Here is a 70,800-nt window from a genome sequence, read left to right on the forward strand (position 1 = left end):
TTTTGTTCTATAGCTACAGAACTCATGCGAAGAGCTTTATCCACCAGCTAAACTCTTCATTCTATGCACTCCCCACAAAATCTCTCTCTCTCTCTAGAGAGCACAACAATATTGGTCTCTTTAAACTAAACAAAAAGAATGAATATTAGCAAACAATGCTGGGGAGCACCCCTTCATTCCATAGGGATCTGTGTATATGAGAAAGACCACGTCTTTTGCTTTTCCTCTCACCTCTCTTCCCCTCTTTGCCAGCCTTTTTCTTAAACCCTACAAAAAACCCGGATCCAATATGACACAAGAACCCAGCTCCAACCCATAGAAACCACCAAATATCTTAAATAGACACATAATTTCTTATTACCCAGAAATTATTATCGACTTTTTTTCTCTCTCTGTGTAAGGAAAGCAGCCAGCTGAATCTAGTGGATGAGCAATGGCCAAATAGAGTCAGATTGCCCAAACTGTTCGCTTTTATTTTTTACAGTCGCAGAGCCTTAGATAGATTTGACGAGCCGGACATCTGCCCCATCCAGTCACTTCATACAGTACACAGCCTTCTGTGCCACTCTGCCACTCTAAAAAGGATCCAATTTAATTCTAATGTTTTATTTCTTCCTTTCTATTTTAAATACTTGCTCACGCTCGAATTTGGTTCCCAGCTTTCAATTCGAAAAACTAAAACAACGACAAACCTAGTGTCACGGCCCACTGCCACTTTATATGGGTCACAGCCCATCACCAACGTCTACTTGTTAAAAGAAGGATGTGCTCTGTGGGTCATCTCCCTCTGATCTCTCCCCACCTTCCTGCTTTAATTTTCTGACAGTGGGCTGTGACTGTCATCTATGATTTTTTAGGCTGACTAAAAAACAAAAAAAATGAATGTAGTAGCTTGTCGAAATGGGAGATTAATTTTTATTTTTATTTTTATCAGATCACTATTCTCGCTACTTTATTGCCTTTTTTCCACAAGTCTTATACGTAGGTAGAAAGATCGGATAGGAAGAACCAGCAGACACGTCGAAATTACGTTTCCTTATTTTTAAGATTGCTGTGGAAACATTAAATATTAAGCAAAATAAAAAATGAATCCCTCCAAACAAAATATTTCCACGAACTGTTCTGTTCTTGATGTTTAGCTATTTGCAGGCAGCAGGACCACTTTCAGCCCCTGGTTCAAAATGGGGGCTCTTTTTAATTTTATTTTCAAAGTACTTCTAAATTCCACCTTTTTATCCCTTTCCTACTTAGCTCCAAATTTTGTATGAATTGTAACGAGTTGAAATGTTATAATGAGTTTTGTAAGATATATTTAAATTAAATTTAGATATATTTAAATGTTAAGACGAATTTAAATATTTTTATAAAAGATTAAAAAAAATTATAAGTTTTGCATATAAAATGATGTTAAGTATAAAAAAAATTATAAATTTCATGTATAAAGAAATTTTAAATTAAATGATGTTTTAAAATTTAAGAATTTTGTATTTATATATTAAAATAGATTTAAATTTAAACTCAATTAGACGAAGTGGATAAGTCCATGCGCCGAAAATACCCTATCTACTGGAAACCAGCCAAGATGTTGAATTTATATCTCTAACTTAAAAAAAAATAAACAAAAAAAGGGCATTGCTCCGTATGGTGCGTGAGAGATTTACCCCAGTCAGGGGAGACGGCCCACCACTTTTGGCTGGACATTTCAGTGATACAGTAGACGAACCCATCAGTGACTACTGTTCTTTTAGAGGCAAAAAACACTTAAAAATCTGCCGTAGGATTTTGGGACCAGTGTGAAAATAGTACCAATATGAATTATATTCGACCCATTCCTTATTAAATCTAAGCAATTAATAACTCTTAGTAGTTGTATTAATTACAACTTCATGCGATGTCTTTAAATTAAAAACTACAAGAGAAGGTGGTAAAGTTAATAAATGATCAAGTAAACAAAACCGCAATTTTGTCACATTTACGGTCTTTAAACTTTAAAGATGTTTTCTTTTACTAAAACGATAAAAAGAACAGAAACTCCATTAGCTTTTTAAGAGGAAGTGAAGAGATATGGTCAACAACTGCTTTCAGACAAAAAGCAGGAGTGGGTCTTTGATAAACTTGAAATATTCCAGGAATGATGATGAAAGGGCCCCCCTAGACAAGCTTTAGGTGGAAAATCTATTTTATTTTCTATCCTTAAATAGTGTTTTTTTTTTTCTCTCATTTTTATCGTGTTTTGATTACGTATGCCTGTTTATGCTTGATGCTGTTTTCTCTTCGCATGTTATTTCTCCAAGAAATTATTTTATTGTTCATGTTGTAACTCTCAGACATGGTAGTTCGCACCCCTGAGGAAAGTGTTTTTTTTTTTTTTTTTTCCTTAACTTTTTGAGGTGGTTTTTGGAAATTCTTACCTATGTTTCAAACGGGTACTTCAGTTGTTTTTTAAAAAAGGGAAATATTCTCACTAATTTATGTAGTTTCTATTTAATGATAAACTGATAAATTCAAACTCATCCTGGTTGGCTGGTTCTTAGTTCGATTAACAAAGTTTGTCTGCCGCTCCATGCTTTAAACCGCTGTCCATGCATGCATGCGTACAATTTCCGTCACGAGTAATGGAATATTCATATTTTTCATATTTTATTTCTCGATTGTGTGTTTTCTGGTCAAATTTTGCCTTTTGCTATTGCTTATCCTTTTTGCTGTACTTGGCAGGCTAGGGGAGTTGTGAAATTATCTGCCAGGGTTTTCCTGATGAGTCTCGTTTCTTGATCTCGAGTTCCTTTTTATTTGAGTGGCAATGTTGCATGCAAATGTGCATGGAAGCAGTCTTCACGGCGACAGAATTTCAAATGGGAATGATGGTGTTTTGAACCTTGAAAGGAAGACTGAGTTTCGGAGGGAAAAAAGATCTTGGGATCGTGCGTGTGGGTGCATAGAGGTGGGAGGATTTTGATTACTCTGCTTTCTTTTCTCTCTTTTAATTACATAGCAATGATGAGTGAATCCACCAGCACTAGCACAGACACCACTGATTTTTTCTTCTTTTCCCCCCCCCCCACTTTTTATGATGATATTATGCATGGCCTTGGCAAGAAGCTAATGGGGGTTGGTACGTGCTTCTTCTTTAATTTAACTTCTTCTGTATCCTTTAATTTGATCAGTCTCAGGTCTGAATCTCGACAGTGATATATGGCTGTCTCTTGTAGACATAGATCAGAAGTCCAATAATTCCATTGGAAAATCTGGTAAAAAAAAAGTATGCCATCCATTCTACACAATTAAGGAAAGTTCTACACCATATGATTTTGATAAAGGGACTGCTTGAATTTTTATTTCTTTTTTCTAGAATGAAAATGAAAATGAAAGAACAAACATGTATCTACTAATATCCAGTAGAAGTCAAGATTTAGGCCAAGTTTGGATAATAAAATTAGATGAAATGATCTATAAATAATGATTAAATGATTTGTAAATTGTAGTAAAATTGCTTGAACTAATATATTTTATGGAATTTTGAAAAAAGAGAAAAAAAAAGTCGAATAAAATTATATTATAAAGAAAAAATATATTTTTTTTTGGTTTTAAAATTTAAAAAATTTGAATTATTTTTTGTGTTTTGTTTGAAAGTTTAAAAAAATTGTAATGATTAGACAAAGATTAGATGAAAAAATTGAATATTTAAAATTAAAAAATATTTGTGTTTGTATATTAAGATGGGATGAGATGAGTTATGAGGAATTTACTATGGACTTATTATCATAAAAAAACTAAAGAATAATATTTATATGGTCATCAAAAGGGGAAGTGTTATAAAATAACTTATATTGTATGACCACATTTAGCTGTCATAATTGACCAAGTCGTAATCGTTATTTAAGACTTTTGTAACCCTATGTATATGGGTATATTGATGTCATAATAGATAGATCAATAAGAAAGAATTCTCTCATTCTCTCTATCTTTCTCCTGGAGGCTATCTCTATTTTCAATGATTTACAACCAAAATGACTAAGACACACCCCGCATTCGATCATTTCATATTATATTAACAAACGAAATGGTTAAAATACTTCATGCTTTAAATTAAATGAATATTTAACCTGAAATGGAGACAGTACCTATCCATGAAACTAAAGTACGAAAGACTTCTAAAACCAGATAAGAGATGCATGCCTTCCAGGCTCTGATGTTCATCATTTTCATGGTTCTGTCTTCTAAAGTACGTTTATATTCCGGCATAAGACAATTTTTTTCTGTTATTAAAGTACAATTTCCCTCTAAATATAACGGAAACTTTTTTTATCGGTTGGAAAGCTAGAGAATCAGAATCACTGTTTGGAGGAATAGTACAGTGAAAAACAGTTAGATGGGAAGTCTCAACTCATCCCATAAAACATTATAAATGACTGCACTTCTATACCCGCTACATCATTCTGCAATGTCTCTCTCCATTCCAAGTTCCCTTTTAAGGATTATTTAACCACCATGCTTTTAAACTGCAGTATTTATTTTCTGGAAATAATAAATTTGTAATTTGGGAGAAGCCAACTTCCCATTATTCTTTAGCATTGGACGCCACATTGCCATATTAGTATCATCCTCACTTTCTTTCCGTTAGGCGCCAATGTACAAAGGACAGACTGTTGGTCCAGTGTTAACATTAAGACTGTTCTCAACAGTGAGGCCCAGCCCACAGAGTCATGGACAGAGGGAGAATTAAATGAGGGAAGGAGTTATGAGAATCACGTGAGAACACAAAATCCAAACAAAATCTAGAGAAAGATCACGGAAATTGGCCATAATGGGGGGCCAACAGAAAGAAAGAAAAGGGATTAGGAGATCACTGGATGATGTCTACCCAACCGAGAAGGACAACTAGCTGTGAGTCTGTTTCACTGTTCAGTTTTTTATTGTCTAAAACTCTCTCTCTCTTCATTAAGACTCACTTACACGCAGGAGATAGCCTTTTTAACCTCCATTTCGCTTACATCTCCCTCACCATTTGTCACCGGCCTCTCTCTTTCACACTCTCGGCCATGGATGACATGTCAAAATCTTACCCCATTTGTCATGTCACAGTCAACTTAGTCTCTCTCTCTCTCTCTCTCTCTCTCTCTCCAGCTATCGCTTTTATTTTTTTTTCCATGGATGGTTACTTTTCTTTCATTTAGCAACTGGCTTTGGTATGGCTGAAGAGCCCGCTAGTTTGTCACAATTGAAGCAAGACCTATAAGATGAACAGAAATAAATGCTGGAACTCTTAAAAGAGCATTCAAGCATTAAGACAAATCAATAAAATTAGCCACATCCTAAAACACCGCCCTATATTCTTCTAGTTCCCAAAAGAATGAAAGATATTTAAAGCATGCAGTTGGAAGAATTCAAAGCCTAGATCTTCCTCTTTTAAAAGGGTTAGGTGGGGCTCCTTTCTCAAATCATAATTCATGCTCTCGTCACCATTATCTTAGATACGAGATGTGATTTCAACGTCTGATCCCTGCATAAGGCTTACAGCAGTTCATCTTATTGCCTTCCCTATTTGCTTGGGTTATGGAACAAGACTAGGATGGATAGTATGTTTCTTTTAAAAGTGTTGTGGGTTTTTAGGAGCAAACATGTTCTGACTTTGACAGGAATGTGATGAAAAAGAAAGCCATTGATCTCGCATCCTCCACCTCTTTAGAAAAATCCTCTTTCACATGATCGGCAATATGGCACCTCTTTACCCGATGGATAAAAGTGTTGAACTACTTTATACAGGATAAATGTTTGAAAACTTTACCTAATGAAAACAATTCTGTATCACTGTGTCATTAATGCAGTTAAAGCAGCAGCAGCTGCTGCTGCAGCAAAGTCTGCTAAAGCCAAATTGTACCATTTTCCGCAGCATGTGTAGATTTCAAACACCCTTCCTATCTTACACATAAAATTCAATTTAAACCGGTCAAAAATATCTTTGCTTTATTGTTTTTTTTTTTTTTTTGTCTTTTCTAGTACTATATCCGGAATAAGGATTTGATCTCGGATTTTGGGACCTATACTGAACATCACTGCAGATATCGAGATAATCACTCGACAATAATGTTGTTATTAGGCGATCATCATAATAGCCATGATCCATCAAGGGTTAATGATGGTCAACCTCCACCGTCACTTTAATCAGCCGTGCCCAGAAAATACTGCTCTAAAAACCTGCTGACACACTTGTGGTCCGTAGCATATTCTCGGCCTTCTGGGGCTCATTGGACAATAGGCAGCCATGCGGTTTCTATTGTGACGGCTCTAGGTAGCCTGTTGACAAGACTGACCACTCCAATAACCCGGACTTCAATTTTTTTAAATGTTACCGTCACCTAGACTGGGGTTGTCCAATCACATAGCATTGTAGATCACGTAAGAATAGTTATCGACTTCAGTAAGAACCTGTGTTTGGCTGCTCTGGTTTATCCGAACGAGGACTTCCTCACCCACAAACAGGGGCAGGCTTCCTAAGGCCTTGGACTCTTGAGATTATTTAATTTATTTTGCTCAAATATTCTTCCAGGGATATTAATCAACGAAGAATATTCGCATATGCGTAGAATTATTTCACTCAAAAAAATATGTATATTGTTTTGATTCATGCAAAAAAATTGTGCGTTTTTATTTTTTTTAAGAAATTGTGGCCTTCCCCGGGTGTGGCAGACAATCATCGGCGTAATTGTTTGTGGGAAGGGGAGTAGTGCCCATAGAAGATTAACTTCTCGCACTGCTCGGTGCTGGGCCTCAACAGACCAATGAAAAGGCCTACTCCATTTTATGCGACACACAATCAGATTTTGTTTTCGGAGAAGAAAAATTTTAAGTATCATCCCCCTACACGCATCGACCCTATCATATGATTTATTATTTTTATCTTTTTATTTAAATATATATTTATACAACTTGTGATTTGTCTTTTTTATTTAAATATACACATATTGATTTATAAATATGTATAATTAAATAGAATAATAAAAATGATAAATCACATATTGGTATGTAGTGTAAAAATAATATGTTAACGTCGTGTTTTGCACACATTTAAACAAGCTCTAGTAACTCAGGTGTTTGATTTTGAGCTTGCACAAGTGGAGAAAATACAGAAAATCGGGAGCCTTGGTGGAAGCCAAAGAGTCTCTGATTCTTAAGTCAGTATCTATTTAGTAGTTTGTATTAGTGAGTAGAGAGTTTAGAGAACGTTCTTTGTACCTAGAGATTGGCTTTTATATTAGGACTATGGGATCAACTGTTCATATTCTATGTCAGGACTACATGTCACCTCAGTTGTTCCCTTAGTTAGAACCTTTTAATGCAACAGCATGACCTCCTATCATTTCCATTTCTACCCCATTGCAGGTGCACTCCGTTAGACTCCTCTTTACTTGTTATAAGCAGATTAAGAGCTCCTCACATTTCATACCTGCACAAATATTCTGAGGTTAGGTGGCGTAAGGAGAGGCTGAGGTGATATGTCCATTTCTTTCTCGCATTTTGAGACTTCCCATGTGATTACGACCAATCTTTGCTTTGTGGCCAAAGGCCCTTAATGGGCCGATGGGCCATCCAGCCGGCTTGGGCTCTTTGTATTTAAACTTGCTTTTTAGGCCTTCGCGATGAGAAAAATCCCCTTGGTATAACATTTCTCTTAAGGAAAAGGCCCGAGTTTCGTGTCATTCACCAGATGACAAATACGCAGATGCATCTGCTTCTGAAAGATTATCTTCCTATTCCTCATTCACCATGTTCTTCAACATCGTCACATCAGACTCGTGGACGGGAAAGCAACTAAATAATCCAATGTATTATTCCACATCGAAAGTGAAGACTTTTATCTGAGCTTTTATATGAAAGATTATTCATATTTTATTGAAAAAAAAATGTTTACTTATGTCCAGTCCCATAACAGGACATTGGGCCACGAGTCTCACACCCGACAAGCCTTGTTTCCAAAGGTTCAACTAAAAAGCTTCCCCTTCTCAGCAAGGGAGGATTGGTCTCCCAAGTAAACATTATTATTGTCATTTCACGCAATGCTCTCATTTTTTTTTTATTTTTTTCCTCCTTTCTCCAATGGATATCTGATTTTACAGGGTGAGATTCTACCAAAACAGCATTTTTGTATGGTTTGGACAATGTAAGGTTTGAAACCGAAGACCAAGGCGCCCCATATATCACATATCGTTAAGAAGAGCTTAGCTTTTCCCTGGGAGAGAAGTCATGAGCATGCCGTGCTCTGATGCTACTCATGTATTGATCTAATAATCTTGTACCTGATATGAATTAACATCAGTTCGTTCTCAACCTGGCAAGGGAGGATGCAGTAGTGAAGTTTCTGAATATGCTAATGTTCTGACCATACATTCATGCCTGGCATGATTTCTTTTTCAATTAACATAGGAATAAAAACCTGGTCTCTAATCACCATTGTATAGTTTCCAGCTAATATTCAATCTATTGTTCCTTAACCTACAATTTTGTTAAGAACTATGACAAACATCTTCATAGAACCAGTCCCATCACTATGGTTCAGACCTAATTGACTATGTTTCATTGTATTAAAATCAACTTAGACGTACCCCAGTTCGTTCTCCAATATTAAATAGAGAAAGCAAAATGCGTTCAAGAAAACGGATGCAAGAAATTAGGTATAAGTGCACAACCGAATGCCCCGTGTGCTGTCCAAATGAGCTATTCAATTTTGTAAAATCTTCAACCTTATTACTTATTCCTTATATTGACACATCAGATGAAACCAATTTCAAGGAGAGATCAAGCAAAAGTTATATCGTGGTACCTACTAAAGAAATCAAATTTTGAATTAGATACATATCGAATCAAGATATGACAACTGTTACATTTAAGCAGGTGAGTACAAGGAGTAAGAGAAGCACTGACAAAACTGATGTCAGCGTTGAGGATAAGATGGTACAGAAACAAATGAAACTGCTTTTATCATCACCACCTTCGTACCAATGATGTGAGTAACTGCAACAATAAAGAAATAGTTCTCTATCAGGAATCCCTATCAGAGGGTATTTGAAAAGGGCAGTGCCGATTCCAAAGAAACAAGCAAGAGGCGAGTGCCATCTAGGTCTAGTTTACTATAAACTGCAGTAACAACCATGCACTAGCAAAAGACCCGAAAAAACTAACTATTTACTTGGCTTTCACAATTGAGAACAAGAAGGTAGTAAACAACGTATAAAAACTCTCATCAATTCCATTTTTTTGATAAGTAACTTTTATCAATTCCTTTCCAAGAGGTTGCTCATTTCTTTGTTGTTGCGGTTGCTCATGTATTTGAAAAGGGCAGCATCAATTCCTATGAAACAAGCAAGAGGCGAATGCCATCTGGGTCTAGTTTAATATAAACTGCCTGACAACTATGGCCCAGCAAAAGATGGAAAAAAAAAAGAAAAAAAAAAAAAAGACAATATTTACTTGGCTTTCAAAATAGATAACAAGATAGTCGGAAACAACAGGTAAAACTTTGATCATATCCTTGGAAGGGTCTTCCCTTTCCCAAGCACCATGCAGTTTACTGATGAGTACAAATTTAATAGGCTAATGGGGCTGTAATTTCTTGCACAGAAATTTACTCTTTTCCCAATCTAGTATCATCAACTGAACAGGACAATAATTCAACTCCTAAGCTTAATTTTCTTCCAAGGAAACAATCTTATCAACTTTTCAGCATACAGTGCACACTTTAGTATTGCGCAGGAAGATATTTCTTAGACAAGGCAAAAAAGCTATCACCAAAATATTATAAATTTCAATACACTGATTAAGCAGCAAAAAAAAAAAACTCCATACCTCAAACAACTCAAATGGGTTCCCACGACGATATACATCACTTGTCTTTCTCTTATCATTCAGAAGAATTTTGTACAATATTGCTCTCCATCCAATGAGTAAAACAGCAGTACTTCCCATTGTTACTGCTATAAAGTTATAAGGTGGAAAACGACCTGAGGTTGCCGCCCTTATAATTATCCCTAGCTGGCATTGATGTCCAAAAAAAGCAGGGTTTTAACAGGTGTCTTGTTGGCTTAGTTATAAGAAAAAAGAAAAAGAAACAAAAGTGCATACTAGAAGTTATAGATTGATAATGTGCTTGAAAGAATATAGCTTAAGGACTTTACGAGCCTCTCTGTGTTCAAATGCCAAATCCAAATAGTAGAAACTGCCCATTGAGATCACCATGAGATAACTACCATGTTTATTCATATTCCAGCAAGGGTGAGACCACACTTTTACCTTTCTTTTTAAGGAAAAATACACTTGACATCCTCAAACTGTGAGACGTCTTACACTTTGCATCCTAAACTACTAAAATCGACATGCTGCACATTTGAAGCCTTTTAATAGTTTGAGGACACAACATGTCAGTTTCAGTAGTTTGGGGTGCAAGTGTAAAATATATATGGTAGTTGGTCGATGAGAAGTGTATTTTCTCCTTCTTTTTATTGAGTAAGAATGGGATTCAAATAAAAATAGATTTCTCAGATCATTTTTGGGAGAAGGGAGGTAGTCTTTTCCACTGTCATTTCATAGGAGATGAGGGAGTAGATCATGGAGAGGAATGATTCCTCTTCATGTGAAATTCTAGTGGCTCACATTGCCACACATGTAGCCATCTGTATCGTACTAATTTCCACTCGATCAATTTCATTTGGTTATTAAGAGGACGCATAATCACTAATGCAACCAATAATACTTCTAGTTGGGCCGCTACATTAGATAGAACAAGGTAAGTGGGATGTTGATAATGCCATGGAGAATATATGCATATAGAAGAGCTCAAGGAATCCAGAATATAAGAGATTTGACCTTTCCCAGTGCAGAAACTTGCGTGCCTATATTTTGTAGGCAAAGAGCTTCCAACATCATCCATCGATACATTTCTATTCTGTATTGCTTTTTTCTATAAACTATCTAGAATTGATGAAGACTCTTATTACCACTTAATCTGACAGGAAATTAGGAATTTCCTATACTCCTTCAGGATATACGCCTTAAGGATTTCCGGATGCAAACTAAACCACCAGACTTTTAAGTACAACATAAAAGAGGAGTACATGCATCGATTTAAAAAATTACAACAAAAAGAAGAAAGCAGAAATCTAACTTCTAATACTAGCATTTTTCGGATCATTACTGGATAATGTAAACAGTTATAAATTCTGGTCCTTCAGAGATGAGACAAGCACTTTCAGTGAAATATTTTAAAGACAAAGAACAAGTTTAGAACGTAAAGAAAACTAAATAACATAGGCAACTTACCGGAATTCCTAGGCCCCATGATTTAGCAGCCGCAAAGACGCCCTTTGAAAAACCATTCATTCCACGGCCATCCTCCGCATAACCTCCAAGGAAGTAAGCACTTAAAAACCATCCTGATAATCCAAATTGATTATTATTTTTTATTTACAGAACAAAGTGAATCATGTTCAATTCAAACAAACGAGAACAAAAAGTACCCGCAATAAAAGGGTCCGCTGTGCGCAGCGTCTCAGCGTCAAAGACAGAGAAGCCGTGACTGAACCTCCCAATTGCGGCGAACAAAAACAAAGCCAGAACATCCCCACCAGCAAGCAAAGCAACCCGACTGAGAAACATAAAACCCAAAATCTGAAGTAATAAATCTCCCAATAAGGGGGAAAAGACGAGAAGAATGAATATCAGAGTATTAGAAATTACAGTACCCCCATTTGTCTAAACGGGAAGAAGAAGAAGAAGTGGGTTTGTCAAACTGGATGACCCCCTCCAAAGGAACATTTTCCTCACCCACTAAAACAGTTTCTTGGTCATTTTGAAAAGGCGAAGGATTGGTGGAAGAGGAGCTAGAGATATCTTGTTTGGTTGCGAGCGTGAGATTGACGAAGGGCCTGGGACTGAATTTGTGTCTTCGGTTGGAGAAGAGGAGAGGATTTGGTTTGCTGAAGTTGGGAATGGGAGGGGATGAGAGGGAACATCTCTTGGTCGATAGAGCTCCGCCTGGAGCTTGGCTTAGCACAAGCATTTCCCTTTTCCTTTTTGCGTTTTTCTTTTTGGTGTTTTAACTTTTATACAAGTACACTAGCTAATAAAAACCTTCGATAAGTTCGATGCTCGGCTAGTCCACCATAAATTTTGATTAAAATATTTTTCATAATTAGAAAATTAAATAATTTATAAATCTTTAATGTTAAATACTATTTAATTAAATAGTTTCGATATAGTAAAATCTGCACGTGCAATTTATATCATTTCAAGTTATTAAAATTCATTAAGCCTAAAAATGATAGGGATTCGTGATAAACTCTAGAAAGAATTGGATTAACGATTTTTTTAGAATAATACTACGTACTGTCATGAAGTACACAAATATCGTGTAATTATTTTAAAAAATAATAAAATTTATTATTAAAAAATTAATTATTTTTTATATAAATTATATATTTAATTTTTTTGTTAAAGAGATTATAGACTTTTACGCACAATACAACTATAATTATCATGAGTAACACTTTAGCCACCGCTGGTGGCTCGGGGCAGAGGATAGGGGGCCACTGCTGGCATTTTTTTTTATTCTTTTTCTTAATGATTAAGAAAAAAATGTTTAATATTATTATAAATTTTTTTATATTTTTTTAAAATATTTAAAAGTATTAAGGACGCTGCTACGTCCACAGAAAAACGCCACCGAAGGTGGCCACCGAAAAGGCAAAACAATTTTTTTTTTTTTTCATTTTTTATATGTATTTTTTTAATATATTTAAATATTTTTTAAAAATAAATAAAAATCACAACATCATTTAAAAACACTTCCTTAATCACTAAATTAAAAAATATATATTAAAAAAATTAAAAAGTACAATCGGTGGCCACATTCGGTGGCCACCTTCTGTGGATAAAGCATTATCCCTAGCTCTAAAATGGCTACCCTGACATCAGCGTAGCTGAGACGGGACAGAAGGGTGCTACGGTATAGAAGCATAAAACCCATTCGGCTGGATTCGGGGCCTTATTACATATTGCTGTCCTCCAATTGTTGGAGAAAAGTTGAACACATAATATTAACCCTAGCACATTGATTAATAAATGTTGTAAACTAGAAGGATAAGGAATGTTTTACGGGGATATGAACAGTATAATAAACAGTTCATATTATTCGTTGTCCAATGGATTTCCCGTGAAAGACGTATCGGCAATCGAATTTGAAATGATCTTTTTTTCTGACCTTCCAAACCTGGTTTTGCCGATTTGACTGCAATCGATGTTACAAGGTTTAGGGTGTCGTTAGTGATTTGGGTCATAAGCATGGTGTGTTAATAAGCAGCCCCAAGCCTCTCCTCGAGGCGGGACCAGACCAGCCGACTAACTTCAACTTCCGACTTTTCAAGGACCTTGAAGGCTTGAACTTTATCAGATGACACAGCATCCGCTCCAGAAGAAAAATTTAATTTATCACCAACAAGATCCTCATGTATTACATACAATGAATTGAATTTAAAAAAATAAAAATAAATAAAAACAACAATGACGACGACGACGACAACAACTAAAAAACAGGCCGTTTAATAGCTTTACATTCATAGTAAAGAGCATACTAATCCTTTCAGTTACCGTTGTAACCTGACGGCTTTGTACATAGATGCTTCAGGGTCTCTAATAAAGTATTGTTATGTAGCTTATGCTATGATGAGATAACAAAAACAGACATTACTATCAATTCATTCTAGGATTACGATCACCTAAAAATTCCACCTTAACTCAAGGGCCGCGAGTCGAAATAGATATGCAGTGTGTGAACCCCCACAACATTTTTTTTTAGCTTCCCCAGAAAATAACATTAAATCTCAATACATAACGTAGGAATCATACCTCGTGTCTTTTATCTCACTCCAACCTAGACTTCCTGCTTGAACTCTAAGAGACCTGATCCCTAATTCCGATAGGTAAATATAACTCAAGACACCCGTATAAGATTCATTCACCCAATGAAGTAAATAATAGACACAGAAAATGTCATCTGATCCAGTGACTGATGGCATTCAAAAGGAAAACCCTCTTCTCTTTATTTAGATTCTATAACAGAACCCAACTGGAATGGTCTAAATTTATTGTCAGAATCCTACCAACTACCAAGGCCATATTTAGGGTATAAATGAAATAATGCTATATGCCATACAATATGCAGATAAAGAATGCAAGTAAATATAGTGACCAGCAGAAACCAATAAGCGTGCCACAAAATTGCATCAAATCCCAAAACTCCCCATCAGGATAGCAGCATTTGAATAGGATGATTTGTATTTCAACATTTTATATTATAATGCTTGAATGGAGTATGGACAGTACACAATTTGCATATTGATGAGACTCATTGATGGCGATTTATGAGGACTAGGTATCAGATGTTATTCAAATTTATAACAAAAGTGATTTGTATGAATAAAATCTCTGTTTTTCTGGTATAATGAAAAATTAATCATGTTGAAATTCACATCAGGCTATTGATACTAAGAGTTGCTTCCTAAACCCTCACATCCAAATGCATCCTAAATCAAGATACAGTTGATAATTCTAAGAATAGAGCAAAGAGAGATGAGAAGTTTAGATCCAACTCATGTTTAGGAAACCCTGAAATGTAAAGCATCACTGAACTGGGTTTGGTTCTAATTATCACATCTCCAACTGCAGATATGAACACTGGAGATCAAAGACTGTAAATAACATCTTTTCTTCACCCTCAAGAAGGTGATGCAACTTAGGAAAGATACAACATGATGGAGTAAAAATCAGGACCCACACAGGCAACCCAATTGAGGAATCCCATCCCCTTTTAATATTAGTAACACCTTGCACATGCATAACGGAGGCAGTTTTTCCTGCATGATCTTCTATAAGTAACTAAAACAAGTACAGAGCCAATAAAACTCATGCGCAAGAAGGATATGTTTTGAAAGGATAATTAATGCTCTGCCATCTCTCTCTCTCTCTCTCTCTCTCTCTCTCTCTCTCTCTCTCTCTCTCTCTCTCTCTCTCTCGACTTGTTCTTCTATGAGGGTCAAATACACAGACAGAACAAAAGATAAAAAGACCGCAAGTTCTTTGGATGCAACTTCTGCCAACTACCATTTTAGCATGTACTAAGACGAGCAGCACAGAAGAATGAATTTTGAAAGCCATTATATTACAGAAAACATAATCCTGTACCAATGCATCATATAAGCTACACATGAAACACAGCAAGCAGTATGTCAAATGAAAGAATAACGGTGATCTACTTTCAACAGAAAGGAATGATAATTACCACCTAGCCCCACCAGCAAACAAGTTAAAAGGTGCAGAGAATTCAATTAGAATTAACTACAATTACCGAGAGGGTTAGGCTCACATCATCCATCCTGACTCCTTTAGTTTCTCGCTAAAAGTAGCACCATCATTTCCCTTCAAACCTAAAGAATGCGTCCAACTTTACCCCCTTCAACACAAAGTGATGTAATATCAACTGGAACACGTTCATTGCCACCAAGAACCAGATTCAGTTTCCAATTCACTCTGTCCAACAATCCCATTGTACCCACCGGCAGCCATACTCATAACTCCAACTCCACCACTCAAGTACCCAGCATAAATTGAACCACTGCTGTGAGGCAACGGGAACACCCTGCCAACACTCCCCCTGGGGCCATACCAAGAACTTCTTGGGGCAAGTGGAGCAACAGCAGAACCAATGCCACCAGATCCACCTGTAGGGTACCAACCACCATAAATGCCTGCTCCATAAAGAGAACCTCCACCACTGCTAAACCCAGGAAAAGGTGCATAACCTGGGAGAATCCAGTATCCGGGACTATAAGGAGGGTAATTGCCAGGAGGCCCTCCTCTACCCTCAATTCTCATGTTAAAACCATTGTCACTACCATTATTTGCCTCTTTTGGCACCGCCCTCTTGACCTCCACAAGCCTACCATTCAGCTCATGAAAGCTATTCTGCATAACATTCACCACAGCCTCCTCTGAATCAAAGGTGATAAAGCCAAAGCCCCTAGGCCGATGGGTTGTGCTGTCATGCATCACAACTACATCTGTTACCTTACCAAACCTCTCAAAGTAATTCTTAAACTCTTCCTCAGTTAGACTAGCTGATAAACCCCCTACAAAAATCTTTTTAGTCCTAAACTGATTATCGCCATTGTCAGTACTACTACTCTTACTCAATCCCCTATTCTGTTGTTGGTTTTGAAGCTGTTGTTGTTCACTCCGGGGTATTGCTTTTTTCACATCTACCTAAAAAGATCATGAAAAATTAACAGTAAATCAAACAACCAAGAAAATAGATGCAAATATTAAAGTGCAGTTTAGTTTCTAGGAAGATGTACTTCATAAAGGAGAGAGATCCTACAAACAAAAACAGAAAAGAACAAGAGAAAAAAAAATGTGCTACTCCTTTGCACTTAAACTGAAATCAATCACCCGACTAAATCGGGTTGGGAGAGTGTATCTTAATTTCCAAGCGAAAAAAGTTTCACACTTTTGCGCTAAACTCTATTATCCCGACTAATTAAGGTTGGAACAGAGCATCTTATTTTCCAAAAAGAAAATCCGATTCTTTTTATGTTACATTTTACTTTACAAATTTAGCACAATCAAATTTTAAGTTAGACTATAACAGTTATAACACCCGTAAAATTTACTAATTTCCCCAAGATAGTGATCGAAATTAACAGACGGGATTAGCTGAAAACAGAGATTATGGGCAATGCCAAAACATAAACTTCGATTTATATATAGTATAGTTGTTCCAGTTTGACGGTTAATTGAAAAATTAGGTGGAAATTAAAGGCAGTAAAATGTAACTATTATATTTGAAGAAGAAAATGGGAGATCTGATTTTGAACGATTTAAGAAAATGAGAAATTCGTAGTATCACTAACAAACTTTTTTCGTTTTTCGGCCACTAGCAGGCCCTTGAAAAATGTGAATAAAAAACTTAATGGAGCCTACAGAATTATTCGAATGCGTTCAAAATTATACCTATTTTCTCAGCAACCAAACAGGGTATAAACATTAAAATGTTTCAAATCTTCTCTAAAGACAAAGGCTAACAACAAAATATAATGAACTTGCCGTCTTTCCCAGAATAACATGGGGATCATGAAGGGCTTTATCAGCTGCAGATGATTCGGAGAACCAAACGAATCCAAACCCTCTGGGATTCTTGGTGATCCGGTCCTTCGCTATGGAGCAGCCCAATACAGTGCCGTATTTGCCGAAATGTTTTTTCAGAATGTCTTCGCTAGTAACCCGAGAGATTCCTCCGACGAAGAGCTTCGCTTCATCAGAGTCCATTGATTAGCTCCCAAGCTCGAGAACTGAAAAACCCTAAAACCCTAGGAAATAAAAAAATAAAAATCGAGTCTAATAGTCAACGCAAAAGTAAACTGGAAGCAGGAGTCTGCGCGACCTCGCGAACTTAGTACTTTCAGAATGGGCTCGGGCTCACATGCATATATATAGAAACAAGTTACAAAAAGCGGCCATCCCATCCTATACCAAAAGCGAGCCAGGGTTCACCGTCCACAAGGGCCGAATGCCACATCCGACTCTGCTAGACTATTCTTTTTTCTAGGGCCCAAGTGGATTAGAACAGAAAAGTAGGTTTGAATTTAGGCCCATTGAAAGTCCATCTCAGGTTATATTGCCACGATGAATTGAAATAATCATTTGTTCTCTCCGCAGCTCCGCTTGAGAAAAATAAATAAAAATTACTAAAGCCACAAAGGCTAGCAAATATCGGGACCCTTTATGCCATTTATATATACAAAATATATCGTATATTTTATTCTCCTTTTATATTCAGCGCATTATATTAATGTGATATCACTTATTGACTATTAAATTAATTCTTTTTTTAAATATTAAATAATCAAATATTTATGGTAATTATCGCATTGATACAGTTACAGTTACATAGAAATTAGATTATAGTATAGTATATAGCATTTATATATATATTCATTTTGTTTAATTTAAATAGCTATTTTTTTAATTTAAATCAAGCTATTTTATCGTTGTTTTCAATCTCCTACCTCCTCTCCTCGTCGCTTGCTTGAGACCACTCGCTTGTAAACCTAAAACCATTGTATTAACTTGAGTACTGGGTTTGTAAAAAGCTTCTACCATTTTTCTCGAGTCATTAACAAATTTAATGCGTCTAACTGGCCGCCAAGATCCTTTCTGGAGTACAGACAAGGTAGGCATAGAAAGTCTCAAAGTCACAGCCTCACAGGACCAGATCACAATGAGTGCATGTACTCTAGAATTACCAAAATATAATTTCACATCTTTCCCTTAAATGAGTTTGCTTTCTTTAGATTATCGATCGACACTCATGTGTGACGTTTAATTATATGCATACATAAGACAGAAAGTAATACCTAAGTCGAGAATGGAGCTTTCTCCAAACCACGAATGTTCACAAAGTCAAGTGAAATCATCTCTTACGTCGATGTTCATCATGGTTTATATTCCCCATTCTTAAACAACTGAACCCTGCAGTACCTCTGCTAAGGAAAATAAAACAAAAACAAAAACAAAACCATAAGTAACACCTTGATAATACCCTTAAAAAAAAAACTATGCTGTTTTTTATTAAATTTCTCGGTAAGTAAGATTGAATCAAGCAAGGTGGAAAAGGCGAAAAAAAAAAGATTAAAAAAAAAAAAAAAACTGCCACATAGCTTATGCAGAGAGGGATTCAATCCCAAGATCTCCTCACATGCTGGGTTGCAGTTCAATACTTAAAAAAGAAATAAGCCATTAGTATAACCATAAGACTAGCCTTATGCGTGCGAATATTCGATAATCGTGCATACAATTAGCTATGATCTCAAAGATATGTGAACATAAGAATCCCCATTAATCATTTAACTAATCAATCTTTCCATTTTTTTAATCTTTGCATGTGACATATGTTTTGATTAATTCAAGTTGTTGGATGGATGAGATCAGAAAGCATTAAACAAATGTATTGATTAATGTATAAAATTTACGTAGAATCATGTGGTAGTAACCCAACGATTAATTAGGAATTGATTTAAGAGCTTTTGCTACAAGCGCTTCATCAACTTGTTAAATATTGGGAATGGCACCCACCACTGACACGTGCTCAAGCTCTGTGCCATCAAGACAAACTTTGCTTTTCACTGTCTTGAGGAAGGTGCCCCCAAAATATAAATCGAACCGAGTGAGTGCTCCCAGACAAGAGGGATTTCTGGTTGTTAAAAAAGATGATGATGATGATGTGAGAATTAGAAAACATCTTGGGGTGTCTTAAATAGTGAATAAAACCTTCTAGGGTTTATCAAACTCATACGCATTTAATATCTCATGTATTGTCTTATCGTTGCGAAAACCATCACATATAAGACTCAAAGCTCTTCGATCCGTCACGCAGGATTTATTTATTTGTGGGGTTCTGAGCCGTTGCCATACGGCAAAAGGCAATGCTTAATGGATGCCATGAGTGGCGCCCAAACTCCAACCAATCAATTTAAAGGCTTCATTAATTTAATGAAAGTCTATTGCAAAATTAAGTATCTGTTAATTTTGTCGGAGCCCGCATCCTCTGACCTAGAAAAGCTAGCTAGGTTCGGCTTCGCTGGTCTTGAAATGAAAGTTATTAATGGCATATGCCCATCACAAATTTACAATCACTGCATCCCAACACGGCAAGTAATAGGCAGTAAACCTAGCACTACCATTTTTAAAATCAACATAAACTAGCAAGGGAGTTACCCAAAGACTAGACACAGGCTCATTACTTATTTCATTTTCGGAGTTCAACCCAATTGAATTGGGCGATTTGATTTGGTGAGTCGGTCGGCCGCACAGACAGAACCCCCGTTCCCACAAACCCCCCCCCCCCCCCCCCCCCCCCCAAAAAACGAGAATAGGCTATGCTGAAGTACTTCAAGCAATCCAATATAATTACGCAACGTATCTTTTTAAACCAAAGACTACCCCTCTCTAGATTATCGGATTAATGGTGGTTCCAACTTCCAACCGTCGTTTTCCAAAAACAAGGCCATGCGGAGAAGATTGAACAAATCACAAATGTCAATTAAAGCGGCACGTCCTCAACCTCAAAACAAAACAAAAAAGATTGGTAGACTAGACTATATATGACATTCAATGTCCCCTGATGTGATAGACCATACGATATAATTTATCTTGTTAGAAATTAAAATGAAATTAATGGCACCATTAAATTCATGATGTGAAGACTATAAGATTCTCACTTTTGAACAGTAAAAAAACCAAATTTTAATTCGCTTATTTAATAATATTAATGAGATGTATTAGACCTGTATCAGATTTAAGATTGTTTGCCAAAAATTACTAATCCTAGCTATCAAAAGGTTTGCAGATGCCATTTGTTTATATATTTTTTGAAAAAGAAAATTCAAGAAAGACAGCCATAAACCATCTTCTTGTCTCGAGGAGACACCCACCTTGATGCACCTATAGTCTACAGACCAGGACAAAGACAGACAAGCATGGTGGGTGGCTCTCTCCCTTAAGAATTTAATCTTTATTTATTTATTTTTATTTAATCTTGACCGAGCAGAGAAGGTGATAAGACATGCCTTTGGGATTACACATTCTTCGGACTGGAAAACCCTATAAAAAATGGCATCTTGTTTTTTTATGCTCGCATCGATACCCGCTGGTCATTATTGTTCTTTTACAGTATTTTTTTTTTTTTTTTAAAGGGATCGATTCGCGGTTCCAACAAATTAAATTAAACAAAACTATCCCTACACGATACATATCTTTGACCTACTTTTCGGCGAGCAAAACCATAAGTACAGACCAACACATCATATTACATCTTCTCCATCGTACGTACTTCCCTATGCATTGTGTTCCATTTATTGGAAACGCAACAGTATATTTAGGTTTATTCCTCAAACTTCGAGAGTTAGATGAATGTAATCATGTCTGCATCCAAACCGACCCTCGGACTTTCGTATGTTGTCTGAGCTAAACGTACAATCCCTGATGGACTTGAAGTTCGTTAAGATCGATCAAGACCAAGTTAATTAGCTTCTGGGTCAGCCATTGGTAAAAATAAATAAATAAATTTATGTGAGATTAAATTATTGAGAAAAAAAGACAAGCTGTCACGTGAGCATCATGAGCCCAACTACGTACAGAAACCTATATTGAACTGTTCGCCACCCCACTAATTATTATGTTCCGTTAGGCTTTCTAGAACGGATCGAATACTTCTCCCCGTTCCCTCTCCAATTGTGTTTAACGAGGACGTTAAGGAGTCAAATACTAGGGTTTTCCTCAGAGCACACGCGTTTGTAGGACACTGCGTACGTAGGGTAAGACTCAAGTCACACGTCAACAAATTACAACCACTTGTTTTGGACTTTCGCCCTACAAAGCAAGGTAACATTACTATGGTTTTATGGTAGTAGTAGGTAGGGGTTTGAGGTCGTGCATGCAGCTGGCACTAGGTTGCCTTGGTCCAATGCATGAGAGACTTTGGAAGGAGGGTCGAAAAGAAGTTCAAGCACGAGTTAATGATCCAATACCATTTATCATGGAGCCACCGGCTATGCTTTGCAGTTTGCGCACAGCTTTTTGGAAAAATTATATTCGTAGAGGACGCATGCAGACAAGAAACTGAAAGTGATCTAAAGTTGATAGTTATATTAGTTAGATTGGAGGAAATTATCCGTGAAGGTTAAGGGTGTGGAAGTTTTATTTTAGAAAAAAATGAGATGTATTTTAAGAATTTTTTTTTAAAGATTAACTTCTGATATAATTTCTTAAAAAATTAATTTATACTTGAGTTTTTTTTTTCTTCACAACAAGAGTTGAAAGTGGCAATAAGAGACGGTTTCCTATCAAAATTTGACCACATTAATACGTAATCCGTTGGGAGAGCTAGATAGGAGGGTCTAAACAACGAGAACCGGAGACACTCCCTACAACTCAAATTTCAGCTATAATCTAATCCCTAATTCTACGAGGATATCAATGGTCTATTAGTCAATAATTTATCAAAAATCTTGAACGCTTTCCTTTACAAAATTCGACCCAAGACCTAACATCCGTTGTCAAACTCATGGATCAATGAACCACCACCCTCAATGATAATTTATACTTGACTTACACGTCTTAATCTTGTATTCAGTATTAATTTGATACATATTGGATAATATTGTTAACAAATAAACTAAATAATCAATATTTCACTTATTTGTTTGCCGATGGTCGCATACTAATATTGATTTTGTACTTGGTTTTGCAGGCTATTCATGTCCTCGAATACTTATGGTCAGTTGTATTAATATATGCGATAATATAATTAAAAGCTCGAAAAATCATTGGATAGGATCGATGCCTGAGGACGTATAGTTATATTAATAAAACGGGTAGCTGTTTGCATGCAATGACTTTCAGCTAGCTAAGGTTCTTCTGCATAAATGTAATTACTCATTTACATCAACTTCCAAGCTGACTCGTAGTACAAACAAACCTGCGTATTATAGGAAAGGAAAATATGCGAAAATCTTTTAGAGATATAGACTTTAAAAAATATTTTTATTTCGCACGTTGATTCCTTTACGTATGTGCGTGAAATCTAAAATATAATTAAATTTTGTATAAATTGTGTATTGAATGAGCAAAAAATATTTAATTTTGACTTCAAACTACAGAACTCTAAAGCAATTTTCTCATATTTAGAGAGTTGCTATTCACAAATAATTAATAAGGTTTTATTAAATTCTTTTTACAACTTTCATTAGCATCCAGATTTTTCAGAAAATATTTTTTGTAAACAATGCTATATTATGTTGGATAATTGAGTTGATATAAACAATAGTTGGAAATATAATAATTGTAAGTAAAAATTAAATTTTATTTGCAAAATATAAAAAAAAAATATTATTAAAATATATAAAATTATATTAACATTTTTACTTTGAGATCAATAATCTAATGTAAATTAATATCTTCAATAACTTTGACTTCAACTAAAATCTTAATTTTTAAGAGTTTTACTACATACAAGTAAAATTACGTGCTAATCTGCATATCAATACTGATTCTTTTATACTTAAATTTTAAATTAACACTGTTTTAAATAAAATATAATTTATATCTAATTATAATAGATTAATACATATATTAATGCACAATTATGCTTGTACCTAAATTTTTTCTAACTTCTAATATACTAATGTTATAAGAGGCTGCCACACTCGTCTATAATGAGATTGGATAACAGATTTATTTCTTCATTTTGATTGTTAATTTATTTATATTTCTTTATTTAATAATTATTTTAAATATATTGGAATATTTTTTCTTAATATTTTAATATATTAAAAAACATTTGTACGCGACAGGCCTGCGGTCATTGCTTGCCGCCCAGCGTGACAATGAGATTGTCATGTACATTTTTCTAAATTTGACTCTTGAATGCGTGACGTAGCTGGTCTTGTCCTCGACGCCGCAAAGGAAAGATGACATTCGGGCATAGTATAGGCTCTTTCGTTTAAGGCGTTATACGCTTTTATAAAATATTTCATTTTATTTTATCTTTTTATATTTAATCATTATAAATTTTTTAAATTTTTATATAAAATAAAATAAATAATTCAATTTTTTCATATCATAATATAAAAATAATACTAAAATAATATATTTTAATAATATTTTATTCAAATTTTAATTTTATAATCTCATCTAATTTTATTTTATTTTTTAAAAAACCAGACATAAATCCTTTCTCTTTTTTATTTTTTTCTTAATATGGCTTATAAAAAAAAAAAAAAATCGTAATTAATGTGATACCCTGCTCGCTCTGGCTTCTTGGAGGAGCATGCGAAAGAAGCAAGTCATGAACACTAGATATTTCGAAGGACGGCCTAGTTGTGCTTGTCTCCTACTCCACAAAAACTGAGTAGAATTGAGTTTCTACCGAAGTGACTGATCGAAATAAAGGTTTCGTAACAATTAAATGAATGTCTAATTACATCGGAATATATTTATATTTCTCTAAAATAAAATACTATTATACTTTTAAATCTATTATTATTATTATTATAACAAATATTGATATAAATACACACTGACATGAGATATCCAAAGTATAAATTTACTATAATTGTATTGATGTAATAGCACTCTCATGTATATTATAAAAATATAAAATATTTAAATGAATGTTCATAAAATAAGTTCCATCCGATTAGGTAATGGATGTTATAAAATATAATTTACTACGGTGACCCACTCGTGGAACGGCTACTGTTCATCATTTAAATAATTTTTTTATTATTTATACTTTATTTACTCCCTCATTTCTTTTTACTATTTTTACATTTAAATACAAATTCTTGTTATTGTTCATTATTTAAAACATCTCTATTTTATTTTTTCCTAAAAAATCTTGGAAATATTATTTATCCAATTTTTTCATATTTGATTTTATTTTTTATTATAATTTTATTTTGTGTTTATACTACTGAATTATATTACATTAGATATACTAATATATTGTAAATATAAAAAAAATATGGATATTACAAATTTATTAGTAGAAATGAAATGTTTAAAAATAATAAAAAAATATCATTTAAATGATATGAATAAAAAATAGATAAGCTGACATATGACCTATTATAAACGTCAATAAATAAATAAATAAATAAAAGTGAATCTGTATAAATATAAAATGAAAAACTTAGTATTTTCTTTAGATGATTAGAGTTAGAGCAATATTAATTATTTTTACTTAAACTACGTATTTAGGCTCATTTTCATCTTTTAGTAAATATTTTATTTCAAATTCTAGAAATGATTCTAATTTTGATTTTAGCCATTTTTAAATAAATTTTTATTTTATTTTTCGATTTATTTTTCAAATAATAATTTAAATTTTTTATTTTATAATTATTTAATTTCAGCTTGTGGGTTTCATAAAATAATTTTAAAGTTTACTATTAATGGATATTATTATTTAAAACATCTCTATTTTATTTTTTCCTAAAAAATGTTGGAAATATTATTTATCTAATTTTTTCATATTTGATTTTATTTTTTATTATAATTTTATTTTGTGTTTATACTACTGAGTTATATTACATTAGATATACTAATATATTGTAAATATAAAAAAAATATGGATATTACAAATTTATTAGTAGAAATGAAATGTTTAAAAATAATAAAAAAATATCATTTAAATGATATGAATAAAAAATAGATAAGCTGACATATGACCTATTATAAACGTCAATAAATAAAATAGAAAAAAAAAGTGAATCTGTATAAATATAAAAGGAAAAACTTAGTATTTTCTTTAGATGATTAGAGTTAGAGCAATATTAATTATTTTTACTTAAACTACGTATTTAGGCTCATTTTCATCTTTTAGTAAATATTTTATTTCAAATTCTAGAAATGATTCTAATTTTGATTTTAGCCATTTTTAAATATAAAAAAATTGTTTATTTTTCGATTTATTTTTCAAATAATAATTTAAATTTTTTATTTTATAATTATTTAATTTCAGCTTGTGGGTTTCAAAAAATAATTTTAAAGTTTACTATTAATGGATATTATTATGAAGTTTTGATAACTTTTAATTGAAAACATAGTTGTTTTATCTGTGTTGTGGGTAATTCTCTTGTCTTTTATCTCTTAATTATCTGTTAAAAATAATCGTCATAATTAATCTAAATTCTTTATTGTATCAGTTTGCATCAAAGCTTTAATATCTTTCTTATGATGATATCATTAATTTATATGATAGGGTCGTAGTTGTTGTGGGCAGGATATGACAAGAATGTCCGTTACCAACTATCATGATCGTAGCATTCCGAATGTGACGATTGAGAATTTATTGAAATATGTTGTAGAGTTAACCTAAGGTTTAGCGGTGCAAGACATAAGTTATCGTGAGATAGAAAATAATGACTCTGACTCTAATTTTGAGAACCTGTATTACAATCATGCTCTATTTTGAAAGTATCGTAGTAGGGAGGAATATCATGAACACCTCGGTTTCAAAGTGGATCTACCTGAATTTTCTTATACAATACAGGTTGAATCTTTCATTTAATTTTTATATAAGGTTTAGTGGATTTACTATTATGATGAATAAGAGTTTGAGGTTGGACCTTATTCTACAAGGAGAAATTATATACTAATCCATGATACATAGTTGATAAGGTAACTATTTTTATTGAAAATATAAAAAAAAATTGTAAAAAGATTATGGTAGTGAAGTTTTAAAGCTTGAAAATTATGAAACAACTTTTAAGACAATTAACTATATTATTTTTTGGAGTTGAGGAATTTATTTTCAATTTCACCCATGCAATATATATATATTATTTGAGATGTGAGATAAAAACTTAATTTTGAAATATAAGATGCTCAATATTATTTTATTTTGAACTGATCAACTCAATTTAAATTTTTCCACTATCATTAGGATAATACATAAAAATAAAAAAAAAGATTAATATAATTGGACATCCAAATGATCAAGGCAATAAAGTTTATAAGTCAAGGATGAATTCTCTCCAACTTGGTGGGAATTGTGCAAATCCAAATTGATATGAGATATATAGGTTCAAATTTTACATTACTTGTGTTGAAGTACCACCTTAAGAAGATAAATCAGTACAAATATGGAAGGAAAAACTTCACATGTTCCTTGAACTAGAGCAATATTGGTTAGTTTTCCTCAAATCTTATATTTAAGCTCATTTTTGTTTTGTTAGTAAATATTTTATTTCAAGTTTTTGAAGTGATTTTGATTTCGAGTTTCGCCAAATCCTTTTTAGGATTATTGTTTATTTATATATTTATTTTTTATATAATAATTTAGATTTTTTTATTTTAGAAAAAGACTTCATAATCTTGATTTTTGCGATTATTTAAGTCCGATTTCTGAGCTTCATAAAAAATTTTTGAATTCGATTATTAATGGATATTATTTTGAAGTCATGATAATTTTCAATTGAAAATATAATTGTTTTATTTATGTTAATGGCGAATCTCTTATTTTTTATGAATCAATTATATGTTAAAATTTGTATTTAAAATTAATCTAAATTATGTCTGGCATCAAAAATAAAAGAATTTACAATAATGATCAAAACGGTGATGGCAACTTTTGAAATAGGATCCTGCTAATGAGCCGTCCACCGATAGCATACCGATAACACAAATTTCTTTGTTTTATTTTCTTTTAATGAATTCTTTAACATCTTTAATTATTCCCAAAAAAAAAAAAAACTTAAATTTACTCATAGTTGCGTCTTTTTTATTAAATGAAAAAATTTAAAATAAAATAAAATACATGAATGATAATAAAATTCTCACTTCTCTTTTTTTTTTTTTTCATTTCTCCACATGGAATCGGACTTGCTTTCTGACAGTGAATTTGAGAACATCTCACTGTCTAGGAACGTCACAATAGCACAATAGCATTATTAGTAGATTTTCCTTAGAAATCAAATCAATATCGATGGAGATATGTAATCCTTAAAAAATAAAAAATAAAAGTTGTATAAGATAATATCAGATAAGAAATATAAGAGTGGTTGTGAATAATAATAAAATGATTTAAATCAACATATTTTATAAAAAAAATTTAAAAAAGATAAAATTTTAATATAAGTATTATAAAGTTAAAATTTTATTATAATATAATTTTTTATTCTTATTTTTATTTTAAGATTTTAAAAGATTGAATTATTTTTTATATTTTATTTAAAAATTTAAAAAAATTATAATAATTAAAAAGAACTTCCAAAGTTGAAAATTTTAAATTAAAAAATAATGTATAAATGTTAAGATAAGATATAATAATATGAAATAGATTGAAACAATCTCTAAAATTTAAAAACCCATATATATAATATAATATAATATAAAAAATATTTTAGTCATAACAAGATTACATAAAAGTAATTATACAAATTGACATAGTTTAATATGATTCGTTAAATTATAAAATTATTTTTATTATAAAATAAATTAATAGATTAGATAAAATTATATTAATTTATAAAATTATTTTTATATAATTCTTTAAATGTAACATAATATATATACACACGTGTTTCTCGACATACATGGTGATGGTAGAGACTCCGTGGAGGAAAGCATGAGCGACATGTTTCACAGTCTTATGGCTTATCTTTTACTTTTATCATTATATTTTGTTATTACATGATCCGCTTAAAAGCATAATATATTTTATTTTTATTTTAAAAGTAGCTGTTATAATTTTATAAACGTAGGATTTAAAACATACTCACAAATTATTGTTAGATATATAAATCATGAGGGGTTATTTAAAAAAAAAAAAAAAGATTGGTTGAAAAAAAGCAAAACTACGGCGCAGAGGTTTGATGCCGTGGAGCGAAAATATCGAGGGGGGACCCTCCAGTTGGGGGTGACGCGCGAACGGGGACAAGGAAGAAAAGGTTGGTGTGGGGGGTCCGGGTCGTTGTGGGGCCCATAATGGGCTGTCGGTAAAGAGGAAGCGAGGGCTTTTGTGATCTACGTCTGGATGTGCTAGAAGCGCCAACACCCAATCAATCCAAAGGGTGAGAAGGGAAGCCATGACTTGTCAGTCAGTGAGTAATGCTGTACCTAATTCATTGAGTAATTTTGTCAGGTTGCTGGAGAGTGAATCGCTACCAAAATTATAAGGTAATAATATATATTAATATTAATAAAAGGATAATGCTTTGGCCATCGTTAATTTTTTTTTTATTTTTTTTTATGATGAGTTAATTTTTTTATAAATAATTTTTTAAAATTTGTACAAATTGTTATTTTTATTTTTTAAAAAATTTTTGTTTATTTATTTTTAATTTTTTTATACTTTAAAAAAGTACGTACATATAAAAATGCTTTAAAAAGCGCTACGCCGTGGTACCGTCACCACCACCACCACCACGCCCCCTATTGACACGTCAACGTCACTGTACCCAGTACCTATCCAAATTCCTACCCTAAAACACCTCCCTTACCTTCTCGCTCCCTCTGCAAAGTCAAGTGACACCTTCTCTCTATGTTTTTGTGTGGACGATAGTGAAGAATCCGAGATGATATGATGGGGATAGCCTTGCCGGGTTGCTCCTTCGCTTTCTTCCTTCAACTATTATTTCTTTATTTGTGGATCAATGTTCAGGATGATGCCTAATATTGTGTAAGTTTTTCTTTCGATGCTTTTTTCAGCGTTGTGTTTTTTTGTTTTGTCTTTTTTTGCAGTTTGTTGTGCTTGGTTTGGACGACGTAGTTTTACATATTTTCTTGCTAGAGCTAGAAACAAGCACCTTTCTCTCTCTCTCCCGCATCCCGTAGAGATATATCATTTTTTATTTTTTTAAGAAAAAAAATAGGGCGGATGGTTATGTTGAATAAACCATCCAATCATTGATTAATCGTCTCGGGCGATCATTGATAGAGAGTAATATTGATGGATAATGCTTAGTTATACTGGTAATTGACCGACTCATTTTTTTTTTAATTTGTTTTATAGTGATTAAGTAAATGAATATTATTAACTTGATATATTTATTTTTTATAATTAAAAAATATTAAAAAAATGAATAAAAGAAAAGCTAAAAAAATAAAAATGTTTGAAATGCAGTAATCCGTTGAATTTGTAAGTAGGGACATCTGTTTCTTTTGCAATATCCAATATTGATTATAAATTTTAAATAGATAAATTTTATGTAATATTTTTATAAATAAAATAAATTTTCTTAAAACAGAATAATTTATTTATATTTTTTAAGACGATCAATTTTTTTTTTTTTTATAAATATTTATGTGAGATTTGTCAATTTAGAGGCTATACAAATTGTGTTGATATTGATACATAGCGGGATGCATGCCAATTTATTGACTCGTTAAATTAATTAGTAGGAAGGAGGTTACGGTCCAACTCGTTTGGTTTCTTTCACGATTGATCCAAAAGACTGAAAACATTCAATGAGTTGCACTAAATGACCTTTTAAAAGTCTTTAAATATACAACTCAAACAATAATATATATAGTAGCAATTTCTTCTTATTCCGACAATAAGTCTACGTAAATACGGGTGAGTTTATTGCACTAACTTGGAATCGAAATGATTGCACAATAAAAACGAAATTTGCAGAGCTTTCATCACATCACAACAGCGAGACTTTGCGCCACTATTCATTAATATCTAACTATCTAAAGTCCAAGTAAGTTTGCTATGCTTTTAAGATACTTATCAGAAGAACTCCACATGTCTATATATTTGTTGTAGTTTTGGCCAACCAAGATGTATTCAACTTAACATCATATTGAATCTGACACAAACGTACGTACATGACTTATTGGTATTTAGGAACCACACTGAGATTTACACCAATCAAACTCACAATAAAGCCTCATAAATTCAAACCAATTCGCATCCCCATTGGGCTCGAATCATTTAACGTTGGTGTATATATATATAATGGTGCAATATGTATGTCAGTTTTGATAGTTTTTTATTCACAATGCAAAGAAATATATGCATTTTCCCATATTATAAGAAACAATCAACGTATAACATTCATAAACTCCGATTGCAATCTGCCCATGATCATCTTAACCAAACTTTTATAATTGCTCATTCACAAGTCAAACATTTGCTAGCTACTGCAATCGTTTTTTTTTTTTAATTAACACCGCATTAATCTCGATCCATTGGCATGAATATCTCGTTGAGCCAACGTTCAACATAAGGAATGACTAGCTATCTCACAAATAATAGTTTCATGTTTATTAACAAGGAAGCTGGTACTTAATTGAAAAACATTAGGAGCTAGGCAATTTTAGAGACCTTTATATCATGTGCGTGTGCAGATTAAAATATGTTTATTAGTTAGTGCAAAGATAAAAGCAGACTAACGGCGACGCATGCTAACATAGTTCAGTCGTCCGCTGGTCCATATATATATATAAACGTGTTGGAGTTTTCACGGACGATATATGCAAAAGAGTACATACGAGCACGTTCTCACGAATATCTCGAACAAGTACTTGCTGGTTGATATTATATATACTAGCTAGATCTTTCTCCACGGTTTAATAGATTCCCTTGAAGCAGAGTTAGGAACCGTATAAACGGGTTATAAAGACTGGCCATCGATCGAAGACTACATATATATATATATATATATATATACACACACACATAATAATATATAAAGAGAATTGATACAAATACAAAGAGATTATATTAAATAAATCTATAAATTAATGTGACTCATTGAAATCTATTAGATCTATTTTATAATAAAAATTATTTTATAATATGATGTATCACATAAAATTATATTAATTTGTAAATTTAATTTTATATAATTTTTTTGTGACTAAATATTTTTCACATATAAATACACACAAACAGATCAGATATATTAAATTTTCCATATATATATATATTGTCTAACTAGCTAGCTACTTGGTAGACCAAGTTCAAAGAGAAACAATAAATTCAGAGTTCAATGAGACAGTTGTGTACCCCAGTATTTATTAATTATTTGGAAGGAACCCAACACAAACGCCAACACAAACACCAGCATGAACAGCCACCATGACAATAACGCAAAGGCGCTGATCCTACACCTATCCAATATTGCCATTAAAGTTCTCGGAACAACCCCACTATTTTTGTTTTAATGCATGCTGTATGCAAATTATTGTACTACACCAAACTTAGGGGACATAAAATATTTTTGTTTATTTTTTCTGTTGCAATTTAAATATAAATCAGTAGTCCTACGACTCTCAGCACCTAAGATCGAGCTCGATCGTACGATAAAAAATCAATATGGCTTTTTAGGATACGGTAATTAATGCGAATCTGGGTTAGGCGCTTCTCCATTTATTGGAAACAAGATGTTACCTCGTGCATGGGGACCCCTAACTTCGATCGGTCAATGCAACGATTATTGCCAATAAAACATATATACTATGAACGTGGAAAAGGATCTGGAATAAAAGAGATAAAAGGAAGTTTAGTGGGTCTTGACTTCTTTTTTCCACAATTGTGGAGTTCCGATCATCCCTATTATAAGACGATAAAGGGGTACGTCTTTTGTTCTTAAATTAACTATTAAACTAAATTATATTTAATATATTTTATACTTTCAGGGTCTTAGAAAATGAAGAAAACTTTTGGAAATTATTATTTTTTAAAGAAAAAGCATAACCAAAAAAAAAAAAAAGGAAGAAGAGAAAATGTATTTGCCATAGATGACAGTTTAGAGCAACAGCTAGCTATCAAGCAAACCTAAAATATATGTAGGTCTAATGAGGCCAGCACGAGCTGAATTTTAGCACATTCATCTAACGGATTCATATAATAAACATAATTTTTATAAAGGAGTATGTTTAAAGGTTAAACAGCCAATGAACAGATAGATGGCAGCTTAGGACAAGTCGTACAAAAACAACTTGGTCGGAGGAAAGAACAGGCCAGCATCTTGCTGTAGCCTACGCATATATGTGGAAGTCATGTGCTTGAAATTATATTTAATACTATATAACACATGCATTAATACAACACACTAAAAAAATCCTTCAACTTTTTAAAAATAGATGCAGATCTTTGATCTTTGCACATAAGAATAACCATCACATTAGACAAAATTATTTGACCAGCAATTACGGAGAAAGTGAACATATGAACGGCGTACGACAAGTTGCCTACTTTAATTTATACTAATGAAATGCGAAGAATTAGATCCAATCCACCGTCCAAAATAATAAAAGAGTAATTTTTAGAGGACTAGACCTTTACTTTTGGTAATACATTAGAATTTATAAACGAAATGATCGTCAACAAATTTTGTTTTCCATTTTTTACATGACTAGTCCTTTTATTTTTGGTCCGACTAGATTTCTAGTTTGTAACTAGCTTGAAGTCATACACATAGGGCTGCTGCATGGACTTAAAAATATGTACGTGGGATGGAGTCTGTTACATATAGTTATTTTTGTGTATTCTTTATACATTTCACTAATGTGATTGATCAAAATAATTATTTTATATTAAAAAAATAATGTAACCAATTATATTAGTAAAGTGTGTAAAAAATAGGTAAAAATAACTACAATATATAATTTTTGATATGAGACGCAAGCAGGGAAGATTATTAAAATGTAAGGGCAGCACTATATTTCATTCATTAAACATATCTGTCTAGTATTTACAAGGTGAATATTAACTGTATAAGAATTTTAGGAAAGACTCAAAATTTATTGATTTTTTTGAATTAAAGCATTAATAGGAGTAGCATTTTGTGAAGGTCCCTTTCTAAGTACAGCATGACATAATTATCAATCTCGCATTGAATATATGAATAACCTTAATTGAAAGATGGTTATGATGTTAAATTTTGATGTTGCCCTAGGTCGAGAATTTCAAATGATGGCGGCAGTGTGCCGCATTGACGACGAACTCCTCCATGCATCGATCTATAAAAATCAACTGGATTGTCCAAATGTTGAGGAAGCGAGAGGACTCTATTGGCTGCTAGAGAAGCTTGGAATCTGAGAATGTCGAATACGATTTTAGAATGAGGCGATTCCATTGTAGTCATCATCATAACTATGCAAACAGAAGTTTTATATCTGATTGGAATATTTCTCCCAGTAGAAACGACATCCACCGACATTAAAAGATATTCAACAATATATATACGTAAAGAATAAAAGTTTTTTTTTTTTTCTATTTTTTTATATTCTTAAATATAAAAAAAAAAAAAATTCAACATTACTAAAAATACATTAAAAAAAAAAAAAACCAAATCGAAACCGTATCGGGGCCATTCATCGGTGAACATAGCATTTTTCTTGAAAAAGAAGTCCCATAGCTAAAACTGGGCGTAAAAATGGAAAGTTTTAAATTGGCTTGTATTTTTGTATTTTTTGAGCGACTGTGTGACAGAGTTTCTAAGTACTATGGACGGCGATTTGAGCAATGATGTCTTGCATCTTTTGGTGACTTGGGCAAGCGGTTTTGGGTGACAATCTCGAATCTCATAAAGTACTCCGCAGCAATTTCACAATTTGTGGACACGGTTCGAACTCATATGGGGTCGGGAAAAAAGAGTCCAGAATCGATGCATAAGACACGGCACAATTGCTTGGTGCAGAATTTTACTACAAACTAGGAGAAACAGAACTGCTTCTGCGTGGTGTGATCGGTGGGGTAATCATGGCCGGCGCCGTAGGCTAAGCGTCAAGCGAACCAGGCCGAGATCGAGCAGTAGCTCAGCGGAAAGGTTTGAGTGCAAATTTGCTGGTCATGGCACTCTAATTAAAAAAGGATTGAGAAAGCCTGGGAGCCATTCGAAGGTCGAGGACGTGAGATCATTCTGAAGCAGTTCTTGAACGATTCAGTGCTCCGAATCAGCACGAGTTCGAGTCGGTCACCACAGAGCCTTGGATCTTCTTCATCATGTGTGGGTCCAGAGCTTGGCTCTGATAAACGGGTTCAGCTGCGCTTGCAGGAAACAGATTTTGGGAGAAGGAGACCCGCGTTAACGTTAAGATTACCGTTAAGCCAGTGAACAAGCATATTACCTGCTGTTCGTTGCCGTCGTCGATGTATCACTGATACGTGGCACTTATTTGAGGTTAGCCGTTACACCAAGTGAGGGTATGCTGGAGAGGTATCAGCCAAGGGAGGGAATGGAAATCCAAAACCGAAAAATAAAACAATTCGAGAGGCTGTAAATAAAATAAATGAAACTGTGGGTAGGGGGTGACGGAGAGAGAGAGAATATGGGTAAGAATTCGAGAGTGGCGTCTGTCACGTGGCGGGTGCATCTTTGTTCATGCTGCCCACCACATGTTCGTCACTTTTACTTTAAGATGAGTGAGAGATCTATGTGAAACCGCCAGCGGACTTTGCAAGGCAAAAAAAAAAAAAAAAGTTAAAAAAACCCGTTCCCCCTATCCCCGATTCCCCATCCGAGGCCATCTAAATTTAAATAAAACATTTTTTTTTTCTCGGCTAAATAAAAACACTTTTTTTGTATTTGGTATAATATTGATTTGGAGGCATACAGTCAAAACAGTCTTAAACAGAATGAACAAAGTACGAGAAAGTTTTTAGTTTTGGGCGTTGTGAGATCACTCTCGTTGAATTAGCCATCTTAGTTCAAAATTAAAAAAAGTTCTCTAATGGCATGGAATTAGTCAAATTGATCTGAATCAAGTTTTAGTTATTGTATGTCTAAAAATAAAGTTAAATTTACTTGTAACTCTAGATAGAACAAATGTTCATTTTTTTATTTCTATAGAACACTCTCTCCTGTTAATGTAAATGTAGAGATTTGATGTGAATAAAATAATTAAAATTAAATTTATTTTATATTATTTTATTATTATATAATAAATAAATAGATAATTTAATGTAAAAAGTTGACGTGATATAAAGTCAAATTTATTTTATTTCCAATTTTTATTTATTTTATATATTTTTATTTTATGTGTATAGAACTGAATTATATTGTATATAAAAATACATTGAAAATATAAAAAAATAAAAATTTTACAAATTTATTGGTACAAAGAAAATTTTTAAAAAGAATACAAAAATATTATCAAATAATATGAAATAAATAAATAAATCAATGTATGATATATTATAATTTTTTTTAAATAGAAAATTTTTACTTTTAATGTATATTTTAAAAAATAAGATAAAAAAATGGTGAATGCTCTGTGCTTTCCTGAAAAAATAACGGTGGTAGAAGTTCTTTCTTTTTATTTAACCAGGATTTCTTCTTTTGTTTCTCTAACAGCATAATTTAAAAAATCGGATATTTTTGTTAGCATGCACGAGATATAAAGGGATTATTCAGTACGAACATTGTTCGGTCAGTTTCTTCGCCCACTAGTCTCTCTCTCTCTCTCTCTCTCTCTCTCTCTCCAATTATTCTATCTTTCGCAAAACATCAACTCCGAAATAAAACCAGTCTGGTTTTCAGTTCGAGTTTAAGCTTGTCACTCAACCCTTGAAAATGCGCCTCCATCCAACCCCTCAAGTCTCTGTCTTTTTCGCCAATGACCCAATGCTCCATTTCCTCGGCTGAGTGGTTTCGTGATATTTTGGTGGGCTTTTCTAAATGGATTTCGGGGTGGTGGGTTTTGATGGGTTAATGGGTTCAGACAATGGTTTTTCTTCTCTTGCTTCAGATCCTGAGACAAAACAGAAGTGGTACGGAGCTGGATTCCTCAAGCAGCAGAGATCTGGCACCACTGAAGATGACTGGAGGAGCTCAAAGCTGGTCAAGACTGATGACTACTCTGCCTCCAAGGCGGTGCTGCTTCACCAGAAAAATGCTTTACTGAGATCTAATTGCATCCTATTCTCTGATGGTCAGCAACAACAGCAAATGCTAAGCTTCTCCTCTCCCAAATCAGAAGCTCTTGTTGAAAAAAACTCTCAGAATGTCCCATTACCTAACTTTCACCACGCATTATCTGCATACAGTAGAAATACAGGTACTCATTAAGCAGTTTGAGGTCGTAATATTTATGTGGTGGACCGTTATATGGGGAACTGCAACTGAAATGTCTTTGAATATCATTTGGAGAGGTAGGGAAGTAGGTGCTCGCATGGATCTCCAGATCTATGAGATGGCTTATCTTTTGATTAATGTTTGATTGTTGGGTGGAAGCATTGGATGGGATGAGTTAGTTGAAATATGGATGTTATTGGTTACTTGGATTTTGATTCCCCTGTACTAGTGGAAGGTCTTTTCAAGGAAATGTCCCGGTGGTCTTTGTTTCGAGTCTTGTCAAGAAAAAAAAGAGCGCCCCTTCATTTTCTCTCAACTTCTGTCTTCCTGTTTCCGGGAGATGTGTTTTTCTAATATTCCCACGCAGTAGATTAGTGAGCACAAAAATGATATTATCATGAAGCCAGGATGGAAAGAGCCATGACAGAAAGAAAAGGCCCCATTTTTCGATTGGTTTGAGTCTTTTTATCTTTTGGTTTTTTCGGTCTTTCGTTTCTCTTCTTTATTTAGCACAATCACTTTGTTTTCTGATCAAAGACAAGAAAATACTTGATTGTTGCCGCCGCTGTAAAATATTGCAGTCGAGCCATTGTCCCCGTAGCAACCATGTGGCATTTTTTCTTTCCTCTTTTTTTATCTCTAAAATAAACTCTTTCTATCCAGCTTCGGTTCCTTTCCGTCCTTTTTTACCTATCACCTATCTGATCTTCTCTGGGTTTTTCTTTTTCTCAGGCTATAGCTCAGGGAGCTTGGATGGCGCAAGCGCGCATGGTGTTTTAGCAGGAGCGCGAGGGCCATTTACTCCATCTCAATGGATGGAGCTAGAACACCAGGCCTTGATCTACAAATACATAACTGCAAATATGCCTGTACCATCTAACCTGCTCATTCCCATCAGAAAAGCCCTTGATTCTGCCGGGTTCTCTAGCTTTCAAGGGGGGCTTCTGAGAGCCAATACATGTAAGTTTTTATTTGTTCCTTTTTGGCAAACTAAAGAAGCTATTTTTGTACATCCGCGAGATTTGCGTGCTTAGCTTTTAAAGAAATTTTCTAGTCTTATTTAACATATAACGTTTGTGCATAAGGCCCCTCCTCTCTCTCTCTCTCTCTCTCTCTCTCTCTCCTTTGTTTATGATATATGCGGTAGAGTGGATAAATTAATTTACCTATGTATCTTACTGTTCCAAATTTTAATGAATTAATTACAGTTGCTATCCAACCCTGTTAATTGTTGCTGTAAGCCACAGATTTCTGTTCATTTTGATGCAAATATTTTTACAAACTTCGTATCGCTATTTTTCTCTGTTTCTGATTTTGGATGCTTTCGTCTTTTGGATGTTTCAAGTGGGATGGGGTTCTTTCCATTTGGGATTCTCCAACAATACCGATCCTGAGCCCGGAAGGTGTCGTAGGACCGATGGGAAGAAATGGCGATGCTCAAGAGATGCCGTTGCTGATCAAAAATATTGTGAACGGCACATGAACAGGGGCCGCCATCGTTCAAGAAAGCCTGTGGAAGGCCAAATCGGCCACGCCATCACCGGGACCACTACCCCCAGCACCAACTCAAAGCTGATGCCTAATACATCATCCCCCTCAGCATCTGCAGCAGTGGTACCCAGTGGCGGCGGTGCGGCCAACGGCCTCACCTCTGCACACCAACAACTTAAGAACCTTTCGCATGATGTATCTGGTCCTTCTGTGGCCAGCACCATCAACAGGTGAGTAATAAATACAATATCTCATCTATCAAATTTTTTATCGCCCTCTAGATTCTATTCGTAGCCATGCTTCACCTTTGGCATCAAAATTGTTGTGCTAGTGTGGTACCATATGCGACATTGGTTACCATATCTCTTCATGTGTCAAAAGGAAATAGAATCGTATCATCTTCAGCCGAGGCTAGCTGATGTTAGTTTCTGATTCCTTATTGAGCATTGTTAGTTTATATTTGCTCGAACTTAAGTAGTTAGTACCGCCTTGACATCGATCGTATGCTTCCGGGAAATTATTTTTAGTATGATAAACAGTGGTTCTCACTGAATTTCAATAAGATGTTGTAGTTCTTTTCGGAGTCCAACGTTTGTGAGGTTGAATGATGGAATTGTAATTTCTCTAGCAGGATGTTTGTCAACAAAGACAATATGGGTGAAAGAATGCAAAATCAACCCGGCCTGTCGATGCTATCTCCTTCCATCGATCTGAAACCTAAAGAAAACTCTTTCACGATTCAAAAACAGCATATATCATATGAAGAACCCTCAAGAAATGTGTTTGGGCTAGTCACTTCCGATTCCTTGCTCAACCCTTCACATAGAAGCTCAAGTTTAGTGAACTGTTCTTCGCAAGAGGTCAGTGATGGAGGAACTGATTCACAACAAGCACTTCGCCATTTCATTGATGACTGGCCTAAATCCCAATGTGATCGCCCATCTATTTCCTGGCCTGAGATTGGGATGCAACCAGACAGGACCCAGCTTTCGATCTCGATCCCCTTGGCTTCCCCGGGCTTTGTATCCTCCACTTCTTCTCCAACTGGTGAGAAACTTACCCTTTCGCCACTCAGACTGTCACGTGAGTTGGACCCAGTAAGGATGGGCTTGGGTGTGGGTAGTGTCCTTAATGAACCAAGCCCAAGGCAAGCAAATTGGATACCAATCTCATGGGAAGCATCCATGGGTGGTCCCCTTGGAGAGGTTTTGCATCATAGTAATAGTGCAGCTGACTGCAAGAACCCATCCGCTCTTAACCTTATGACTGGAGGCTGGGACAATCCTCCTATTGGATCATCTCCAACTGGGGTCTTACAGAAGACCACTTTTGGGTCTCTTTCTAACAGCAGTGCAGGGAGCAGCCCTAGAGCTGAGAATCATAAGACACTTGAAGGGGCAAGCCAGTGCAATGACCTCCTTGGCTCGCCGCTGAATTCCTCGTCCTTGCCTGCTGTGTAGCCACTTGATAAACTACTTAGGTGATGCCAAAAAAAAAAAAAAAATTATCCGTGCTGAAACAAATAGCTAGTTTTTCGGAGTTTCTAGTTAGTTGTTGAATCTTTTTTAATTTCATAACCTTGTCTCGTTCTTTTTTGTTTTTTGGCTCCCAATTTGGGTTTGTTAGTTTCGCGTGAAAATTTGATTTCTGTATAACGGTGAATGTTTTGTAAGATTATGGCTACCAATCGTAAATGTTTTATAAGGTCGGTAGGATAGTTCCAAAGATGATGATGGGTTCCAAGTCCCAGCAGGGTCTTATGACTGTTCCTATCATCCATAAATAGGAAGCTTTTTGTTCTGGTTGGTAGTCGATTCAAGCATATTCAGCTGAAAACTGCTGCAGAATTTCCTTCCGTAGCAAGTTTCTTTTAATGACTTGCGACAATGAGGCTATATGAGTTTTTGTTAGCATTTTATCTCCCACTAGTTTGAATGTATTCATAGCAGGTCGCAGCGGGAGAAGATCGGAGGCACCAAAATTAAATTGTGAACAAGTACAATTCCTTATCTAATACGAGAGGGAGGCAGTCTCAATATGAGGCAGCATCATCTCTGTTTCAAAAGAAAGGGATTTAAGTGGATCAAAGACTCATGGGCCAATACCTGGAGGCGGAGGGGGAAGACGTCTGCACGGTTAAAAAATCCTCAAAATCCATCATATCCAACTGCTGACACTTCTCGCTTAGACTTTAGTTGATTCCAGAGGAGGCCCCCGACGCAATGCTCAGCGCACGGAGTTTCGAGTTTGGGAAAGTGCAGATCAGTGACAATCTACTGGGTGGTTTCATCTCATCACATTGGGGGGGATGATAAGTCAAACACCAATGGAAGGGGTAAAAAAATATCCCTGGGAATTAATACGCATATGCTAATTTAAACGCATTCCAGCTTCTTAGTCTGGACTTTCCTTTTGAGTATCCAGTGTAATTTGCCCTGCAACATACGCATAGATTTTTTTTTCCTATTTAAAGTAGAGGAACGTATCCTAATTTTATTTATAACTTTCACTTATAATGGACGAATACCTTATACAACTAGGAGTAAAAGGGGTTATAGACAATCTCAAAACCATATTCTTATAAAAATATATGTACTTAGCAAAAATTAGTAAGGATACGTACACGATCTATTGAAAAAGAACCAAACGTGTTTAGGTAATTCAAAAAAGGATGAGAAACTAACCGTGTTATCCCTAGAACCAAGAGAAGCAAGGCTGTTTGAGAAGGTATTTCCCTGTAAATTGCATTTAGTAGGCGATGGGAATCCCACTCTTTTGGATCGTTTCATCAAGAGGGTTTCTATTATGCCAAAGTTTTCAAGCAAAGACAGATTTTCGTAGTTTTAACTTTGCTCCAAATGAAAGAAGTGAAGGGAAAAGGGAGAGAGTGATCTCTAACCAAGTCCCAAGCTAATTTTGTATTGAAGAAATCGTTCGAAGAGTGCTTCCAAATTTTGGTGTCTAAACCTGAACTAAGAGTGATAAGAGTATTGGCTTATTTCTTGGAGGAGACAGTGATCCCCGAGATTAAAAATTTGATTCTAATGCCAGCCAGAAAGGGAAAAAACGTCCTTGATTTGCAATGTGGTGTTAGAAACGTTGAAACCCTTTTGGAAAAGAGAACCATTGACATGCCAATTATCATTCCAAAAACTTAATTCACTAGAGCAAATTTTTCATTGGCAATTCTGGTGAATGATAGGTAGGAAATTATGCGTTTTCAAGAATTGAGTGAAAATGTTTAGTCGCAAAGGGGCTCATGCCGCAAAAGATTTCAAGCCAACTTACAAAAGCTTCGAGTATGTCATGTAAATTCCAATTCGTAAGACCTAGAGATCTAATTTTTCTTAGAATGTCCTTCAGAAAAATGTCCTTCTACCTCCCTCAGAAAAAGGTGGCAAAAGGTTTATAATGTCATCAATCACTCTTTTCGGGTGTTACAATGTCCTCTCCATTAGCTCCTTTCGATTCAATTCAATTCAATTCCTCCTCATTTCTAGCCAATGAAAGCATCGAATTTCAACTTTTTTTCCTTGCAATTTCATTTCATCTTCTTTTTTATTGTTCGTGTTTCGTTGTTGGTTGAGTACCAAATTGGGCTAGTGATTCTCACGTTTTCAGTCCGTTAGTTGGCAATGCGTGCGTGTGTTTTGAATAGTGGGGAACTGGCTCCAACTTCCAACAGGTTTTAATTGGGCTGGCTTTGCCCATCTCTTAAAGGAAAACTAATGTCTTCACAGCTGATCCGGCCAGTCTATTATCCTTTAGAAACGAAGGCTCCACATCCTTTTGCTCCTTTGAACTTGATATCACATTAGCAACTCAAGCTACCCATTAATGTGTACGTTATTTTCTTGATCTTTCGAAAGCCGTTAAACCACAAAGTATGATACTCTTACAATGTATTGATCAAATGATTCTTCAATCCATAAACCTATCTTGTTTAACATTTAAGGAAAAAACAAACGCAAACACAAAAGCACAAATCCGTGCTTGATTTCATCGGTACAATTACTCAAATCTGGATTTTAAAGGTATCAGAACCCTAGACCAAATTACTAAAAATAATGTCTTTTGGATTAAGAGGAAGGCAAACAATGAAAGACAACCCAAGAAAACATTCTAAAGACAACCCACACACCCACAAAGCATTTTACAATCAGGACATAAATCAGTAACGGTGCATTAAAAGGCAATATTGAAATTTCATTCATATGGAGGCGTGCGTAACCCGGACTTATAGAATTACTCGTTCAAATCAGGGCTTTAAACACCACCTATATCAATGTAAGGAGTTGGCTGAGCACAGAGCAATTATAGTTAATTGCCCTGTGAATATCAAAGTCATCTCCAATTAACTGTTCAACAAGAACACTACCCAAAATGACTCGTCGAGAAAGTATTCAGAGTGGCCATTAATCTCTACCTAAAAACCCAAGCAGCAATCTTGAACCTGTACTCGTTAGCTAATTACTGTAATTAAATTAAAGTAAAGAAAAGGGGTGGTGCTCATATTCTATGGGTGTAAACGTGTCTATCATGCCATGGCAATGGCATTCAGAACGAGGAATTTTTTATAATCATCGCAGCCAACCCCACTTATTTGCATATGCGAAGTAAAATGGAAAAAAAAAAAAAAAAACATAGAAATTTATATGAACCCATGTATAATTCATAGAGCTTTGCAGTAATCCAGGACTGGAATTGGTACGGAGGAAAGAGGAAGAACCATTTCTTCGATGCGCGGCGCCGAGCTTTGCTTGGATTTCTTCGTAGCTGAGAGACCTGGTTTATTTATTTATATATAGGGATTCAGGGAACAAGAAAAGATGCCAGATTCCAAAACCCTAGCCGCACGCTCACCCGTTCGAAGTTCTAACTGATCTCAACCCGTATTGAAACGGACTTAGATAAAGTCCTTTGAGTTAAAAAAGGCCGAGGAGGCTTGAACTTTGTCGTACCGTTTTCGTATCTGGGCCTGTGCCACGTGGAGGGAGTTATCTCGGCCCATTTGATAAATTAAGAATTTAAGAAAACGCAAGAGCATTCACATTGGTTTAGGCATATGCATATGTAAAATCACATATTTTAGAGATCTAATTTGCCATACAAGCAAAATTTCCACATTGGCTTATGCAAATTTGAGACAAAATAATAATAAAATATTATCATTTTATTTTTTTTTTGCTTTTTTTTTTAATAGGGTTTGATATTCAAATATGTAAAATATTTAAAGCTAAAATATATAGAAAGAGAGTGGGAGGAGAGAAAAAGAATGAATAAAATATGTTTTGGAGAGTGAATAGTAGATCTTTAAACATGTAAAGGTACTGTTCATAGTTATGCAAATATTTAAAGATGCATAATCCAATGTAGATGAATTTAGGCTCATATTATGCAAATATGACTTTGCATATGCATATGCATAGACCAATATGAATGCTCTTAGCCAGGCTTTATTTGCATTGATGCTCTGCAGCACATAGGGCCCACGCTCACGATCAATAATTAATATATAGAGTAATTGCCGTCCATTTTATTTCATAATTTTTAAAGAGAAATTCTAAAAAACACACCAATATATTAATATTTATTTTCTTAATTATGAAGTAAAAAATAAATAATAAAAAAATTAAAATACATAAACAGTCAAAATAAAGAAGAAAATTCATAAGACTAACTGTACATTTTCCTTAAGATATATTATTGTCATTTGTGTCCTACATGTGGGACGAGAAAATGATGGCCGAGTATCTTCTCAATTAACTATATATATTATGTACTTTTGGCTTGCTCCAGCTAGCCCGTAATAATTAACTGTTCTGGTAACTTTCCCACGTTTCTCATGACGTAAAATCCGTGAGTAGGTGGTCTTCTGTTTTTCAAATTATTTAAATATTGTTCTCTTTTCCTTGTACTTTCATTCGTTTATACGCCAACAACCTTAGTCATATATATATAATTAGCCGTTAAAAAGCATAAAGCAAATAGCTAGTAAGCATGCAGCTCAATTGAATGAGATCCTAATTTGTACATCCACATGACTCGTACACGACAATGCTGCGTAGGATGTTTTATTACCAGAGTGAGGTTTGCACAAAATTGAACGTACCCTTCTCATGGGAGGTCAAGCCTGGGGTCTGCAAGGTCACAGATCAAGCGTCTGGATCCGCTATGGGGGATTTTTCATTAGAGCTGCCACGACCTCCTCCTTGCTCGTTAAGCTCAACCGGCATGGATGGTTTTAGCTGCCGCCCTAGCTCGCCGTGTCTGCGGTCGTTGCTGCAGCCTTGGAAAAGTAGTTTCAGAATGGGGGTTAGGAAAGATCCGGACGTCGACCCTTTTCTGGCAGCTTACAAGAGATGCACAATGAACTCTTCTACGCATAAGTCATCAGGTAATGAAAAAGATGTTGGGTTTATTGGAAAGAGGAAGATCAAGCATTATCTTTCGTGTAAGCATTCATGCACCACTAGGAAAGACAATCTGGTGAGAATCTCTCGGTTAATTTCCTAAATCCATTGAGATATCACAGTGTCAATGATATATATGCCGTTTGAAACGTCAACTGCACGAAGGGCTAATTGACATATATCTTTTTATCTTAAATATCCTGTAAGTGACCCTTGTTCAGAATTGCTTTGAGATTGATTTTTTTTTTTTTTGGGTTACTTTGATCCTGATGTACTGTATATAAGTTTCTAATGATTTCAGTGAAGAATAAACTACTTATATATATAGACGGAAACTATCATCTCAAGTTTTGTACCCAAAACGTAACAATATTATAGCAGCTCGGGAATCGGGCGTTTTACTCATGGGCCAATCCACTCGAAACTTCCTTATCTATAAAGATGATTAATTAATTAGATGGACATAGTCAAAATTTAGGGCTTGTCATATAAATGCCATATCTTCTAATCGATATCCTAGCTAGGCCTGAACACTATCTCCCTCGCGCTCGCACCGCAAGCAGTCAGCATGCTGCATGCAAGTGGTGTGATTGCTATATATAAAAATATAAAAATTCTATATACAACATTCACTTTTATATTCTATTTTTACACTTTATTAATCTCGTCATTTTTTTAATATAAAATAATTATTTTAATCAATCATATTAATAGAATATATATAAAAATACATAAAATTAATGACTGTATATATAACATAGCTAATATAAATATATGGAGTAATTAATATTAAATCCGTTCTGCCAAAAAGCTAATTACCCATGAGATGTGCTAATATTGCCGAAATTAAAGGCAACTGTACGTAGAGATATATGGAACAGTACTACGCCTTCTATCTGTTTTATGCATCAAGTGGCCGGATATATAGGGTTCGCCAGCTTATCCTGAGCGTGGAAGATGTCGATCGATATCGGGTGGTAATTATATTAATTTGGATCATGATCAGGATCTTTCCATAATTCCATAAAACAGAAGCATGATGAAGCACGCGTTCGTCCCTGTATTTTTTTGTTTTGTTTTATAAGCTATAAAAACCTTTAACCAATGGTTGGGTTGGTCGTTGAAATAAGCATGAAGTACGCGTCATATCAGCCAGCCCTTTTGTAATCATGTTAATTAGCGGTAATACGTGCGTATGTAGTACGGAATTATAGATTAAAAACGTGTATATATATGGAAGAGAAGAAAATATTGATGATCAAGATCAATCGAAATTCTATTCAACAGTAGTACTGGATCCGATCGATTGACCAAATACTTAAGTTAAAGACTATTATATATTAGATTAGGATGCGACGATAACCTTCTAGATCAACATAAACATTTAAAATTAAATGATTTTTAATTTAATTTAATTTTTTTTTTTTACAAATATCTGTATGATTAACAATACCTATCGACTGTATAATTATATAGGCTAAGCATGCCCCGCTCTATATAGCTAATTACTGTTTATCAATTCAAACCTTTACGGCCGATAATTATTTTTCGAGTCAAACAATCGCTAGACTAGTGCATACTCTAGTAAATGCACGTAACATAATTAATCCAATTAAATCGTGTGGTAGGTTGGACTAAAGCATTTTTTTTTTAATACATTTTTAAGTTTTATTTTTTTCGAGAAATAGTATTACGTACGTACCCCTCGACCCCAGATTCTAGCTAGAGCCTAGAATACCCAATTATCATAAAGAGCCGGGCGACTTTAATGGATCAAGTAGGTATATGTCCATTTCAATTTTCCAGCAACACCTCATCATGTACATGCATGCAGGACTCAGTCAGCATCCCACACATCTCCTAGATCGCTTTCCCCTTAGAACTTGGACCGTGACTACTTGGTTCGTAGCCCGTGAACTTATTTCCCAAGTACTCTTCTACCACTCAACCATTCAAAAATTTTGAACTAGCTCTTAATCTTCTTGGCCAACATTTATATATGATGTAGACACCCAAGAACTCGATCTTGTTTTCCCTACCTTCATTGTCCTTTCATTTAATTCCGTTTTAGAGCTATATAATCCCTGCCTAGCTACTTCACGACTTTATATGCTTGTCTTTAAGGATATCGTGCCTACAAAAAGTTTGGAGTGCGTATATATAAATACCAACTGATCATAATCCGCCTTGCATTTCCACCACGGAAAAGCTGCTAGATGATGAATCACTCGAAGGCTCAGCCGCGAGCTGGGAGTACTGTTCCCTTCTCATGGGAAAGAAAGCCTGGGGTCTCCAAGGTTACACACCAAGATCAGTGCCCCACGGAAGGGGACATGGTGCGTATAAAGCTACCACCCCCTCCTTGTCCATCAGAAGCTGCTAGGGTTTCGGCCCACGATTTTCAAATATTACCACTCCCCCCTTGTCCTTTTCAGCCAGCTCCTTCAAGAAGTTCTTCCAAAAAGGGTCTTAAGCGTGAGGATCCCTTTCTGGCAGCCTATAAGGAGTGCACCAAGAGTATCAATGGAAATGGTAAATCCCCAAAAAATGGTGTCAACTTATACTCTGGGTTCGGGAAGATCACCATGCCTGATTTCTCGTGTAGGCGCTCATGCAGTGTTCGGGATGGTAATTTAGTGAGGATCTCTCGGCTTCCATGCGAGAGAGAGAGGGAGAAGTGATCAGGATATCCCAAACTTCACGTTCTTGTTCATTTTGACTTTGAAATATTCAATAGATCACCAAGTTAATTTGCGTTTTCGGTGCTTCGATCAATCTGTCACTTTAAATTTGCTTGTATTATGATGCGGAAAATATATGGCTAGAAATATATTATATAAAAATAATTTTATAAATTGATGTAATTTGATATAGTTCTTCAGATTATAAAGTTATTTTTATTGTAAAGTACTAGGTCTAACAAATCAAATAAAATCACGTAAATTTATGAAATTATTTTTATATAATTCATTTATAAATGTAGTAGTATTCAAAAAAGAATTTGAATGGCATTTTTCTATAAAATAAATATATTTTTATAAGTTATTTAATACAAATATTTCAAATTTAAAACATGAATGTTTGAAAGGTTACAAAAAGACTTTGTATCATTTTTCATATATATAATTAATCGGTACTAGGCGGGGATTGTTTTTTTGTTTTTTGTTTTCATAAGCCTTTTTGCTAAATAAATATATGTTCAAGATGGATTATAGTTATTTTTAATCCTTATGAATGCATTTAATGCATGATAATATTATATACAATTTTGAAATGTGCAGTTTTTATATATTTCATTTGAAAAAAGTGGAGACTATTATTAATTTTTTTTTAATGTAAATTTAAGATTTGTCTATTAAAAAGTATGCGAAGAATGTATATTAAAAAATTATAAATATCATTTCTCTTCAATGTAATATATATATATACCACACACGTAAGGAACTAGTAATAATTAACTCTCATCACCATCTTAGCTTGTAATTAACTTAATTTCATTAAATGATTAAATGGTCTAGCTAGGCAACCTTTCAATACCGCGTAGGTTTTCAAATGATGATTTTGTAATTTAGTCGAAGGAGTCGGAATCCATGATATAATTATGTATAATAAACCAAATGTCTCTAAAATTCATTATTGTCACTATAAGAGAAGTGGACTTTTATGACTAAAATTTTGTGATCAAAATGACTATTTCTCATGAAAATCGTGAGAAATAATCATTTTAATCATTAAATTTTGATCACAAAAATCTTTTTTTTTTTTATAGTGGCTTTGTATGTACCCATAGTCGATAACGCAATCATCAGCAATGATTACAAGGAATAAAAAGGGAGATTTAAAAACATTCACCTAGTGAGAGAAGCTCCTCCTTCTCTCTAGAAGAAAAAAAGGAGTAAACCGTCCGCGGGGGGGGGGGGGGGGGGGGGGAGCCGAAGCTTCCCCCTCCCTCCAATCCCTCCAATCCTTTTGTTGGTTTTTCTGTTTTTTTCTGCTAGTTTCCGTTCATCAATAAGCGTCGGTTGGCGGTGATCATGGTGGCCTGAAAGTTCTCAATACATGGTCAAGGACGTTGGAGCCGTCTACCTTTTTTTTCTCATTCGGTCGTGATGAAGGCAGTTTATACGATGAAGCTCCTGGGTTTTGACGTCGAAGGGATACTGGAGTCTTCTATCATTGTTACCTCACTCGGACGTGATGAAGATGTCTTTATACGATGGAGTGGAGGGCTTGGACGTTGTTGTTTGGCTGTGAATGCGTTTTGTTTTCAAAGAAAGACCATCATGGAAATCCACGTAGCTGGGCGTGGTGGTGAAGGGAAGGGTCTCAATGCGAGTAGAGCCAAGGTTTTATGTGCTCAGCAGCTACGGTATGCATGTAGATTTAGGGTGTTTCCCGCAAGGTTTAGTGGCTCTGTTTTATCCATGGAAAACAGAGATGGTTTTCGGGAGGCTCGCTGGATTGCATGGGAGTTTTCAAGGAGCTTTCTGAGGTAAAGCCAGGCAGTACTCATGGAGGAGATCCTCGTGGAAGGTGGTCGGAATGGGGGGTGACGCAGCTGGTTTCGTTTTGCTGTTTTCAGTGTTTCTTTATTTAGTTTTCTGTTTCTGAGTTCATTTATGTTTAGTTTCCGTTTTGCTGTTTTCAGTGTTTCTTTTGTATCTATTTCTTTGTATTAGTTAGTGCTGTATTTGCTTTTATTTTCATGGTATGGAAAATAAGGCCCTCGACAGCAGTGGGTAGGAGGGAGGAGTGCCACCCACCGCGGCGTCCAGGATGGGTGCTGCAAAACGGAAGTGTTTTCAGCGGGTGATGAAAACGTGGTGGGTGCTGCTCCGATGCTTGCCGTTAGTAGCTGCTCAAAGCAGAGCTGCTCAGAAGCTTGCGATTCGATGCTTGCTGTACGTAGTTGCTCAGAAGTTTGTTGTGAGTAGCTGCTGAATGTAGTGGGGCAAAACGTGTTTTGCTCAGAGTATGCGAAGGTGCGCTGTCGGGGCATACGGGTGTCATGTGCTGTTAGTGCCGTAGCCGTACGTACAGTGTAGTGGAAGGATATTGAAAAAATTGCTCAGAGTATGCTGCAGTCGTACTTACGTGCCGTACAGCACGTGGTGGGTGCTTGCTGTTGTGGGGACCATTAGTGTTTTTACCCGAGTGAGGTAATGAGCTGCTTGATCGGACATAATCCGGGGTAAGAGTTGATCGAGAGTGGCGGACGATGCTATGGCTGGTGATCGTATGATCGGTCTCTATAGTAGCGGCTGTTTGTCCATGCGTGAGCTGGGTGCTCGTGCCGTTCTGGGCTCGTGTTAGCTAATGCCTGTGGTAGGTGTCCTGTCGGGATTCAGGCCGGTGCTTGGGGTTTTGTTTTATATGTTGTTTTACTTTGTAGTTTGTTTTTTTAGTTATTAGTATCGTGGAATTGGGCTATTGGACTTGGTGTCCATAGTAACAGTGTGCTGTACTCCATCTCCCTGGGAGGTTGGAGGGGGTCTTTCATCTCTATTAATACAGAGTGCTATCTTCTCTCGCTCAGGAGAGATTCAGAAGTTAAGACAATGTCCGCTACTATATGTGCGGGGATGCTTCAGAGCAGATGCGTAGGTTGGCTTATAGTCTAGTTTTCCTGTATTGATAAGTCACACTTGTAATTTCGATTTATTGATGAATTCAATGATCTATTTTTTTTTAAAAAAAAAAAAAGCAATGATTACAAGGAAAGAAATATTGAATCTGTGCGAAAGCTTTGTGAACGTGGTGCTCATGACAAATAATATGTTTAAAATATTGGTTATAAGTTTATAAATCAGCTAGTCATCTAAAATAACATTAAATATATTAAAATAACATCTGTAATCCATAGGAGAAATCATAAATAATTATTAAATTTGGAAACGTGTGCAAATAAGAATATAATTACAAAGACTAATAAACAGCTTAAAATTGAATTATATTCTTCATAAAATGATAATTTTTCTTATTTAATAAAGGGTTTGTACATGTAATCTCTATTTAAGGACTGTAAATAAAATTTTTCAAAAATATATGTGATTGATCTCTTGGACTAACGGGAACAAGAACACTACAGAGTAGACTCATAATATTAAGGTGTCTTTCGACAATACTAAGGTGTAGTTTGAATATTGAGTTGAGATGAGATGCGATGGGGTGATAGTTGAATAAAATATTATTTTTTAATATTATTATTGTTTTAAGATTTGAAAATTTTTAATAATTTATTTTATTTTATGTAAAATTTTAAAAAAATTATAATAATTAAATAAGATAAGTATAGATGAATTGTATCCAAACCGGGCGTAAGGACATTTTTTGGCGCATAATAATTAATTCCATTTCCAGTGTCCCTTGCACGGCACCTTGGGTAAGAATCCGGTTATTTTTTGTTAGGTTTGGGCTTCCATTTCGGGCTTCACCCTCAAACTCGATTCTTTAGTCATTGGGTAGGAGTTTTTTCTTTTTGGGCTAAATGAATATGAATTAAGAGATCAATGATCGAAAAGGTTTAGGTCTAGTTTGGACGGTAAAATTATCTTAATTTATTTTATTTAATTATTATATATATTTTAATTTTTAAATAAAATATTAAAAATAATTTTAAATATTAAATATTAAATTAAAAATAATATTAAAAATAAAATTTATTTTATTTTTTTTTTATTTCATCTTATCTTACTTCGTCAAACCAACCCTTGTAATCATTCTTTCACTCGGGATCCCGTAGAAAAAAAGAACGTAAAAGAACGGAGTGGCTGGTGGTTCGGTAATAAATTAACCCGCTTGAATGGAACGAAGCCCCAAAACGGTGGCGGTAAAAATGAGCCACAAGGCACGGTGGTATTGCATGTGAATATTATAACATCATAAGGGTAATTTTGGAAAACTGAATGTTTGAAAGTTGTCTCTCAACGACATTACTCCGCCAATTTTCCTTCCAAGAATCTCCAATATAAAACACCCGCTCCCTCTAACATGGTGTTGTTTATTATCCAATTTTCAAGAATTTCCAAGAATACCCCCCCCTCTCTCTCTCTCTCTCTCTCTCCAAACGGTGTTATTTTTTCTTCAACTTTCAAAAATCCTCAAGAATACTTATCTCTCCAACAATATTACTTCTCGATTTTAGTACGTACAAGTAAAATCGCATACTAATCTGCGTATCAATATTTATTTATTTATATTTAAAATTTAAATTAACACCACTTTCAATAAAATCTACTTTTTGACCAATCATATTAAATTAGTATATAGTTATGATTGCAACTAGATTTTTTCTTACTTCTCTAACTTTTAAGAATCTCTCTTCTCCCTTCTCGCTTCTGCTACTTCCTTGATCCCTAATACCGAAGTGGTCAAGATAGAGATCTAAGATATTCTAAATGATGACATTTCCTTATTTACCAAAGCTGTTAGCATGTTTGAAAATGATGAACAATTGAAGGCTGTTGAATGAACTAGATGTTGTGAAAAAAACGATCACACACGCAATCACACACGACACAGGATGTACGTGGTTCGGCAAATTGCCTACGTCCACGGGAGTTGCAGAGGATTTTTATTATTGAGGAATCACACTACAAGATGGGTCACAACACTGTTCATCCACAGTGTTTTCGTAGCTGCTCTGTTATAGACTTAAGAGGCAAAAATCAGATTTATAGTTCAAACGGCGGAATCCCTAAATCGTATGTTCGCTCGAGCGGCGTGTCGAGCGCGCGTCGAGCGAACTTCCCTTCCGCATCCCGCTCGAGCCCACTGTCGAGCTGACGTCGAGCGTTCGACTCTGCCTGATTTCGCTCGAGCGGCCAATGCCTCCGCTCGAGCGAACTCCTCCTGCTCGAGCTCACTGTCGAGCCAACATCGAGCGTTCGACTCTGCCTGACTTCGCTCGAGCGGCCAATGCCTCCGCTCGAGCGGTGTGGACCAGACTCCACAGCACTCAACAATTCTCCCACTTGGAGACTGGTACACTCGCTGTATCTCCGTCTTCCTCAAACATGATATCCTCCACCTCTGCAACTCACTGCTCCTGTCTTCATTCTAGAAGACCAACTGAAGTTGCGCACAACTTCAGTTTCTCAAGCGTAACACCCTTTGTCAACATATCAGCAGGGTTCTTGCTTCCACATATCTTTTCAAGTAACAACTGTCCGTCATCTAACAATGACCGTATGAAGTGATACCTGATCTGAATGTGTTTGGTCCTGGAATGGAATGCTGGATTCTTGGCAAGGAATATGGCACTCTGACTATCACTGTGGAGAGTGCATTTCTGATTCTTCTTACCCAATTCTTCCAAGAAGCCTTGTAGCCATACCATCTCCTTTGCAGCCTCTGACACTGCAATATACTCAGCTTCTGTTGTAGACAAAGAAACTGTTTTCTGTAAATTTGAACCCCATGACACTGCAGTACCACCAAGTGTATAAACAAAGCCCGTGGTACTCTTTCTACTGTCAATATCTCCAGCTAAATCAGCGTCAACATAGCCCTGCACCTCCAAGCTCTCTCCAGAGAAACATAAACAGGTTTCTGAGGAACCCTTTAGGTACCTCAAAATCCACTTCACTGCTTCCCAATGTTGCTTTCCTGGGTTACTCATGTATCTACTCACAACTCCCACTGCATGGGCAATATCCGGTCTTGTACAAACCATAGCATACATAAGTGAACCAATGGCTGAGGCATAAGGAACCTTACTCATGTAATCTCGTTCCTCCTCTGACTCTGGTGACTGATTCTTGCTGAGTCTGAAGTGACTTCCCAAGGGTGTGCCAACTGGTTTGGCCTTGTCCATATTGAACCTGCTGAGTACCTTTTTCACATACTCAGCCTGTGAGAGTCTCAACGTACCTCTGACTCTGTCTCTGACAATTCTCATGCCAAGGATTTGCTTTGCAGCTCCCAAATCCTTCATTGCAAAGTACTCTGACATCTGCTTCTTCAGATTATTGATCTCATCAATACTAGCCCCTGCAATAAGCATGTCATCCACATACAATAGCAAAATAATATAAGAATTGTCAAAATGCCTGACATAGCAACAGTGATCTGCCTGACATCTAATATACCCTGCACTGTGCATAAAGTTGTCAAATTTCTTGTACCACTGTCTAGGAGCTTGCTTCAGGCCATACAAGCTCTTCTTCAGCCTGCAAACTGAACCTTCCTTTCCCTGTACCACAAACCCCTCAGGCTGGTGCATGTAGATGTCTTCTTCAAGGTCTCCATGAAGAAAAGCTGTTTTCACATCTAACTGCTCAAGAAATAGATCTTCAGTGGCAACCATAGCCAGTACCATCCTGATAGTTGTGATCTTTACCACAGGAGAAAAGATCTCAGAGTAGTCAATACCCTGCTTCTGCTGAAAGCCTTTTACAACAAGTCTAGCCTTGTACCTCTTACTGCCATCATGCTCAGTTTTCACCCGGTACACCCACTTGTTGTGTAATGCCTTCTTCCCTGATGGAAGTTCTGTCAACTCCCATGTCTGATTCCCTAGCAAGGAATCCATCTCGTCTTTCATGGCCAGCTCCCACTTGCTAGAATTCTCATCTTGCAAGGTTTCTTCATAACTCTGCGGTTCTCCACCATCTGTCAACAGAATGTAATTCAAAGTAGGTGAGAAGCGCTGTGGGGGACGTATAGTCCTAACTGACCTGCGAACTGCAACTGTAGGAGTAGACGGTTCTGAAACTGCCTGCGGAATAATAGGAATGGGTGTACTGGACCCACTCTCCCCGTCACTCTCATCTCTACACTGCACTGTGACCTCTGGCAGGTCATCCAATCCTACAAACTCGGACTCCTGAGGAGCTACTGCAGGAACTGTACTCGACTTATCCTTGTACATCATTTTCTCATTGAAAATCACATTCCTGCTTCTTATGATTTTCCGACCCTGATCATCCCAGAAACGATAGCCAAATGCCTCGTCTCCATAGCCAATGAAATAGCATTTCTTTGACTTAGCCTCAAGCTTACTGCGAGCATCAGAATCAACAAGCACATAAGAAAGACAACCAAAGGTTTTAAGGTGAGAAAACTTAACTTCTTTCCCGCTCCAAACCTCCTCAGGCAATCCACAATCCAGTGGAACTGATGGCCCTCTGTTTATCAAATAAACGGCAGTGCTGGCTGCATCTGCCCAGAAAGTGGGTGGTAGTCCAGCGTGCAACCTCATGCTTCTAGCACGCTCATTAATGGTCCTGTTCATACGCTCAGCAACTCCATTTTGCTGTGGTGTCCCAGGAATGGTCTTCTCTATTCTGATACCCTGAGCTGCACAGTACTCCTTGAACCCGCCATCAACATACTCACCACCATTGTCAGACCTCAAACACTTTAGTTTCAAGCCTGTCTCTGTCTCAACCATGGCTTTCCAAATTTTGAAAACATTAAATACTTCAGATTTATGTTTCAAAAAATAAATCCATACCTTTCTACTATGGTCATCAATGAACGTAACATAGTAGCGAGAGCCTCCAAGAGATGCAACTGGAGAAGGACCCCACACATCTGTGTGCACAAGATCAAGTCTTCCTGTCTTTGGCGTCCTGCCACTTTTCAAGAAGCTGACCTTCTTTTGCTTCCCCATAACACAACTCTCACACATACCGAGATCAACTGTCTTCAGTCCTGGTAGCTTGCCTCTAGACAGAAGTACCGTCATACCCTTCTGACTCATATGGCCAAGCCTACAATGCCACAAATCTGCTGTGCTCTCTGCAACGGTAGTAGCAATAGTGTCAATTAAACCAGTAGTCATATAAAGTGTACCAGTTTTCTTACCCTGAGCTAGTACCAATGCCCCTTTTGTGACCTTCCAGGTGCTATCTGAGAACACCACTGAATGACCACACTCATCAAGCTGCCCAACAGAAATGAGGTTCTTCTTCAACTCAGGAATGTGCCTGACCTTTTGCAAGGTCCATTTGTTCTTGCCAGGGAGTGCAATGTCAATGTCTCCCATCCCCACTACGTTCAAAGCCTCACCATCAGCCAAATATACCTTCCCAAAATCACCTGCAACATAATTCCTCATTAGTTCCCGGTGGGAAGATGTATGGAAGGAAGCCCCTGAATCCAGTATCCAGTCATCAACTGGACTATGAACTGCAAGCAATAGTGCATCCTGTACTTCTTCAGTTACCACATTAGCACTATCATTCTCCGTCTTCTTGGGGTTTTTGCAGTTTTTCTTTATGTGACCAGCTTTGCCACAATTCCAGCAAGTTGCCTGCTGACCAGGCCTCGACTTGCTCTTGCCCCTATACTTTGATTTTGATCTTCCTCTGTTTGAATTCCTGTCATGTGATCTCCCTCGAGATTCAACATTCAGGGCTGAACTCAAACCCGAGGTCTCGCCTGAATCTTTCCTGCGCACCTCCTCAGCCAAAATCAAATCACGAATATCATCATACTTCAGTTTATTTTTACCAGCAGAATTACTAACAGCCATTCTCATGGCTTCCCAACTATTTGGCAATGAAGCCAATAGTATCAGTGCACGTATCTCATCATCAAATTCAATTTCAACAGACGACAATTGATTTGTGATAGTATTAAAATCATTCAGATGTTGTGCAACAGACGTACTATCTGCCATTTTCAAATTGAATAACTTTTTCATCAGATGTACCTTGTTATTCGCTGACGGCTTTTCATACATACCTGACAAAGCCGCCATGAGATCCGCCGTCGTCTTCTCCTTGATGACGTTGTGTGCAACGGATCTCGACAGGGTTAATCGAATAACCCCCAGAACCTGTCGATCCAACAGATTCCAACTAGCATCATCCATCTTTTCCGGTTGCTGCCCCAATAGTGGAAGATGAAGTTTCTTCCCATAGAGGCAGTCCTCTATCTGCATTCTCCAGTATCCAAAATCCGTGCCATCAAACTTCTCGATCCCCGATACCTTCAATTCATCTCCAGCCATCGTTTCTCCTCAGACCCGAACCTTGGCTCTGATACCAATTGTTGTGAAAAAAACGATCACACACGCAATCACACACGACACAGGATGTACGTGGTTCGGCAAATTGCCTACGTCCACGGGAGCTGCAGAGGATTTTTATTATTGAGGAATCACACTACAAGATGGGTCACAACACTGTTCATCCACAGTGTTTTCGTAGCTGCTCTGTTACAGACTTAAGAGGCAAAAATCAGATTTATAGTTCAAACGGCGGAATCCCTAAATCGTATGTTCGCTCGAGCGGCGTGTCGAGCGCGCGTCGAGCGAACTTCCCTTCCGCATCCCGCTCGAGCCCACTGTCGAGCTGACGTCGAGCGTTCGACTCTGCCTGATTTTGCTTGAGCGGCCAATGCCTCCGCTCGAGCGAACTCCTCCTGCTCGAGCTCACTGTCGAGCCAACATCGAGCGTTCAACTCTGCCTGACTTCGCTCGAGCGGCCAATGCCTCCGCTCGAGCGGTATGGACCAGACTCCACAGCACTCAACACTAGAGACCGAGAGGATCTTTTTGGCAACTACACGGTGGAACCTGAGAGGAAAGTATGAAACTACTGCTTCAAATCCTTGCATAATAGTCCTTACTCTGTTAGATTTATGAATCTAAATCTTTTCAATATGATTGCTTGTTAACTGCTTAGACAATCACAAGAAAACTTATGAATAGTTTTCTTTTTCGTATTTTGTTTTGGCGTGGGGGGGGAGGGGGTGTTCCTTCAGCATTTAGCGCTTAGAAGCAATAGAAACACTCGGTTTTGTCCCTTGAATTCTTGTTCACAACTGAATACTGGAAACAAGACTAGAAAAACATCGAGTTGCCGATATTCAATTATCTTGGTTCTAACTTTGAGATGCTTGTTTCTAGTCGGTTTCTAAGCAGGCGAAAAGATTCGTTAGCAAGGGAACACAATCAGAAACAAGTGTGAATTCTCATGCGCCAGGCATTGTTGCTGTCGTTTTGGTTGAAACATTTGTTGTTGCAGTTTCTAATCCTTCTCCTATGGCACTTTCTCGATCATCAGCCATTTCTTGTGCAGAGCCTGCTGTATCAACAAGTGCAGTTGGTATTCAACATCAGGCACTAGCTTCTCCTTCTCCACTTATCGCTGTTTTAGGAAGTACTGGAGTGCCTGTAGCTTCAATAAATGCTAACCTGGCATCAATGCAAATGCTTAGATTACTCCTTTAAATCTTGAACTTTTTTTCTTTTTGATAGAGAAAGACGGAGTTATTTTGAGTCTTGCTTTTGTCTATTACAGGAACCACTTCGAAAACATGGCGTCTCAAAAATTTCTATTTGATGAAGAGGTTGGTTTCATCAACCATTCTGGTGCAGAGCCTGCTGTATCAACAATTATAGTTGGTGTTTAACATTAGGCGCTAGTTGGAAGGAGTACTAGAATGCCTGTAGATTCAATGATTGCCAACTTGGCATCAATGCAGATGCTTAGTTTACTCATTTAGATCTTGAACATTTTTTTTTTTTTTTTTGATGGGGAAAGATGGAGTTATTTTGACTTTTGAGTGCTTGCTTTTGTCTATTATGGGAGCCACTTTGAAAACATGGCGTCCCAAGAACAAGGTAAAAAACAAGTCTCGTGAGCACTATTTACAACCTTGTTTATGGACTGGGGCTCGTTAATAAGTATTACAAATCCGTAAAACAAATTCAAGCGCAGATGGGAGTTCTGTTAAAGTAATTTTAGCCGAAATATATGAAAGGTGGGTAACCTTAGTGGGTAGGTTAGAATATTTTTGGCAGTGAAATTATGGGAACTCAGCAGTAATATGAGAAATTTCCAGAATAGGCTTTTTCTGTCCATGCTCAGATATAATATTATGATTTTTTATTCAGAGGCAATATTCCTAGCTCCAATCCACAGTCCACAGTCCACTTCCAATTGGCAAGAGCATGCATCTGCTGATGCGAAAAGGTACTATCCTGTTATAGCTGTAGGTGTAAATATTTATTGTTTTCTCCAGTAGTGTTTTTCAAACCGTCGACCAAATGCTTTACTTAAATAGTTCATTATTTTGATTGATATTTTCATTTATCTTTGAAAAGGTTGATGTCATTTTGTGTTTCTTCTTCTCTTGGTTGTTTGCCCTCACTGATAAATACATTTTATTAGATACTACTAATGCAAGAAGAGGTGGAAACAGTCTGTTTGGGAGAAGCCACCAGAATTGATATCCCCAATAGAGTTGAATTGTGTTACTGATTGGTTTAAATTGCTGTATTTAAATTTTCATCTCCCGTTACCTATTAAACGTGCCATTAAATGTTCTCTGTATGGATGCCAACAATTGTAGTTAGATCAATGATATTTGTTTTATGAGATTTATCATTTTATTTGCATGTACTTCCATTGGTTTGTAGATATCACAGCATGTTTGTAGAAATTTAATGACTGCTCTATATGCTCACTATGAAGGCGCTTCACTTTCTCAAGGTAGGCAACAAGTTTGGAGCTATAGCCGAAATGTCTCTTGCTGGTATTATTTCATAAGTTAGTTTTTTCTTATGTTGTAGCTCTTTCGCTTCTTCGACATTAGCTGGGGTGGCTTTGGGCCCAGTTCCAATAACACTTGTTGTTGCAGTTTCTAATCCTCTCTCCCGGCGCTTTTTGGATCATCCGCCATTTCTGGTGCAGAGCTTGGTGTATCAAAAAGTGTAATTAGTATTCAACGTTAGGCACTGGTTGCTCATTCTCCACCTACTGTTGTTTCAGGAAGTACTGGAGTGTTTGGCGCTTCAATAAATGCCAACCTGGCATCCATGCAAATACTGAGTTTACTCTGGTAAATCTTAAACCTTTTTCTTTTTGATGGGGAAAGATGAAGTTATTTTGAGTGCTTGCTTTTTTCTATTACAGGAGTCACTTCGAAAACATAGCGTCTCAAGAATTTCAAGTCGATGAAGAGGTTGGTTTCATATGCCATTCTGGTGCTGAGCCTGCTGTGTCAACAAGTGCAATTGGTGTTCAACATCAGGCACTAGCTGCTCCTTCTCCACCTACCACTGTTTGAGGAAGTACTGGAGTGCTTGCCGCTTCAATAAATCCCAACCTGGCATCAATGCAAATACCTAGTTTACTACTTTAAATCTTGAACTTTTTTTCTTTTTGATGGGGAAAGACGGAATTATTTTGAGTGCTTGCTTTTGTGTATTACAGGAGCCACTTTGAAAACATGGCGTCTCAAGAATTTCATTGAAACATTTGGGACTGGGCCGTTACAACTGAAGTGTCTTTTGTTGGTATTATTACAACAAGGGAACACAATCAGAAATGAGTGTGAATTCTCATGCTCCAGGCATTGTTGCTGTCTTTTCCATTGAAAGATCTGCAGTAGCTATCTCAATTAGCTCCTCAACTTCTTCAACATTCGCTAGGGAGGCTTTGGGCCCAGTTCTTGTGACACCTGCTGTTGCAGTTTCTAATCCTTCTCCTGTGGCCCTTTCTGGATTATCAGTCATTTTTGGTGCAAAGCCTGGTGTATCAACAAGTGTAATTGGTATTCAACATCAGGCACTAGCTGCTCCTTCTCCACCTACCACTGTTTCAGGAAGTACTGGAGTGTGTGCCGCTTCAATAAATGCCAACCTGACATCAATGTAGATACTTTGTTTACTCCTTTAAATCTTGAACTTTTTTTCCTTTTGATAGGGAAAAATGGAGTCATTTTGAGTGCTTGCTTTTGTCTATTAGAGGAGCCACTTTGAAAACATGGGGTCTCAAGAATTTCGTGGTGATGGAGCTTCTATACCGGACATTGAGGTACAATTATTTGCTTCAGGATATGTTTTCTAAAAGGCTTTGATTGGACTAGTAATTTTAATCATGTCAGAGTTTCCTGCATGCTGGTTGCATATTTTGGAGAAGAGCACAGGATTTTCTTTCTCCAGAAAGCGCTTGTCATCTTAAATTTTTTTGTGATAATCTCTATCTAGCTCAGGTTGCTGTTTATAACCTGGTCACTCTTGGTTAGCCCATTTTCAAGACACCTAAACCCTCTTGCAGTAAGCTTGTATCGACCTATATCTTTACTTATTGAATTTATAGATGAGCCTGTGCTGTGATTATTCTGATCATGGTTCCTTACACCATCAGCTTCCATCTCTTTTGAGTTATTTGTTTAAGCTTTTGTATTTAAGAGGCTAAAAATGCATTCAAAGCTCTACTGGAATCTATTAATGTGCAATCCAATTGTACTTGGTAACAGGTTTCTTTATGCAACTTTCCTCTTTTGAACATTTTTCATCTCTCTATAAATGCTTCTCGAGGAGTTGGATTTTAACGCCAGGCAAGGGGAGAGATAATTAATGACAAGAGATATGGGGCCTTGAAAAGACTAGGTGAGCGGAAGCAAGCATTTAATGAGGTAAAAAGCCCCAAAGCCAACATTTCCAAATATAAACTGGTTGGGGGTTCCAATTAAAATAATGGTTGCTAAGTCTGGGATGACCATTGAACATAGAGTCCTAACGCAATGTGGTCATGTTGTTCGATGTGGAGTGCCAAAAATGATCATACATAATCTGTTTGTGGTTTTTCATTTTTCATAAGTAGAATTCCTTGGGATTATTTGATATCAACTTTGATTGATGTGATGGGTGTTTTAGATTTTATTGTAAATTGTATACCTTGATGTAAGTGTTCTTATTGATTGCCACTAAATTCAAATATCTTTACAGGAGCACTGTTTCCATTAGTGCCCTGAATTATTTGAAGATATAACTTGCAAGCAAAACCCAGTTTGGTTCCCTCTTTCAAACTATTAGATCACCAAACTATTAGATCACCTTCCGACCTCAGATAGAATGCACTGCATCCTTCCCCGCTATTGGCTTCCTCCAAATGCCATTAGTTTAAAAAATTAATCAAAACTCAAATTCTAGTATCGATCCTCATTGTTTTTTCAAGCTAGCCATCATATCTTAAACTCTTCCAGGTCTAAGAGCATAAACTTTGCCTGGATGTCCAGAGCTCTTCTTTTATGTTGTGTAGGGCTCTTAAAATAGGAGCAATTGGGTTGGCTGAGCAAAATAACCATGATGAATTTCGCAAGCTGTTGGAAGGACACGTTGCTGCGGGAATTTTCACGGTTAAAACTCACTGGCATGATTATTGCTTAAATGCCCTATTTGATTCAATTATGTGTGAAATAAATGCCAAGAAGAGTTGGTGAATAAGGAAGATTAGCTGAATAAGAATTGCTCCCAAATTAGAGATTGGTTCTTTTGTTTAGTAATTTCCTTTGTACGTAGGTTAAGGATTTGCCTGAATATCAAGCAGTTGCATTACATGTCTCTAGTTCCACACCGAAGAATTAGAGAAACAGGTTAATTCTCATGTTTAATTTTGAACATCTCATTAGTTAATCCTTTATGTTTGTTGGTAGAGAAAGTTTTAGAACCAAAAATATTCAGGGAGACTGTTACCTCATTTTTTTCCCGTCGAGAATTTCGATTAGCTCTTTACATCTCAAAGTTACAAGACGTTTTCTCTAGCTATCAGGAGAAGAAAGTTACAAGTGGCTTCTCATCAAAAACTGTAGAAGAAAGAACATCTACTTATCTCTTGTATTTGTTGCTGATAAACTTCCATGACATTTGGTTTTATATTGGTGTTTTTACCTTAGTTATTTGAAAGCTGCAATGCTTCTTGTTGGATATCTCTTAACACCATTAATTTGCACATTGACTGTATCGCGCAGTGACAAAACCCGTGTCAAGCTTCTTATAAGCTTGTTATTGCGTCTTCCCACAATACTTTTTTGATGTTGAATATACTTATTAAAAAAAAGATTGTTGTCAACATGGACACTTGCAAACTTCAAAGCTGCTATTCTTGAAGATGTTGATTCCCCATCGATATCAGACATCAACTTAAAGGTACCTTAAAAGTAAAACTTATAATACATGTTGCTTCTGATGTTTGCCACCTTGGAAAATTGGGGATTTCTAGTGATGTGGTGAGTTAGATATATGATTCAATAGAACCTAGACTCATCTATCATCTAATGGGTTGACATCGAACGAAATGATTAAATATAGATGAGGTTTTCAAATTCTCTCAAAATGTTTTTTTTTTTTGGTGTGATGTGTCTCTTGACTCTTTTATGTTCCTTGAGAGTAATAGCCTCTTTTATTTTATTTGATGCATCGATGCAAGTCCCATAGATGGTGTCTCATGGTGCAACCATTTTGCTTTAATCATTTGGTCTAGTGTGGCATAATGAAAGTTTTTGAGAAGGAAAAGAACTTATCTTTCATTCATAATTAATAGAAGTTACAGGAGGTATTTATATCCAAAGTAGTTCTGGTAGAAGTCTATCCTAATCTACCAGATTACATAAAAATAGGAAATGCAAAAAAATAGGAACTAATAGACTAACTTTCTTAACAAACTTATTCAAATCTTAATTTGAATTTATTAGAAACAGAAACTAATTATCCTAATATTTGACATACCCCCTCAAGTTGGTGCATAGATATCTATTATGCCCAACTTGCTTATGAGAAACTCAACTTTATCTGACAATCATTTTGTAAGAATGTCAGCTATTTATTGTGTCATTGGAACAAACGGCATACAAATAATACTAGCCTCCAATTTCTCTTTTATGAAGTGTCTATCAATCTCAACATATTTAATTCTATCATGCTCCATAAGGTTATGAGCAATGCTAGTCGCAGCTTTATTGTCACAATATAGTTTCATAGGTGTGACGCCCCCAAATTCCGTTTGGGATCAGACGGATATTTGAAGCGTCGAGACATGCAACACAAGGTTACCTGCCCCCGTTCATGACATATAAGATGCAATATTCCTAACATGCATCTAACAATATGCAATATTCGCAGCGGATAAATTTTTTTCTTTAGCAATACTATGCACCAAATTGAAAATATCTCAAATGCTTAAAACATACTTCATACATAAAAATCCATTGAACAACTAAGATCACAACACTAGTCCAAAATGGTTATGATCCAAAAAGTAGTAGAGATGCAACTCAATCGTACAAGTAGTAATTTACGTTAATTACTATATCAACATTTATGTCGCACCGTCACTTAGTCAACTGTGTCTAGTTGATCAGCTCCTGATTCTCCTTCAGGTCCTGTAACAAGATCTACCATTCGGGGGGAATGGTAGTTGGGACTACCAAAGTGAGATTTGATTACAAATCTCAGCAAGTTAACAAAAAACTTCCATACAGACTAATGATACATGTATGACAGTAAAAGCATAAATGCATAATCAAATTCATAAGTAATTAAAGCATAACTTAGCGTACAACATAGCATAATTGACATAGCTTAAATTGAATCATGAACTGAACTTGACTTGACATGAACTTGATCTGAAACTTGACTTAGCATGAACTTGCTCTGAAACTTGAATTAACATGAAAAATACATACTCCACAGTTGTTGTGGCCCCATGTATTCTACACAAACTTGACTTAACATTAAAAATACATACTCCACAGTTGTTGTGGCCCCATGTATTCTACATAAACTTGACTTAACATGAAAAATACATACTCCACAGTTGTTGTGGCCCCATGTATTCTACGTGTAAATACATACTCCACAGTTGTTGTGGCCCCATGTATTCTACACAAACTTGACTTAACATGAAAAATACATACTCCACAGTTGTTGTGGCCCCATGTATTCTACGTGTAAATACATACTCCACAGTTGTTGTGGCCCCATGTATTCTACACAAACTTGACTTAACATGAAAAATACATACTCCACAGTTGTTGTGGCCCCATGTATTCTACGCATCACAATTGTAGTAAAATACATACTCCACAGTTGTTGTGGCCCCATGTATTCTATACAAACATAATGTACTCAAGATGAAACGTGACTTGAACATAACTTGAAATACATGACCAACTTGAGATAGAAACATTTCGTAACATGGCATAACATATAATAGACAACATATTTAACATGACATACTTGCAACAGTGAATATTACATGACTTGACATACATGTAATAGATGACATACTTAGCATGACGTACTTGTAATGTACAGTAATACATAACAGAATATATTATGTAACAGATAAAAATTGATGACAGAATAAATTCTGTATAATAAGCAATTACGTGATAACTTGGCGTGGCATGACATATATGATAACACACATACATACACTATAGTTCTTTTACTTAGCACACATACACAGTAGACTGCTAGTAAGTTAAAAGCTAACTTACCTCGATCTCCGCGTTTCTTATAAAACCTAAAGCGCGATCACGAGGAACTGTAATTAGTGATTCTAAAAGTTAGTACTAAATCACTAATAATTTGAAATATGGAAAAATACTAACTTAAAGAGTAAAATTTCCATTTTACTTCCTACATGTAGGAAAAAGACCGTTTTACCCATAACTTAAGGATTTTGGATACTAACTCCAAAAGTCACCAAAATTTTTATCCTCAACTCAAATATCAATTTAGAAAAATTTAAAACTAATCACAACTATTAAAACTCCATAGGGCCGAAATTCTCATATGCTATTTCTATTGATTTTTGTTTCTAACTTGTTTTGATCAACCTTTTGATCTATGACTTATAAATATGTGATCTTCAAACCAAACCATCACATGGTTTAAAAAGATGTCCTAAAACATATATAAGCTTCTAATTCAAGATCACATGGTTAAAAATTAACCAAAACATAAATTTAGCCAAGAACATCCACACTTTGGCTTATCTGAATATCTTTTTGTATAAAATTTCATATCTTTGAAACTAACATCAAATATCTTCAAAATAATAATATAACATGTATATAAGATGCTTAGGATCCTCCAATAAAATTATCAAAGTCATTAGAATAGGTTTAGACCACCAAAGAGTTAAACTTTCTCAAAATAGAAACTGTTTTTCTTCTTCCAGTTTCTAAGTTTCTAAATCTAAGCAAATATTTCATCAAAACCTTAAATCATGCAAAAATCCTCAACCAATAGTCATATATACATGTTAACAATACTCCATAAAAATTTCGGACCAATATCTATCAATTAGCTTGGTCAAAAACTCCAAACTATAACATATTCTCCAGTTTATCTCCCAGAATGACCTTTCTATAGTTTACACAATACTTGACTGACCAAATGATCTTCAAATGGGGCAAATAAGATATCCATGTAAACTAGACTCAAAAAGGAACAACTTATATGAAGGAGACTTTATGATAAAACACTTACAACAGCTTCGAAATGGGCATGCAAAAGAACTCCTAAAAGCTGTCCGAGAGAGAATGTTTGATATTCTTTTAAAGAAACGTGTAAATGAAGATAAGTTCGTGGGTGATGGCTGGAGATGCTTATGGAAGAGATAAGGGAGATGATAAGGCTGGAGTGGAGAGTTGAGTATGGTTTTCTCCTACCCAAAATATTTATAAAATATTATCTCAAAATATTCTATCCAATAATATCTATAAAAATCAGCTCAATATATTTTCCAAATGTGGAGTAGACTTGGAAGAGTAAGGTGGCTAAAATATTTCTATGTGTATTTTAAATCTCTATTCTTAAGATATTTTCCAAATGTGTATTTTGCTTAGGTGTCATGATCTCACACCTTGATTTCCTTCACAATTCCATCTAATGGTTTCTCTTTGTGCCAAGTATCTAATACTATTCATTATGTGTGGTTAAGATCTTGCCAAGTGTCCAAATAAAATATCGCTATCCTAATTTGGACATTTCACACTATGATTTTGAAAACACTGCGCTCAGTACATTTACCGAGGTTACTATTCACTCCAAAAATAAACGTAATAAACTTAGTACTGAAAAATTCTAAATATTTAATTAAGCCTATTGGTGTAGACTATAATGTATTCTGACACTTTTAACTATCTCAAATAATTAAAATCGCATTTCTAGCACCATAGTGAGTGATAACACTAACTATGTTGACAGGCTAAAATTTATGCGATTAGTCGATTCGTGTAAACTTACAGAGTTTTCACGAGGTTCCTAAAGTCAATAGAAATTCCTTAATTGAATTTCTAGCGGGCTGTTATAATAGGCATCTCTGGTGGCCTTTTTAATTCTTCAAGAATCTCTTTTAACCACAATATCTTAGATACTCCATGCGCCATAACTTGATATTCAACTTCTACACTACTTCGTCCTACTACACTTTGTTTCTTGCTCCTCCAAGTGACTAAATTTTTCCATACATAGGTGCAGTAACCTGATGTGGATCTTTTGTTTGTAAGTGAACTTGCCCAATCTACATATGTATATGCTTCAATAGTCTTCTACTCACTCTTCTTGAAGAAAAGTCCCTTTCCTATAATACTTTTCAAATATCTTAAAATACGGTATACTACCTCAATACGTTCTTCATAGGGTCAGTGCATAAACTGACTTACTACGCTGACTGCAAATGCAATATTTGGTCAGGTGTGAGATAAATAAATCATTTTTCCCACCAACTTCTGGTACCAAGTTGTATTCACAGGATTTCCATCCTTGGTATCTCTTAGCTTCTTATTAGAATCGATTGGAGTATCGGTAGGTCTACATCCACTCATTCTCGTTTCTTTAAGGAAATCGAGAATGTATTTTCTTTGTGAGACAACAATACCCCTTTTTGAACGAGCAACTTCCATTCCAAGAAAGTATCTTAGAGATCCCAAATCTTTAATTTCAAATTCCAAAGTTAAACTTTTCTTCAATCAATCCATTTTAGTGACATTATCCTAAGTAAGAATAATATCATTCACATATACTATCAAAATTGCAAACTTACCATCATCGGAGTGCTTTATGAACATAGTATGATCACTTTGAGCTTGGACATATCCTTGATTTTTTACGAATTGAGTGAATCGTTCAAACCAGGCTTTTGGAGATTGCTTGAGCTCGTATAATGACTTCTTCAGCTTACACACCTTAGATCCAACCGTTCATCAAATCCAAACGGTGGATCCATATAAACTTCCTCCTTCAAATTACCATTGAGAAACACATTCTTCACATTTAACTATTGAACATGCCAGTCAAGATTTGTTGCAATTGAAAGAAGCGCTCTCATAATATTCAACTTTGCCACTAGAGTGAAAGTCTCGAGATAATCAGTACCATGGGTTTGAGTAGAACCTTTGGCCACGAATTATGCTTTATATCTCTCGAGGGATCCATCTAAATTATAATTGACAGTGAACACCTATTTGCAACCCACTGTTGTCTTTCCTTTTGGCAAAGCCATCACTTCCCATGTATGATTTTTCTCAAGTGTCCTCATCTCTTCAGAAATAGCTTGCATCCACTCAAGAACCTAGAAAGCTTCATGTACATTCTTTGAAATTTCTATCGAAGAGAGATGTGAAGTAAATGCAAAAAAAGTAGGAGAAAGATTTTTATAGGACACATAGTTAAACATGGGGTGTTTGGTACAAGATTGCACACCCTTACAGGTAGCAATGGGAACATTAAGATCATCAAAGGACTTGAAACTAGAATTAGAAGTAAACTGGACAGGTTGGAAAGAATTATATTGATTATTACCTAGACACTCAGATGAGTTTGGTTCTTCCCTCAGTTTGGATTCATGGCCTTGTAGAGGATCTGGATCGCTTTCCTTTGAGTTATATGCTTCCTCCTTAAATGGGTCAAGTGCTCTAAATTTTTACTACTTGTTTTATTCTCATTGTCAGTATTACTATGATTTTGATTGTGAGATGGCAGAGAAGATGACCCATCCAAATTTTCAATATTCAAAACATCATTTTTTTTTGCCCAAAATTTCAGCAATTTTTTTAGAGGACATATCAAAGGTTGTTATATCCAACCCTGAAGTTTCAATATTCGGGTGATCAAATTGATTTGAATTTGATGGTTCAAGCAAATTATTTGGGTTTGGTGTTGGTGTTCTTTCTATTTTAAACACATATGAATCTTCACTTGTGCTCTTCCCCTGAAGATGAGTTGCAAAAAAAGGTTTGAATTCAAAAAATGTTACATCCATGATGACAATTTTTTTTTTTTTTTTTTGAAATTGGATCAAAACATTTGTATCCTTTCTGAGTATGTGCATATCCTACAAAACACATTTTCTACCCCTAGGATCAAGTTTTCCTCGGTTATGGTCATGAATATGGATAAAGGCAGTGCACCCAAATTTTTTTAGAGAAAGTGTAGATGATAGCCTAAATATAGGATGATAGTTTGTGAACACCTGTAAAGGTGTGTTGAAATTTAAGATCCTAGTAGGCATCTTATTTATAAGATAGGTAGCTGTGAGAATAGCTTCACCCCAAAGGTATTTGGTAACTTTATTTGTGAAACATAAAGCTCTAGCCACTTTCAAAAGGTGTTTATTTTTTCCTTCAGTTATTCCATTTTGTTAAGAAGTGTCATTACAAGAACTTTTGGGAACTATGCCTTTTTCTAAGAAGAATTTTCCCAAAATTTTGTTGAAATACTCTTTTCCATTGTCTCTACGGAAAACTTGAATTGTTGTTTTAAAATTGTGTCAACACCATGGTGTAAAAAATTTTAAAAACTTCCTCCACTTCTGATTCTTCTCGTAGTAAATAAACCCAGCTTACCCTTGTGTAGTCATCTATAAAGGTGACAAACCATTTTTTGGCAAAAAGTGTTGAGATTCTTGAAAGCCCCCGTACATCACTATGTATTAATGAAAAATGTTTTGAAATTCTGTATGGTTGTAATGTGAATGAGGTGTGATGATGTTTAGCTAATTCAAAATTCACATTGAAATGAAGATGGATTTTTATTTCTAAACAAATTTGGAAACAAATACTTTAAATATTGAAAACTTGGGTGACCTAATCTATAATGCCACAACATTATTTCATCACTACTAGCAACATAAATAGATTCAAAACAAGTACTTTGTATAGATTTTCTTGATTTGGATCCATCTTCAAAGAAATAAAGTCCATCGATCTCTCTAGCATTGCCAATCTTCCTCCCCGAGGTTAGTTCCTGAAAATCACAATAAAAAGGATAAAAGTTAGCTTGACACTGATGATCATGGGTTATTTTATTTATGGATAATAAATTGCAGGATAAATTGAGAACATGAAGAACATTATGAAATGTAAGGGAAGGATAAATGAACATTGATCCCTTTCTAGCTATAGCTGAAAGAGAACCGTATGCTATTTTGATCTTTTTGTTTCCTGCACACATTTTATAGGAATAGAATATTTTTGAAGAAGTAGTCATGTAATCAGTGACTCCAGAGTCAATGATCCAAGGACAAGAAACATTTTATTTATACTAAAGAGAGTTGTAATAAGATAATTACCCTGTTGAGCTAACGAACAAGAAGGATTTGAGAATTTTGGAGATTGAAAGAGTTTGTACAGGTGGCCTAACTGTTCTTTTGTGAAATTAGGCATCTCTAAATTGATTTGTGGTCCTTGAGAATCGTCACTCACGGTGTGAAATGCTTTGCCATCACTTATGTTCTTCTTCTTAAAATTCTAGGGTTTGCCATGGATTTTCCAGCATATCTCTTTCGTATGCCATGGTTTTTTTTGCAATGGTCACACCATGGTTTCTTCCTTCTATCTCCATCTGGATCAAATCCTCTAGAAACAAGAGCCGAGCTTTCTATTTTGGGGTTGGACTTAGGTTCTAGATCTGTCAACATCACTTTTCGCCTAGCCTTCTCCCTCCAAACTTCTGAAGAAACTTCTCTGATGGATGGTAGAGGTTTTTTGCCCAGGATTCGACCTCTTACCTCATCATTTTCCTTGAGATGATTGAGTCCTGCAAGAAACACATAAACTTAATCATTTTCCTTTCTTTTCCTGTGCCTCACACTATCATTTGGGCAGTCTCAGTCATCTTCATAGCATAGATCTAACTCTTGCCATAATGTTACCATTTGGTTGTAGTATGTCGTGACTTTCCGATCTTAATGCCTTGATCACCACAACTTAGATTTTAAATCAAAAAATTTGTGACGAATTCTCCAGGTTTGAATACATGTCACATATTGCCTCCTAAACATCTTTAGCAGTTGGTAAAAAAAGATATGGTTTCCCAATAGCTGGCTCCATTGAGTTGATGAGCCAAGCAATTACCAACGAGTTTTAGACCTCCATGTTTTCAAATTAGGGTCAACTGTTTCTGTTTTGCTCACTTCTCCACTTAAATAATTGAGCTTGCCTTTGCCATCGATTGCTAGCTTCACAGACTAGGCCCACTCTAGATAATTCTTTCCATTTAATTTGTGAACTGT

At 35.5% G+C, this 70,800-nt stretch overlaps 4 protein-coding genes, 1 long non-coding RNA gene and 1 other non-coding gene across 7 annotated transcripts in view; 2 read left to right on the forward strand and 4 right to left on the reverse strand.

Annotated features, from left to right (window-relative positions):
• The window catches only part of LOC122316919 (AP2-like ethylene-responsive transcription factor ANT), a 4,263-nt gene extending 3,723 nt beyond the window's left edge, over positions 1 to 540 (reverse strand). Inside the window, exon 1 of the mRNA XM_043133767.1 lies at positions 1 to 540. This exon is cut by the window's left edge and continues 467 nt beyond it. The gene's annotated coding sequence lies outside the window, so the exon portion shown is untranslated.
• An 8,253-nt stretch (positions 541 to 8,793) lies between these two features.
• On the reverse strand, positions 8,794 to 12,092 carry LOC122315929. Its single transcript, XM_043132275.1, has 5 exons — positions 11,733 to 12,092; positions 11,508 to 11,635; positions 11,311 to 11,423; positions 9,841 to 10,026; positions 8,794 to 9,009 (listed from the first exon to the last, which is right to left on the reverse strand). The coding sequence occupies exons 1-5, from the start codon at positions 12,047 to 12,049 to the stop codon at positions 8,980 to 8,982; spliced, it is 774 nt and encodes a 257-aa protein (XP_042988209.1). The 5' UTR covers positions 12,050 to 12,092; the 3' UTR covers positions 8,794 to 8,979.
• Positions 12,093 to 15,184: 3,092 nt separating this feature from the next.
• LOC122315928 (heterogeneous nuclear ribonucleoprotein 1-like) lies at positions 15,185 to 17,477 on the reverse strand. Its single transcript, XM_043132274.1, has 2 exons — positions 17,146 to 17,477; positions 15,185 to 16,305 (listed from the first exon to the last, which is right to left on the reverse strand). Exons 1-2 carry the CDS (start codon positions 17,365 to 17,367, stop codon positions 15,535 to 15,537), a joined length of 993 nt encoding a protein of 330 aa, XP_042988208.1. The 5' UTR covers positions 17,368 to 17,477; the 3' UTR covers positions 15,185 to 15,534.
• Positions 17,478 to 35,972: 18,495 nt separating this feature from the next.
• LOC122316489 (growth-regulating factor 1-like) lies at positions 35,973 to 39,997 on the forward strand. Of its 2 annotated transcripts, none has more exons than XM_043133042.1 (4): positions 35,973 to 36,615; positions 37,365 to 37,592; positions 37,978 to 38,353; positions 38,752 to 39,997. In XM_043133042.1, the coding sequence occupies exons 1-4, from the start codon at positions 36,237 to 36,239 to the stop codon at positions 39,581 to 39,583; spliced, it is 1,815 nt and encodes a 604-aa protein (XP_042988976.1). In that variant the 5' UTR covers positions 35,973 to 36,236; the 3' UTR covers positions 39,584 to 39,997. The 2 variants fall into 2 exon arrangements, with proteins under 2 accessions (XP_042988976.1, XP_042988977.1); XM_043133043.1 differs by having other exon boundaries at positions 35,974 to 36,615; positions 38,755 to 39,997.
• A 2,630-nt stretch (positions 39,998 to 42,627) lies between these two features.
• On the reverse strand, positions 42,628 to 42,716 carry LOC122317667. Its single transcript, XR_006244587.1, has one exon. It is a non-coding gene; the product is annotated as a small nucleolar RNA snoR8a (small nucleolar RNA).
• Positions 42,717 to 57,207: 14,491 nt separating this feature from the next.
• LOC122317140 lies at positions 57,208 to 60,638 on the forward strand. The gene is made up of 2 exons (XR_006244381.1): positions 57,208 to 59,332; positions 59,407 to 60,638. It is a non-coding gene; the product is annotated as an uncharacterized LOC122317140 (long non-coding RNA).
• Positions 60,639 to 70,800: the final 10,162 nt, after the last annotated feature.

Source organism: Carya illinoinensis, chromosome 7 (genome assembly GCF_018687715.1).
Source record: "Carya illinoinensis cultivar Pawnee chromosome 7, C.illinoinensisPawnee_v1, whole genome shotgun sequence".
Taxonomy (NCBI): domain Eukaryota; kingdom Viridiplantae; phylum Streptophyta; class Magnoliopsida; order Fagales; family Juglandaceae; genus Carya; species Carya illinoinensis.

Coding starts and splice junctions, on each gene's coding strand:
- LOC122315929 (XM_043132275.1), bottom strand. CDS start 12,049: ATGCTTGTGCTAAGCCAAGCTCCAGGCGGAGCTCTATCGACCAAGAGA. Junction 11,424..11,507: donor AGCGGACCCTTTTATTGCGG/GTACTTTTTGTT, acceptor TTGGATTATCAG/GATGGTTTTTAAGTGCTTAC. Junction 9,010..9,840: donor ACCCATTTGAGTTGTTTGAG/GTATGGAGTTTT, acceptor TTATTGTTGCAG/TTACTCACATCATTGGTACG.
- LOC122315928 (XM_043132274.1), bottom strand. CDS start 17,367: ATGGACTCTGATGAAGCGAAGCTCTTCGTCGGAGGAATCTCTCGGGTT. Junction 16,306..17,145: donor ATGTTATTCTGGGAAAGACG/GCAAGTTCATTA, acceptor TGATCTTTTTAG/GTAGATGTGAAAAAAGCAAT.
- LOC122316489 (XM_043133042.1), top strand. CDS start 36,237: ATGGATTTCGGGGTGGTGGGTTTTGATGGGTTAATGGGTTCAGACAAT. Junction 37,593..37,977: donor GCTTCTGAGAGCCAATACAT/GTAAGTTTTTAT, acceptor GGATGTTTCAAG/TGGGATGGGGTTCTTTCCAT. Junction 38,354..38,751: donor GTGGCCAGCACCATCAACAG/GTGAGTAATAAA, acceptor TAATTTCTCTAG/CAGGATGTTTGTCAACAAAG.